Consider the following 72,089-nt stretch of genomic DNA (forward strand, 5'->3'; position numbering starts at 1 on the left):
CCAGTCGGACGGCAGGGTCGCTGTCTTGCGTCTCCGCCCAGTTGTAGTGGGGTAAGGGGTTCAACGTAGCAGCCTGCTCACTCCTTACCCGGTGGGAATACTGGATAGTCCCATGATGGTGGAACGCAGGGAGTTCAACTTCTTCCAGTCCCTCCGGATCTTCTCCTCCGTCCGGCAGGTTGGGCATCCTGGACAGGGCGTCCGCGTTGGTATTGGAGCGTCCTGCCCGGTATTTGATTGTGAACTCGTAGTTGGACAGACGGGCCATCCACCTCTGCTCCAGGGCACCGAGTCTTGCCGTGTCCAGGTGTGTCAACGGGTTGTTATCCGTGTACACGGTGAACCGGGAAGAAGCGAGGTAATGCTTAAAGCGCTCGGTGACTGCCCATACTACGGCCAGGAACTCCAGCTTAAATGAGCTGTAATTCTCGGGGTTCCTTTCGGTGGGTCGCAGTTTTCGGCTGGCGTAGGCGATTACTCGTTCCTTCCCCTGCTGGATCTGGGACAGTACGGCTCCTAGCCCGATGTTACTGGCGTCGGTGTAGAGGATAAAGGGCTGGCTATAATCCGGGTACGCCAGGATTTCGTCCCCCGTGAGGGCCATCTTCAGCTGGCGGAAGGACTCTTCTTCCAGCTCCTCCCATTTGAAGGGCGGCTTCTGGTTCTTGGCCTTCTGGGACTGGCCTATCAGGAGGTCCTGCATAGGTGCTGCCTTTTTGGTGAAACCGGGAATAAACCTTCGGTAGTAGCCTACCAACCCGAGGAACTGCCGCACTTCTTTTACGCTGGAGGGGCTTGGCCATTCCTTAATTGCGGTGATCTTATCAGGGTCGGGAGCCACTCCGTCAGCGCTCACCACATGTCCCAGGTACTGCACCTTTGGTTTCAGGAGGTGACACTTGGAGGGTTTCACCTTTAGGCCGTAACTCGCCAGAGCTTCGAACACTTCCGCCAGGTGTTTCAGGTGGTCCTCATACGTCTTGGAATATACGATGACATCGTCCAGGTACAACAGGACCGTCTCGAAGTTTCTGTGGCCCAGACAACACTCCATTAGTCGTTGGAAGGTTCCTGGTGCGTTGCAGAGTCCGAACGGCATGCAGGTGAACTCGCTAAGTCCCATCGGGGTGGTGAATGCGGTCTTCTCCCGGTCCGCCTCTGCTACAGGAACCTGCCAGTACCCGCTAGTGAGATCCAAGGTAGAGAAGAAGTTAGCAGATCTTAAAGCAGCCAATGACTCCTCTATCCTTGGTAAGGGGTACGCATCCTTGTGTGTGATACGGTTGATTTTCCGGTAATCTACACACATCCTCATGGTGTTGTCTTTTTTTCTGACTAAGACTAGTGGAGCTGCCCAGGGGCTACAGCTATCCCTAATCACCCCAGCCTCCTTCATGTCTCTAAGCATCCCCTTGGCGTGTTGGTAGTGGGCAGGGGGTACGGGTCGATACCTCTCTTTTATAGGAGGATGGTCTCCCGTGGGGATGTGGTGTTCTACCCCCTTGACTCGCCCGAAGTCTAACGGGTGTTTACTGAACACTCTCTCGTACTCTTGAACCACCCGATAGACTCCTTGTTTCTGGTGTGCGGGAGTGGAGTCAGTACCCAGATGTAGTTGCTGACACCAGTCCTCCATGTTTTTCTTAGAGCCGTTACCTTCCTCCGGGTGAGATGGAGGCAAGGGTTCCACAGATTGTATAGAATTTTGGTTAATGGTATATAATTTGGCTAGCGTGGCATACCGGGGCAGGTACACTTCCCTCTCCCCGATATTTATTATGCGAACGGGCACCCTCCCATGGCGTACATCAACCACCCCCCGTGCTGTCAAAATGGTGGGCCTACTGTCCGAGTAAACTGGTTCTACCATTGCCTGGTAATCCCTACCTCTCAGACCAATAGCTGCCCGGCACCAAATCATCATTTCACTTTTTGGGGGCATGGCAATAGGAAAAGGGTCACACATTCTTACGCTACCAATCTCACCGCCGGAGAGTTCCACCTGTTGCCGTCGCATCAGTGCCCGGATCTCTTTCTGGAGCACCCGCTGCTCGCCGGAGCTGGCGTTCTTGGCAACCTGCTGTAAAAGGAAAATCACCTCTGCAAGACAATTTTCAATTACATTAGTTCCTAGAGTTATTTTTGGGTGACTCTCATGTTTGTCAATATCTACAATGATCAGTCCCTGTGCTGCCAGTTCGACTCTACCGATTTTGATGGTCACCTCTTTAAATCCGATCTGTGGCACGGGCTGGCCATTGCTGGCGATGATACTCAAGTCGTCGTCAGGGTAGCGGGTAATATTCGAGTCATTCCAGTACTGCTTAAAGAGCACGTACGGGATGGTGGTGACCTGTGACCCGGTGTCCAGTAGGGCACTCATGGGAATGCCATCCAGTACCACAGGCAAGACTGGACGTCCTCCCACATATCTTTCGCGCCAGATCGATGGGCCTGGTGATCTTTTTCCTGGGGGTTCGCCCTCTACCCCAGGTTGTGCCCGTTTAAAGAACAGTACCTTGCCATATGTCCGGGTTGATTGCAGCGGCGGCAGATGGGTCGTCCGTCCTCGCTGTATCGGTCACTGGGTCTTCCTCTGGCCGGTGGGGTCCTCCTTGGTCGACGCCACGGGATGTCCTCCGGTCCGGATGCCAGCTGGATCTTCCCTGGGGTGGAAGCCTGTAAAGACTGCACAGTTCGGGTTAGCGCAGGAACGCTCTTAGCTAGCTCTTGGACCTGATGGTGTAGGTCTGGAGCCGGATCATTGTCCAAAGCCTGCGCATCAGCTCCCACAGGCCCTGCCGACAAAGGCGCCGCCTCCTGGTGGTAAGTGATAGCAGGGCGCCTGTGGGTCACAACGCCAACCGGTGCCGGTTCTCGGAGCACCCGGATGGCTCTGTCCTTGAACTGTGCAAAGCCCAGATGGGGATCCTGTAAGGCCATTGCCCGCAACTGGGTTCGGTGGGTATTACAATATAGTCCCTCTATAAACTGTTCGGTCAACAGCCTGTCCTCGTTTCCCACTCCATCAGGGTCGGTCTGCTTAATGGCCCTCAGGGCCTCTTGTAGGTTTAGTGCATAGTCCCTTATACTCTCATGCGCTCGCTGCTTGCACCCGTAGAATCTAAGCTTAATCTCGGCTGAGGTGCGGGTATCAAAGGTGTCCTTCAGCCGGGTTAGTATCCCTGCGACAGTCTTCCTCCCAGGTGGCCAGGATTTTACTTCCCTTTTGGCTGCCCCGGTTAGTTGGGCCACCAGGATGCTCACTTTTTGCTCTTCTGTGAGGGGGTACACCTGGAAGAGGCTATCCAGCTTTTCTCTAAAGTCATGCAGGGTATGTGACTCCCCTGAGTACTGGGGTAGCCAAGCTGCTCCCGGGATATAGGGCATGGTGAAGGGCATAACTGCAGCAGCGGTAGCGCTGGCGGGGGTTGAGGCAGTGAAGCTCTCCTCCGTATCCGACATCTTCCTCCCCCCTAGTGGACCGTGGCCTACCTTGCGACGATCCTCTTCCGTAGGCTCCGCAGTGGATGGTTGAGGACCTTCCGTCGCGCTCCTGTGACGTCGGCGTCTGCTGGGCTCCTTCCAGGACCTTACGCAACGTCCGGACGTGAGGCGGGGCTTCAGTTCTCGCGCGCTTTCGGAGTCCACGCCCCTCTTCTTCCCGCGCGGCGTCCTCAAGATGGCGTCCAATGGCGGGAAAACTCCACGGATGGCGGGAAGAAGGCAGAAGATGGCGCCGGATGGCGGGAAACTTCACCGATGGCGGGAAGAAGGCTGAAGATGGCGCCGGATGGCGGGAATCTTCACCACAGGTAAGTTTGAAAAGTCTCTTTTTCAGGCACGCAGTACCCGGTGGTTGCGGGCACGAAATCCTGCCGACTACGCCAAAGTTGACGCGCCCCTGGGCCTGCTGTGTCGCGCAGCGTCTCGCGCACGGGGGCTTACCCGGAACCGGATCAGATGAGGGTTGTAGTCTCCGAGTGGCGGGGACCCGGTCCGTGCCCAGGGAGTCAACTCAGTGTGTGGCAGTCTTGATAGATGTTATTTGAGTGTCGACTACGCCACTCGTTGATTTGCAGCTATGGAGCTGCCGCTGCAGGGCAGACCGCTGAGGCCGGTGTAGAATTGTGCAGCGTGATAGTATAACCCCAAATGGGAGGGGTATGGCCTCAGGGCAGCCGATGTGGAAGATGAGGGTAGCAGGAACCACTCAGAGACGGTGCGGTGTAATTCAGGGTCTTTACTGGTAACAACGATAGACCCTCCCGGAGTACTTGCTAGCGAACGGGGCCTGGTCAGTCCTTGAGCAGATGGGATCTCCCCTGGCCAGGCGGAGTTGTAGGCCTCCCAAACTGACTGTACTCTTCTGGCTACCTTGCTAGAAGCGGATATAAGTAGCCCACGTCCCTGAGTGTACCGTGTGGTGCTCACCCGTATGGCCGGTGACTCGGGGCCTTCTAATGGCTTCCGCTCCACGATGGCGGTGCTGGTCCCACGCGTGTGACCGTGCCTTCGGGTTTCTGGGCCTGAGGACCTGAAATCCCCTGCCGGTCGGCTTCTGCTGCTGGGTAAGAGTTGGTCCCCACAGCCTCGGACGCCGGGTCCGGTAAGAAAGCTTCTCAGTCAGGGCGAGCTCTGCAGCTGCCAGCCCCTGACTTGTAGTAGTATTGCTCCCACTGAGCTTCTGCTGTTTCTTCCTGTGACTGTTTCTTGTCTCTACTCTCCTTGACTGACTAACCCTGCTTCAGCCCCGGGTTTATATAGGGGAAGGTCTTCCCCTCCCAAGACTGGGCAGGAGGTGTGGCATGCACAGGATCCCTGGCCAAGAGACCTCCCACCTGCTCTCAGACATAACATTGCTTGTTACTGTGGAAACCAGACCCCTGGGGTGCCACAAATTCAGTTAGGGATAGGACGCTGTTGTTCTGAGGGACAGTTTTAGCTACCTATTTGGTCTATTCTGCTTTACCCAAGCTACTTTATAAATCGCTGTGCCTTGCAGTGCTAGTGCACAGTTCTCTGTGCTGTTCACCGCTTTCTGCAAGGTCTCTGTGTGTGAGTGCAGCTCACCCTGTAGTGTGTGCTTCAACCACGTCTGGTTGTAGTGCACTCAATGTGTGTCACTGCCTCATACATTGTCCTTTTTTGCCAATTCATAATTTTTCCTGATATCTCCTATTAGTGTGGTGGTTCCATCCGTATTCAGCTAAATTGGTTCCAAACACACTATATAGGAGTAGATAGAGAAATTTTTTGGGTCTTGCAGCGCTAGTGCACAGTGCTCTGCATCTGTACTGTTCACCGCTGTCTGCAAGGTCTGTGTGTGTGAGTGCAGCTCACCCTGTAGTGTGTGCTTCAACCACGTCTGGTTGTAGTGCACTCAGTGTGTGTCACTGCCTCATACATTGTCCATTTTTGCCAATTCATAATTTTTCCTGATTTCTCCTATTAGTGTGGTGGTTCCATCCGTATTCAGCTAAATTGGTTCCAAACACACTATATAGGAGTAGTTAGAGGAGCCTTTCTGCAGCATTGGGCCCTGCAGCCCCAGCCAGATTAGTATTAGCCTATTTTTTGCAGCCTCATCTATTGCATTGTAGGTTACCTTCCTACATTGTAATAGCTACAAAAAGTTTGTGATACTATCGTTAATACATCTTTAGGCACATCCAGTGTCTTTTTGTGACAAAAAAAACCTAAATAAAGTTCACCAAACACTCCACTTTACAGTTGTGTAGGCCACATTAGCTCATATTAAAGTCTAGTCCACACTTTATAAAATTAGTGTTTCTTATACCTGTTAGCAGCTGTTCAGGAATAAGCACACTAAGCCCTTAGTACTTTTCTGCCTATCTTTATCAGTCTACCGAGATGAAGAAGGCAGGGAGTAAGGCATGTGGTCGTGGGCGTGGGCGTGGAGTTTCTGCAGGGAGAGGACGTGAGGATTCTGTGCCTGCAGGGAGAGGACGTGGGGATTCTGTGCCTGCTGCGGGCACCAGTGACTCAGCATCCCCCAGTTTTACCAGGGAACAGTCCTTTATGCGCAGCTTTGTAGGAGCTAGCCGTACCCCACTGCTGCGCGAGGACCAAATTGAAGCCGTTGTCGGATGGATGTCAGCTAACGCATCGACTTCAATTAGTTCCAGATTCTCTCAGGTCCTGAGCACTGAAGAGCACCCATCTGTCTCTTCACCACCTGCCAAATTGCCCAGGCAGTCAGAGAGCCCTGGACAGGAGCCATCTCTACTTCTGTTCTCTGAATCTCTTGGCTTGGAAAGAGGGGGCCAGCCAAGCAGAATTCTAGAATTTGAAGAAGAGGTAGTATGCAGTGATGCGCAACCGTTTTGTCTCTCTGAATCTGAAGAGGTGGGTGGGCCAGTGCCTATGGTCAGCAGCACACCTCAGTACGCATCTGATGATGAGACTCAGGTGCCACTTTCTGGTGCGTACTGTGCTGTCGAGACTACCCAGGAGAAGCAGTTGTTTGAAGAGGATGGTGTAGTTGATGAGGTCCTTGACCCATCATGGCGTGAGGGACAGGAAGGTGGTGGGAGCAGCTCTGAGGAAGAGATTCCCCGAACGGCCCAAAAAGGAGGGAGAGGGAGAGGGCAGACTTGGTTGCCTGTAGCCTCCACTTCGGCACCCATTAGGAGCATGGCTCTTCCAAAATCCAAAGCGGGCGCTCCCAAGACTTGCAGTGCCTGGTCCTTTTTTGACACAGTTGCAGATGACATTTGCTTTGTCAAATGCAAGCTGTGTAATCAGAAGGTGAAAAGAGGGAAAAGTGTCAGCAACCTCAATACCACAAATATGTGGAAACATGTGCGGACCAAGCACGTGGTGGAGTTACAAAAACACACTGAAGACCTAGGCCAACCTACAGCGCCACCTACCACCTCTTCAGCTCGTGTTGTAGCCTCTTCCTCCAGCTCACACACAGCTGGTTCGGCTTCCTCACAGGATCGCCATGGAAGAATCTCTGGCACTGTTGTTCAGAGACACAGTGTAATTCCACCCACAGCACCACTTTCCCAGTCATCCTCACACTCCCAGGCCAGTCTACAGCCATCGTTAGCACAGGCATGGGAGAAAAGGCGCCCATACTCGGCAAACCACCCCCGAGCACAGGCTCTGAATGCTGGCATTGCTAAACTACTGGCCCTTGAAATGCTATCATTCAGGCTGGTGGAGACTGACACATTCCGTAACTTTATGGCATTGGCAGTCCCACAATACAACGTGCCCAGCCGCTTTTATTTCAGCAGGCAAGCCGTCCCTGCCCTGCAACATCATGTGGAGGGAAAAATTAAACATGCGCTACAAAACGCCATCAGTAGCAAGGTCCACCTGACCACCGATGCGTGGACCAGTAAGCATGGACAGGGACGATACCTTTCCCTCACTGCCCATTAAGTAAATGTTGTGGAGGCGGGTACAAATCTTGAGAGTGGCGCTGTACGTGTTCTGCCAACTCCAAGGATTGCAGGAATCCAGTCTGTACACATTGACTCCTCCTCATACTCCAGTTCCTCTGAATCAGCGCTGCAGGAGCCGTCACGGTCTACCTCCACATCGACCCGTGAACGGTTACCTGTTATGATGACCGATATGAGTACAGCCATGGCCAAATGTCAACAGGCCGTATTAAAATTAATTTCTTTGGGGAATCGAAGCCACACAGCGCAGGAGCTCTGGAATGCCATCAAGCAGCAGAGCGACGTGTGGTTTGTGCCAGCGAATCTCCAGCCAGGCATGGTAGTGTGTGACAATGGCCGAAATCTGGTGGCAGCTCTGGGCCTAGGCAACCTCACTCACATCCCATGTCTGGCACATGTGCTCAACTTGGTCTTGCAGAGTTTTTTGAGGGACTATCCGGATCTTGATGCACTGCTTCACAAGGTCCGCATAGAGTGCGCTCACTTGCGGCGTTCCAGCAATGCAAGATCACGCATTGCAGCTCTGCAGCGCCGATTACGTCTTCCGGAACATCGCATCATATTTGACCTACCCACCAGGTGGAATTCAACGTTACATATGTTGGAGAGGTTGTGTGAGCAGCAGGCAGCAGTAATGGAGTACCAGCTGCAGCAGGCGCAAACAAGTCGCAGTGCGCGCCTTTCACACTTCACCACCACTGAGTGGGCCTCTATGAAGGACATTTGCCACGTTTTGCGTGCCTTCGATTATTCCACGCGGATGGCGAGTGCAGATGATGCACTAGTCAGCATGACTATCCCCCTTATCTGCCTGCTTGAAAAAACACTGCAAGCACTAAGGGACGAGGTTTTGGAAGAGGTGGAGGATGAGGAGTCACAAATGCCATCTGCTTCTCTACAGTCTGCGCAACGTGGTTCCTCACAAAGGCCTAGGCAGGGGACACTTTGTGAGGAGGATGAGGAGGAGTCAATGGATGAGGAAGACATCTGTCCAGAGGAGGGAGGTACACAATGCTCTAGTAGTCAGTATCTAGAGCGAGGGTGGGGTGATGCAGAGCAGGCAGAGATCACGCCTCAAGCAGGGGACAGCGTTTCTTGGCCAGTTGGCAGTCTGCAGCACATGGTTGATTTCATGCTGCAGTGCCTGAGAAATGACCGCCGCATCGCCCACATTCTCAACACGGCTGATTATTGGGTGTCCACCCTCCTAGATCCTCGCTACCGGGACAACTTACAAAGCCTCATAACACCGTTGAACCGGGAGCGTAAAATGCGGGAGTACCAAGACGCACTGGTGCATTCCATCATGTTCTCCATTCCAACCGAGAGCAGTGCTGCTAGTGCTTTACAAAGCAGCTCAGTGCGTCAAGGCAGTGGAGGAAGCTCTGCACAAAGAGGGAGCAGAAGCAGCGCCTCAGCACAAGGCAAGACCAGTATGGCCGAAATGTGGCAAAGTTTTGTGTCCCCGCCGCCACAAATGTCTACACCATCACAGACGGCTCCAGTCAGCAGGAGGCAACGTTTCCGTCAGATGGTGACAGACTACATGTCTTGCCCTCTTAGTGTACTCCCAGACGGATCTTCTCCCTTCAAGTTTTGGGTCTGTAAGCTGGATACATGGCCAGAGCTTAGTCAGTATGCATTGGAGGTGCTAGCTTGCCCTGCTGCTAGTGTATTATCGGAACACGTCTTTAGTGCCGCAGGTGGTGTACTAACAGACCGTCGCATGCGACTATTCTCCGATAACGTTGACCGGCTTACTTTTCTCAAAATGAACAAGGCCTGGATCTCTCATGAATTTGCCAGTCCTCTTCCAGAATAAATAATTGGTTGGCAACAGTATCCAGGTCTCCTGTTCTGTTCATGTTTCTACCACCTGAACTGTAATCCCTGAGCTCCAACACCGCCAGTTGGCGCTCGGAAGTGCCTTCTGCACAGTCAACACTTGCTGCCGTGTTATTGGGGTTCAGTAACGTCAGCTGTTCCCCTGCTGTGCGGACGGCAATTTCTCCTGCTCTGTCCACATTCTCACTACTACAGATTTTAAAGTTGCTCCAATTACACCTCTGGCTCCTCTGGTTTCTGTATTATCCCTGAGCTCCAACACCGCCAGTTGGCGCTCGGAAGTGCCGTCTGCACAGTCAACACTTGCTCCAGTGTTATTGGGGTTCAGTAACGTCAGCTGTTCCCCTGCTGTGCGGACGGCAATTTCTCCTGCTCTGTCCACATTCTCACTACTACAGATTTTAAAGTTTCTCCAATTACACCTCTGGCTCCTCTGTTTTCAGTATTATCCCTGAGCTCCAACACCGCCAGTTGGCGCTCGGAAGTGCCGTCTGCACAGTCAACACTTGCTGCCGTGTTATTGGGGTTCAGTAACGTCAGCTGTTCCCCTGCTGTGCGGACGGCAATTTCTCCTGCTCTGTCCACATTCTCACTACTACAGATTTTAAAGTTGCTCCAATTACACCTCTGGCTCCTCTGTTTTCAGTATTATCCCTGAGCTCCAACACCGCCAGTTGGCGCTCGGAAGTGCCGTCTGCACAGTCAACACTTGCTGCCGTGTTATTGGGGTTCAGTAACGTCAGCTGTTCCCCTGCTGTGCGGACGGCAATTTCTCCTGCTCTGTCCACATTCTCACTACTACAGATTTTAAAGTTGCTCCAATTACACCTCTGGCTCCTCTGTTTTCAGTATTATCCCTGAGCTCCAACACCGCCAGTTGGTGCTCGGAAGTGCCGTCTGCACAGTCAACACTTGCTGCCGTGTTATTGGGGTTCAGTAACGTCAGCTGTTCCCCTGCTGTGCGGACGGCAATTTCTCCTGCTCTGTCCACATTCTCACTACTACAGATTTTAAAGTTGCTCCAATTACACCTCTGGCTCCTCTGTTTTCAGTATTATCCCTGAGCTCCAACACCGCCAGTTGGCGCTCGGAAGTGCCTTCTGCACAGTCAACACTTGCTGCCGTGTTATTGGGGTTCAGTAACGTCAGCTGTTCCCCTGCTGTGCGGACGGCAATTTCTCCTGCTCTGTCCACATTCTCACTACTACAGATTTTAAAGTTTCTCCAATTACACCTCTGGCTCCTCTGTTTTCAGTATTATCCCTGAGCTCCAACACCGCCAGTTAGCGCTCGGAAGTGCCGTCTGCACAGTCAACACTTGCTGCCGTGTTATTGGGGTTCAGTAACGTCAGCTGTTCCCCTGCTGTGCGGACGGCAATTTCTCCTGCTCTGTCCACATTCTCACTACTACAGATTTTAAAGTTTCTCCAGTTACACCTCTGGCTCCTCTGTTTTCAGTATTATCCCTGAGCTCCAACACCGCCAGTTGGCGCTCGGAAGTGCCGTCTGCACAGTCAACACTTGCTGCCGTGTTATTGGGGTTCAGTAACGTCAGCTGATCCCCAGCTGTGTGTCCGGCAAATTCTCCTGCTTTGTCCACATCCACTGTACTACTGATTTTAAACCTCCTCCAAATACACCTCTGGCTCCTCCGTTTTTAGTATTTACCCTGGGCTCCAATACCGCTAGTTGCTGCTCAGAAGTGCCGTCTGCACAGTCAACGCTTGCTCCAGTGTTATTGGGGTTCAGTAACGTCAGCTGATCCCCAGCTGTGTGTCCGGCAAATTCTCCTGCTTTGTCCACATCCACTGTACTACTGATTTTAAACCTCCTCCAAATACACCTCTGGCTCCTCCGTTTTTAGTATTTACCCTGGGCTCCAATACTGCTAGTTGCTGCTCAGAAGTGCTGTCTGCACAGTCAACGCTTGCTCCAGTGTTATTGGGGTTCAGTAACGTCAGCTGATCCCAAGCTGTGTGTCCGGCAAATTCTCCTGCTTTGTCCACATCCACTGTACTACGGATTTAAAACCTCCTCCAAATACACCTCTGGCTCCTCCGTTTTTAGTATTTACCCTGGGCTCCAATACCGCTAGTTGCTGCTCAGAAGTGCTGTCTGCACAGTCAACGCTTGCTCCAGTGTTATTGGGGTTCAGTAACGTCAGCTGATCCCCAGCTGTGTGTCCGGCAAATTCTCCTGCTTTGTCCACATCCACTGTACTACTGATTTTAAACTTCCTCCAAATACACCTCTGGCTCCTCCGTTTTTAGTATTTACCCTGGGCTCCAATACCGCTAGTTGCTGCTCAGAAGTGCTGTCTGCACAGTCAATGCTTGCTCCAGTGTTATTGGGGTTCAGTAACGTCAGCTGATCCCAAGCTGTGTGTCCGGCAAATTCTCCTGCTTTGTCCACATCCAATGTACTACTGATTTTAAACCTCCTCCAAATACACCTCTGGCTCCTCCGTTTTTAGTATTTACCCTGGGCTCCAATACCGCTAGTTGCTGCTCAGAAGTGCTGTCTGCACAGTCAACGCTTGCTCCAGTGTTATTGGGGTTCAGTAACGTCAGCTGATCCCCAGCTGTGTGTCCGGCAAATTCTCCTTCTTTGTCCACATCCACTGTACTACGGATTTAAAACCTCCTCCAAATACACCTCTGGCTCCTCCGTTTTTAGTATTTACCCTGGGCTCCAATACCGCTAGTTGCTGCTCAGAAGTGCTGCCTGCACAGTCAACGCTTGCTCCAGTGTTATTGGGGTTCAGTAATGTCAGCTGATCCCCAGCTGTGTGTCCGGCAAATTCTCCTGCTTTGTCCACATCCACTGTACTACTGATTTTAAACCTCCTCCAAATACACCTCTGGCTCCTCCGTTTTTAGTATTTACCCTGGGCTCCAATACCGCTAGTTGCTGCTCAGAAGTGCTGTCTGCACAGTCAACGCTTGCTCCAGTGTTATTGGGGTTCAGTAACGTCAGCTGATCCCCAGCTGTGTGTCCGGCAAATTCTCCTGCTTTGTCCACATCCACTGTACTACGGATTTAAAACTTGCTCCAATTACACCTCTGGCTCCACTCTGTTTTTAGTATTTACCCTGGGTTCCAGCACCGCCAGCTGGTTCTCGGTAGTTCCATTTGCTCTTGTACCTTCTACTACCCATCCGGGTTCCAGTACCGTCAGCTGGTCCTCGGTAGTTCCATTTCCTCTTGTACCTTCTACTACCCATCCGGGTTCCAGTACCGTCAGCTGGTTCTCGGCAGTGACTTTGGCACGGGTACTCCCTCCTGCCCAGCCTGGTTCCAGCACGCCAGCTGTTTCCGGGTATTGTCAACGTCACTTTGCCTCCAATGCGTTGTCCTGTCGTGTTGCGGTTGGGTTAGCCGACTCTATGGTGCTTGCAGTTTAGGTGACTCCTATGTGGGCTGCGGGATCTGGCAATGAAGGCTGGTTTCATAGTGCCAATAGGACAAGCACCCCCTGTAGGACTGTGGGTTTTGGTAACTGCGGCCGGCTCGCGGCCTTGAACTTTTTTTTACATGGGTACCTTCTGCTACCCATCCGGGTTCCAGTACCGTCAGCTGGTTCTCGGCAGTGCCTTTGGATTAGGTGCCTCCTTCTCGGTATCCAAGTTCCACCAACGTCTGCTGGTCCTTGGTAATGCTTTCTGGCACAGGTACCTCCTGCTTAGTAACCGAGTTCCAGTACCGTCAGCTGGTCTTCGGCAGTTCCCTTGGCTCTTGTACCTTCTGCTACCCATCCGGGTTCCAGTACCGTCAGCTGGTCCTCGGTAGTTCCATTTGCTCTTGTACCTTCTACTACCCATCCGGGTTCCAGTACCGTCAGCTGGTTCTCGGCAGTGACTTTGGCACGGGTACTCCCTCCTGCCCAGCCTGGTTCCAGCACGCCAGCTGTTTCCGGGTAGTGTCAACGTCACTTTGCCTCCAATGCGTTGTCCTTTCGTGTTGCGGTCGGGTTAGCCGACTCTATGGTGCCTGCAGTTTAGGTGACTCCTATGTGGGCTGCGGGATCTGGCAATGAAGGCTGGTTCCATAGTGCCAATAGGACAAGCACCCCCTGTAGCACTGTGGGTTTTGGTAACTGCGGCCGGCTCGCGGCCTTGAACTTTTTTTTACATGGGTACCTTCTGCTACCCATCCGGGTTCCAGTACCGTCAGCTGGTTCTCGGCAGTGCCTTTGGATTAGGTGCCTCCTTCTCGGTATCCAAGTTCCACCAACGTCTGCTGGTCCTTGGTAGTGCTTTCTGGCACAGGTACCTCCTGCTTAGTAACCGAGTTTCAGTACCGTCAGCTGGTCTTCGGCAGTTCCATTGGCTCTTGTACCTTCTGCTACCCATCCGGGTTCCAGTACCGTCAGCTGGTCCTCGGTAGTTCCATTTGCTCTTGTACCTTCTACTACCCATCCGGATTCCAGTACCGTCAGCTGGTTCTCGGCAGTGACTTTGGCACGGGTACTCCCTCCTGCCCAGCCTGGTTCCAGCATGCCAGCTGTTTCCGGGTAGTGTCAACGTCACTTTGCCTCCAATGCGTTGTCCTGTCGTGTTGCGGTCGGGTTAGCCGACTCTATGGTGCCTGCAGTTTAGGTGACTCCTATGTGGGCTGCGGGATCTGGCAATGAAGGCTGGTTCCATAGTGCCAATAGGACAAGCACCCCCTGTAGGACTGTGGGTTTTGGTAACTGCGGCCGGCTCGCGGCCTTGAACTTTTTTTTACATGGGTACCTTCTGCTACCCATCCGGGTTCCAGTACCGTCAGCTGGTTCTCGGCAGTGCCTTTGGATTAGGTGCCTCCTTCTCGGTATCCAAGTTCCACCAACGTCTGATGGTCCTTGGTAGTGCTTTCTGGCACAGGTACCTCCTGCTTAGTAACCGAGTTCCAGTACCATCAGCTGGTCTTCGGCAGTTCCATTGGCTCTTGTACCTTCTGCTACCCATCCGGGTTCCAGTACCGTCAGCTGGTCCTCGGTAGTTCCATTTGCTCTTGTACCTTCTACTACCCATCCGGGTTCCAGTACCGTCAGCTGGTTCTCGGCAGTGCCTTTGGATTAGGTGCCTCCTTCTCGGTATCCAAGTTCCACCAACGTCTGCTGGTCCTTGGTAGTGCTTTCTGGCACAGGTACCTCCTGCTTAGTAACCGAGTTCCAGTACCGTCAGCTGGTCTTCGGCAGTTCCATTGGCTCTTGTACCTTCTGCTACCCATCCGGGTTCCAGTACCGTCAGCTGGTCCTCGGTAGTTCCATTTGCTCTTGTACCTTCTACTACCCATCCGGGTTCCAGTACCGTCAGCTGGTTCTTGGCAGTGACTTTGGCACGGGTACTCCCTCCTGCCCAGCCTGGTTCCAGCATGCCAGCTGTTTCCGGGTAGTGTCAACGTCACTTTGCCTCCAATGCGTTGTCCTGTCGTGTTGTGGTCGGGTTAGCCGACTCTATGGTGCCTGCAGTTTAGGTGACTCCTATGTGGGCTGCGGGATCTGGCAATGAAGGCTGGTTCCATAGTGCCAATAGGACAAGCACCCCCTGTAGGACTGTGGGTTTTGGTAACTGCGGCCGGCTCGCGGCCTTGAACTTTTTTTTACATGGGTACCTTCTGCTACCCATCCGGGTTCCAGTACCGTCAGCTGGTTCTCGGCAGTGCCTTTGGATTAGGTGCCTCCTTCTCGGTATCCAAGTTCCACCAACGTCTGCTGGTCCTTGGTAGTGCTTTCTGGCACAGGTACCTCCTGCTTAGTAACCGAGTTTCAGTACCGTCAGCTGGTCTTCGGCAGTTCCATTGGCTCTTGTACCTTCTGCTACCCATCCGGGTTCCAGTACCGTCAGCTGGTCCTCGGTAGTTCCATTTGCTCTTGTACCTTCTACTACCCATCCAGGTTCCAGTACCGTCAGCTGGTTCTCGGCAGTGACTTTGGCACGGGTACTCCCTCCTGCCCAGCCTGGTTCCAGCATGCCAGCTGTTTCCGGGTAGTGTCAACGTCACTTTGCCTCCAATGCGTTGTCCTGTCGTGTTGCGGTCGGGTTAGCCGACTCTATGGTGCCTGCAGTTTAGGTGACTCCTATGTGGGCTGCGGGATCTGGCAATGAAGGCTGGTTCCATAGTGCCAATAGGACAAGCACCCCCTGTAGGACTGTGGGTTTTGGTAACTGCGGCCGGCTCGCGGCCTTGAACTTTTCTACATGGGTACCTTCTGCTACCCATCCGGGTTCCAGTACCGTCAGCTGGTTCTCGGCAGTGCCTTTGGATTAGGTGCCTCCTTCTCGGTATCCATGTTCCACCAACGTCTGATGGTCCTTGGTAGTGCTTTCTGGCACAGGTACCTCCTGCTTAGTAACCGAGTTCCAGTACCGTCAGCTGGTCTTCGGCAGTTCCATTGGCTCTTGTACCTTCTGCTACCCATCCGGGTTCCAGTACCGTCAGCTGCTCCTCGGTAGTTCCATTTGCTCTTGTACCTTCTACTACCCATCCGGGTTCCAGTACCGTCAGCTGGTTCTCGGCAGTGCCTTTGGATTAGGTGCCTCCTTCTCGGTATCCAAGTTCCACCAACGTCTGCTGGTCCTTGGTAGTGCTTTCTGGCATAGGTACCTCCTGCTTAGTAACCGAGTTCCAGTACCGTCAGCTGGTCTTCGGCAGTTCCATTGGCTCTTGTACCTTCTACTACCCATCCGGGTTCCAGTACCGTCAGCTGGTCCTCGGTAGTTCCATTTGCTCTTGTACCTTCTACTACCCATCCGGGTTCCAGTACCATCAGCTGGTTCTCGGCAGTGACTTTGGCACGGGTACTCCCTCCTGCCCAGCCTGGTTCCAGCACGCCAGCTGTTTCCGGGTAGTGTCAACGTCACTTTGCCTCCAATGCGTTGTCCTGTCGTGTTGCGGTCAGGTTAGCCGACTCTATGGTGCTTGCAGTTTAGGTGACTCCTATGTGGGCTGCGGGATCTGGCAATGAAGGCTGGTTCCATAGTGCCAATAGGACAAGCACCCCCTGTAGGACTGTGGGTTTTGGTAACTGCGGCCGGCTCGCGGCCTTGAACTTTTTTTTACATGGGTAGCTTCTGCTACCCATCCGGGTTCCAGTACCGTCAGCTGGTTCTCGGCAGTGCCCTTAAATTAGGTGCCTCCTTCTCGGTATCCAAGTTCCACCAATGTCTGATGGTCCTTGGTAGTGCTTTCTGGCACAGGTACCCCCTGCTTAGTAACCGAGTTCCAGTACCGTCAGCTGGTCTTCGGCAGTTCCATTGGCTCTTGTACCTTCTGCTACCCATCCGGGTTCCAGTACCGTCAGCTGGTCCTCGGTAGTTCCATTTGCTCTTGTACCTTCTACTACCCATCCGGGTTCCAGTACCGTCAGCTGGTTCTCGGCAGTGACTTTGGCACGGGTACTCCCTCCTGCCCAGCCTGGTTCCAGCACGCCAGCTGTTTCCGGGTAGTGTCAACGTCACTTTGCCTCCAATGCGTTGTCCTGTCGTGTTGCGGTCGGGTTAGCCGACTCTATGGTGCCTGCAGTTTAGGTGACTCCTATGTGGGCTGCGGGATCTGGCAATGAAGGCTGGTTCCATAGTGCCAATAGGACAAGCACCCCCTGTAGGACCGTGGGTTTTGGTAACTGCGGCCGGCTCGCGGCCTTGAACTTTTTTTTACATGGGTACCTTCTGCTACCCATCCGGGTTCCAGTACCGTCAGCTGGTTCTCGGCAGTGCCTTTGGATTAGGTGCCTCCTTCTCGGTATCCAAGTTCCACCAACGTCTGCTGGTCCTTGGTAGTGCTTTCTGGCACAGGTACCTCCTGCTTAGTAACCGAGTTCCAGTACCGTCAGCTGGTCTTCGGCAGTTCCATTGGCTCTTGTACCTTCTACTACCCATCCGGGTTCCAGTACAGTCAGCTGGTCCTCGGTAGTTCCTCAGCTTTCTTGTACCTTCTGCTACATTTCCAAGTTCAAGCTTTTTGAAATGGTTCTTGGTAATCACTCTAGATCTTCCTGACGAGGACCCTGAAGACGAGGACCCCGAAGACCAACCCTAAGAAGACGAGGACCCCGAAGACGACGACCCTGAATACGAGGACCCTGAAGACCACCCCGAAGAAGACGAGGACCCCGAAGACGAGGACCCAGAAGACCAACTCGAAGAAGACGAGGACCCCGAAGACGAGGACCCCCGAAGACGACGACACTGAAGACCACCCCGAAGAAGACCAAGAAGATGACCCTGAAGAAGTTGACCAAGAGGACAAAGAAGAGAAGACAAGCACCAAGATACAGAAGAACAAGAGACAGAAAGCCAAGAAGCAGAAATACAAGAAGCTGCAGAACAAAAAGCGGAAGAACATTAAGCATAAGACTAAAAATCAGAGCAAAAGATAATATCTAAATTATAAGCAGAAGATGACTAAGCAGTGTATGGGGGTGAGTCCGTTCCTCCTCGTGGTGCCCCTGGAATAGACCTGCTGCTGCAGGCCAAACTGAACGCGGACAAATCCTGTTGTAAATCTTTTGTGACGGGCAGAACGAAAGGTGTAATGTCCAACCTTTTATAGATAACAACTACAGGAATGCCTGCCACAAATAAGAATATGATGAAGAAGAAGAAGATGAAGAAGATGAAGAAGTAGAATATGAAGAATGTAAAAAAAAAGAATAATACGAAGAAGATGAAGAAGAAGAAGATGAAGAAGGTGAAGAAGAAGTGGATAAAAAAGATGCTGAAGATGATGAAGGAGAAAGTGTGGGAGAAGTAAAAAAGAAGGTGAAGAGCATGGAAGTAGTGAAACATAAATATCTGACAAAATATAAAAATACTTAACATAGTCAATATTTCCGTAACTCAGAACGTCTTAGAAAAAAATATTAAGTCCTGCTATTCCATTTGATTGGGCTAAACCTCTATGCCTTTATTGTCTCCCCCACCTCCCCCAATACATTCTACATTATTCTTAGTTGTTTTCCTTCATGTAGAATTAACCTACAAGGAAAGAAAGGGTTTATTTTCATTCCGATATTTCTGTCCCATTGACTTGCATTGGTTTCCGGTATCGGAATCGGTGATATCCGATACTTTTTCGGTATCGGTCCGATCCAATCCGATCCGATATTTCCCGATATCGGAAGGTATCGCTCAACACTAGTTATTGCTTATACCCTGTTATGTATGTTTTCATAAAATGTGTTTAGTCCAGGAGTACTAAAATTTACCAGGGGGGAATGTGGCACCCCAGGGGGTCTGGTTGCCACAGTGGTGGAAATACCATGTCTGAGAGCGAGCATGGGTTTTCCTGGTCAGGAGCACATTTGCATGCAACGCCTCCTGCCCCAGTCCAGGGGGGGGGGAACCTGTCCTTTATAAACTGGATCTGGGGTGGGGTTAGTGAGTAGTTCCAGAGACAGTGACAGAGCAGCAAGGAGCTCTGTAGGAGCCAAGAGCTGAAGACCAGGGACTGGAGCAAGCAGAGCTCATCCTGGCTGAAGATGCAGAGAACCGGACACCGGAGTCCGAGTCTGTGAGGATATTCACATTCAGCAGCAGAAACCACATGGCAGGGGATTCCAGGTCCTCTGGCCATAGAAAGCCCGGAGGCTCAGTCACAAGCAAGGGACCGGCACCGCCATCGAGGAGCGGAAGGTACCAAAGGCCCCAAGTCACCAGCCATACGGGTGAGCACCACACGGTACACTCAGGGACCTGGGCTACCACACGACTACAGCAGGGTAGCCAGGAAGAGTGCAGTCAGACGGGAAGGCCTACACCTCCACCTGGCCAGGGGGACTCTTGTTCGCTCACAGACTGACCAGGCCTCTCATGTTAGCTAGTACTCCCCGCAGGGCCTTCTTCATTACCAACAGTAAAGACCCTGAACTGCACTGCACGGACTCTGAGTCATTTCTGATGCGCCCATGCACCGAGACCTTCATCATCTACACACGTTGCCCTGAGGCTATACTCCTCCCGTGGGGAGTTATACTACCATCTGCTGCGCACACAACATCAGCCTCAGCGGTCTTCCCCGCAGCGGCGGTTCTCAGTGACCGCAATCCACGGGTGGCGTAGTCGGACATTTCAACATTAAAAACCAAGTAAACAGATCCGCCACTGGTTTGACCACCCTGAGCCACGGGACCGAGTCGCTGCCACGGAGACTACAACCCCTAGCATTACACAGAGACCCGGCACCGGGTATTCCCCCACACAGAGGCGCAGGTGGCGCGTCACATAGCAGGCCTATCCAATCAATCAGAAAAAATCTGTAAAGTGTCACATGCAATAGAAAAAATAATAATACAGCAATTAGTGATAGTGAGGACCCAAGATATAGAGTCACACAAATAAACTCAACGGTATGAAAACCTGTCAAGTGAATAAACTATCAGTAGAGGCTATTAAGTGTTGCATGCAATATATATGAGGAAAAAAAGTCCATAGATAGTGCTGTATATAACCTTGAAGCAAAAAAGATTAAAACTCAACATGGTAACACTACCACAAAAACCCTAGGAAGACCAGGAGTTATGGCGAGAAGACATATAGCTGAGTGCTGGTAAAAATGCAATATAGACTAGTGTCAAGAGAGATCCATTCAACATAAAGCAGACATAAGACATCATAACATGGCAGGTATATAGGGAGTGGAGGGAAGAGGCAATACAACCTGGTGACTGTGAGAAAAAGGACAACCCCAACGCGCGTTTCGTGTTCCTCTTCTTTGGGGGGAAGGATACATAGGGGGTAGGGAAGCTCCCTTATATTGGGCCGTGCTCAGTGTACTCACGTGTGGCTGCATCGGTGCTTCTGGAAGCCGCAACAGAATGGAAGTAGCGGCAGCAGCGTTCCACATCACCAAGCCCCGTCCACCGGCCGACGCGTCAGCCCGGGAGGAGTGGAGAAGTGACATTGGAGGACGCGTCACCACGGCAACCTAATTCGGCCCGCAACTGAAAGCGCAAACAACGGGAAAGCTAGCCGCAGTATGGAAAGAGATGCACCAAATCCAAGTAAGGATAAGCACATCATAAGATCTCCCCAGCATAGTGCCATTAATCAATACTTCAGTCATAAAGGAAGCAAGGAAGTGTCATGATTGTCATCCCTTGATATTGTGGCACCCTGCTACTACAGGTACCACAGGACCCAAAAGGATGCATGGACGGACTTCTCCACAAGAGGCCCTTACTACACACAGACAGCTCCACCCTTCCACCTCATACCACCAGAGGGAGCCCTGTTAGGGATATATATACTGGAGGGTGGAGTTAGATAGAGAGAGTGTGCTGACTCTTTAGAGCAGTGAAGAAGCAGCACGTCTGCTGCTGTGTTGAGGGCCCCGAGTGTGGCCAAGGCAAAGAGAGAGGAGAGAAGAGTTAAGGGGGCAGGGGAGCATCTGAAGCTCACCCAAGGACACAAGCCGGACACCGGGTCCACGCTTACAAGGTCCTCTATACCCAGTAGGGACAACCGGCATACCAGGAGGATTCCAGACCCTTGGTTCACCTGAAGCTACCATCATTTTACAGAACTAGGAACCACGAAGGCCCCAGCATACAGGGATAGCGGTAGCCAAAGAAAAGTTCTACTACAAGCAGACAGGTGAGAGAGTGAAACAGCATAAAAGCTAGGCCTACTTCCAGGCTGGCCAGTAGCTTTAGAGGAAGGAAGAAACAGATAAGGAGGCCTTATACCCACTCACTGGGGAGAATCCAGAAGTGCACCCTTCCTATCAAGTACCCTGGACTGTACCTGCCGTCAACACCAGTAAAGGTACTGAAGCGAACCCCCTGTGTGCATATCCGTCATTCCCCCTGACCCGACCGGGCCACTTCTCACCTGCATCCCTTCCATCAAGCCTGCCCCGGGGGCAAGCTACTTCTGTGGGGTGCAGAAACATCTCAGCTGCCATCCCATCACCCCCGGAGGTCTGCAGCAGCGCCGGTACCCATTACCGGGAACCACAGGTGGCATCACGAGACAAAACTGTTAACAAAACCCCTTTTAAAGAGGGACCCCAGGGTACGGGCCCGGGAGCCGACTGCCGTGACATCCCACAGAAGGTCTAGGCCCGGGTACCGAGTCTCCCCTACATGTCCCCTGGGCGAGTCACATTCTTCCTGGCGTCACGAACATGATTTTGTGCCCATTGCCACCGGGTACTGTATGCCGTATTTGAACTGTGTTTTAACTGTGGTGAACATCGCAGCCATTACCGCGTCGCCGCGTGGTAAGAAGAGTGGCGTAATCGCGAGGAACCAGAGAGGCGTGACCGTTGGTAGCGCACGAAGCTCAAGCCCCGCTTCGCTCTCTGATGCAGCAACAGGAAGCGTCAGGTCCTGGAAGGAGACCGTGATCTGCGGAGCTGCGGCCTATCTGATAAAAGTAAAGAAGGTAGGCTACGGTTTACTAGGGGGGCAGAACCATGGCCGGCGACCAGCAAGACGCCGGAGCACCAGTTAACGCTCTTGATGCTCAAGTCGCACCCGGCGCTGCTCTGGCTGGTGCGGCCGCCCCACCAGCAGGGGTCGTGACTCCAGTGATACCCATGGCCCTGCCGTACGTCCCCGGAGCGAAATGGCTTCCCCAGTATGATGGCAAACCAGACACCCTGTTTGGGTTCAAAAGGAAAATATGTGGTGCATTGGACATGTACTCAATGACTGGTAAACAGAGAGCCGCTGTTGTGCTGGGACAATTGGCTGGTGCCTCAGAGCGGGAAGTTGAAAAATGGCCGTCCGCAGACCAGGAATCAGTATCTATTATATTTAAGAGGCGGCAAACTGTCTTTGAAAACCGCACTGAGACAGATTTTCGGATGAGGTTCTACCACTGTACCCAGAAACCTGAGGACAGCAACCGGGACTATGCCTGGCGTTTACAAGAGGCCCTGCGGGCCCTGAAACAGATTAGCCCAGTCAGCATACATGATGAAGACAAAATGCTGATAGAACAATTCATCCGGGGGTTAAGGTCCCAGGAGGAGAGCAGAACTGTACGGTGGTGGGTCTTAGATCATCCAAATGCCACCTTTGATGCCCTGAAGGACATGGCTATTAAAGGCCTTCAGCCCCTGGAAACATCAGATACTGCTATCCAGCGTTACCAGGGTGGGGCCATCCCAATGCCCACAGCACTCCCTGCCCCTTCATTAGCGGCTGAGGCAAAAGTGCAAGCAGCGTCCTCTAGCGAACTGGACAGCCTGCGCTCTGAAGTGCCCTACAGCTACAGACGGAGCCCGAGCCAGAAGGAAGGATCCTAGTCGCCGACAGCCCTGAGGATGTCCCCTGGATGAGGAGAAGAAGGAGGACAATGTCACCCCGTGGAAGGCCAAACGACCGACGTAGCCCTCCAGGAGAACTCATCTGCTACCGTTGCCACAAGGCAGGCCACACCACACGGATCTGTCCTTTAAATGGGCAAACCCTGGGGCCAAGGGCCGACACCCAGGAGTAGATCAACCAGGCCCATCGAGCTGGTATGACCGGTTTGTAGGAGGAAGGCCTTTCCTGTCCATTGTGCTGGCATCGCAACACCTGCACTACTAGACACCGGGTCACAGGTAACCATGATACCTGACGTTCTTTACAAAAGGTCTGTGTATGCCTCCAATGGCCTTCCTCTGAACCTAGTCGGGGTTAAGGACGTGACAGTGAAGGTGGGAAGGGTGGAACTAAAGGACCAAGGACTGATTATAATAGAGTCTAACCCTGGTGATACAAACTCATATATGATACTTGGCACAAATGTTGTTGGTAACTGTTTGGGAAAAGTGTTGTTTTTACTCCAACAGATTGCTGACACTGCCAAACCAGGACAGAGGAAGGTGCTCCAGAGAGAGATTCGAGCCCTCCTGTACCAGCAACAGGTAAAGCTATCAGGTGGTGAGATTGGCAATGTCACCCGTACATTACCAGACCCGATACCCATTGTGATTCCCCCAATGAGTGAAATGCTGATTTGGTGTAAGGCTGCAATAGGTCTCAAGGGACAAAACTACCAGGCGGTAGTAGAGCCTGTAAACTCAGAGCACAGACCTAGACTCCTAACTGCTAGAGGGGTAGTTGATGTGCGCAATGGGAGGATATTCATACGCCTCCTAAATTGTGGGGAGGAGGAAGTCAAATTGCCAAGATACGCCACTGTTGCCAGACTGTATACTGTGAATAATAATGCCATACACACCGTGGAATCCTTGACCCCACCAGGTACGGTGGAAGACAATGACTCCGAAACTCAGCTGGAGGAATGGTGTCAACAGCTCCATGTTGGAACTGACGCCACTCCTGTCCATCAAAAACACGGTGTTTACAGAGTGGTTCAGGAATACAAACAGGTGTTTACTAAACACCCACTTGATTTTGGAAGGGTCAAAGGGGTACAACACCACATACCCATAGGTAACCATCCACCCATTAAGAAGCGTTACAGACCCATACCACCAGCACACTACCAAAAAGTAAAAGAAATGTTGCACGACATGAAAAAGGCAGGGGCAGTAAGGGATAGTTGTTGCCCCTGGGCAGCTCCCCTGGTCCTGGTCAGAAAAAAGGACGGTAGCATGAGGATGTGTGTAGATTATAGACAAATTAATCAAATAACACATAAAGATGCATACCCTTTGCCCCGTATAGAGGAATCCCTGGCTGCACTGAAATCTGCCAATTATTTCTCTACATTGGATCTCACTAGCGGGTACTGGCAAGTTTCTGTCGCTGAGGAAGACCGGGAGAAGACAGCCTTCACCATCCCGATGGGATTATGCAAATTCAAGAGCATGCCTTTTGGACTCTGCAACGCACCTGGAACGTTCCAGAGGTTCATGGAGTGTTCCTTGGGACACCGGAACTTCGAGACAGTGCTGCTATACCTGGATGACGTTATCGTGTACTCGAGGACGTATGAAGACCATCTAAAGCACCTGGCGGAGGTATTTGAGGCATTGTCCCGGTATGGGATGATACTAAAACCTTCCAAGTGCCACCTGCTCAAACGGAAGGTTCAGTACCTGGGACTCGTAGTCAGCTCAGAGGGGGTAGCACCAGACCCAGAGAAGGTCACTGCCATCCAGAAATGGCCTGAACCAAGGAACATCAAAGAAGTACGTCAATTTCTGGGACTGGTCGGGTACTACTGGAGGTTCATTAAGGACTACACCAAAAAGGCAGCACCTTTACAAGATCTCCTAGTAGGACAGTCCAAAAGAGGTAAAAGTCCCCCATTCCAGTGGGGCAAAGAACAGAATGAGTCCTTTGCATTGATGAAGGATACTCTAACCGGGGAGGAGATCCAGGCTTACCCTGACTACAGCCAACCCTTCCTGTTATACACAGATGCCAGCAACAAGGGACTGGGAGCTGTGTTGTCCCAGAAGCAAAACGGCAGAGAAAAGGTAATTGCCTATGCCAGTAGGAAGCTTCGCCCTACTGAGAGGAACCCAGAGAATTACAGTTCCTTTAAGCTGGAGTTCCTGGCCTTGGTCTGGGCTATCACTAAAAGATTCAAACATCACCTAGTCTCAACTAAATTTACAGCCTTTACCGATAATTAGTGTTGAGCCACCCCTGTAGTGTTCGAGTTCGGTTCGGTTCGTCGAACACCCGTATGTTTGCCGAACTGTTCGTTGCACACCTTCGAACACCGTTCAAACCAATGGCAGGCAAACAAAAACACATAGAAACACAAAGAAAACACCTTCAAAGGTGTCCATAAGCTGACAAACTGCTCAGAAGACACAACTAACACATGGAAAAGTGACAAGTACATATAGTCATGCGAAAAGAAAAGAGGTGGAGGAGTAAAAGGAGGGGGAGACACAGATATAGGCATGTCATGCCCTTCTAAAACCAAAAAAGTGCGAAGCCGACACGGCCAGTGCGCTCCTGCCCGTGCGACCTCCGTGTCGCCGGGTTTGTGCCAGAGCCGAGGTGGACCCTGACGGCCAGCCCCCCTCTCCCAATACTGGTGCCTGTCCGCTGGTGGGTCGAGCGAGCCCCCCTGTGGTGGAGGCAGGTCTAATCTTTTTAATTTAAATTGTCTCTCTAATTTGAATGAGTACACTTTAAATCCTTTTACAAGGATCTATTGGAGGGCAAGTCTCATGCCAGCAGCCGCGGTAATTAAAGCTCCTGTATTGTCCACTAAAGCTGCTGCAGTTAAAAAGCTTTTATAAGGATCGAGCTCGGCTGTCCACCGCAAGGCATCCTAGTGCCAGTCCCAGCCCCTATGCCTTGGGGTGCCTCCCCGATGCTCTTCACTGAGTGTCCCGGGGGCCCGAACCATTTCCTTTAAAAAAATTAAGTGTCCAAACCACAGGTGGTGTAGCTTGCTTAACAGCTGGGATAATCCGCTGACTAGCAGACACTGCTACTAGGCACAAAGTATTTCCTGGGCTACATGCAGTTAAAAATTTGTAATTAGATACTCTCATTGGATGCTGAAAAAGCATTCCATAGAGTCTCCTTGCACGCCATATATTATTCTCTTAAAAAGCTTGGGGTAGGGGTCTAGGGGACCCTTTTATAGCCAAAATCACGGCCATGTATCGCAATACGTCACCTAGGCTGAAGATAAATGGAACATTTTCATCACCTTTCATAATCACCAATGGGACAAGGCAGAGATATCCTCTGTCCCATCTCTTATACATCCTAGTGATGGAGCACCTGCTCTCATCAATTCGCCATAACCCCAATATTAGGTGGATTGAGGTGCGAGGCACCGAGTACAAGTGCTCTGCATTTGCTGATGATGTCCTAGTATATATCACTCAATCACATATATCCATCCCTGCTGTTATGGCTGAAATAGATCACTTTGTTACATGGTCAAATTTTAAAATCAATGCAGCGAAGTCTGAGGCCCTCGATGTCTCCCTCCCCAAAACCATACAGGATTCCATCCAGTCCAACTTTCCCTTTGCCTGGCCCTCACAGGGTATCAAATACTTAGGAATTTGTATTCATAGAGACCTCTCCAGTCTATGTTATCTTAATTTTGGGCCCTTTATTGAACAACTCCATACAGACCACGGTTGGCAAGTTAGAACTGTAAGATTCACTACGTGAACCACTGGTGTTTTGTGGAAAAGCACATGTACATGGTGTTCTAAATTATTATGCAATAAGTGTTTAGGAGTGATAAGGTAAGAATTTTTTTGTTTGTCAGTTAAACTCATTGATGGTGATGTGTGTCTGGGCTCTTTATATCACTGTAAGCAATTGCAGACACCTGTGCTAATTAGTTTGACAGGTGTGTCCAATGAAAGGCAAGACTACTTAAGAAGGCTGACCCACATTATTAAGCAGCCTACATTTTCTGCCAAAATGGGAGAGAAAAAGGATGTGTCGGCTGCTGAGAAGCAACAAATTGTGATCATCGCACAATCAAGAAGTATGTAGCTGATTCACAGTACACACGTGTGCGTGCTGATAAGGGAAAATTGAGGACTCTTTCCTACATGCAATTACGTCAGGTTAAAAGAGCAGCGGCAAAAAAGCCTTGTCATAGCAGCAGACAAGTTTTTGAAGCTGCTGGTGCCTCCAACGTCCCCTGAACAACAAGATGCAGGGTCCTTCTGAGGTTTGCAGCTGTGCATAAGCCATCCTGTCGACCTCCTCTATCCACTGTACACAAGCAGAAACGGCTCCAGTGGGCCAAACAATACATGAAGACTGACTTCAAAACTGTTTTGTTCACCGATGAGTGCCGTGCAACGCTCGATGGTCCAGATGGATGGAGTGGAGGATGGCTGGTTGATGGACACCCCATGCAAACACGGCTACGGCGCCAACAAGGAGGAGGTGGAGTAATGTTTTGGGCTGGAATCATGGGGAGAGAGATTGTCGGCCCCTTTAGGGGTAAAGATGAACTCCATAATGTATGTGGAGTTTCTCAAACAGCACTTCCTGCCATGGTTCAAGAAGAAGAACCGTGTATTGTGCAGCAAGATCATTTTCATGCATGATAATGAACCGTCTCATGCTGCACATAACACATCTGCATCTCTGGCTGATATGGGCATAAAAGGGGACAAACTTATGGTGTGACCCCCATGCTCCCCTGACGTCAACCCCATTGAGAAACTCTGGAGCATCATCAAAAGGAGTGTCTATGATGGCGGGAGACAGTTCACATCTAAGCAACAGCTCTGGGAGGGTATTCTGTCCTCATGCAAAACAATTGAAGCAGAAACCATCCAAAACCTGACAAATTCAATGGACAAGAGAGTTCAGAAGCTCCTTTCGAACAAGGGGTCCTATGTGCAAATGTAACATCACCTAGAATAAAATTTTGAGTTGAAAACTGTTTGATTTCAGTTTCTAATAACCTGCTAATGCTTATAATTTCAAAAATGACCATTTTTTTTGTTCTTTATTAAAATGAAAAGGTTGATCGAAGAGTGTGGGGTATCTAAGAGTGTGGCAACCCAGTAGTCAGGATTATTTCGAATTCTGACAATCTGAGGGTCATGTTGCAGGTAGTGCAGCAAGAAGGCACTCATGTGTCTTGCGCATTGTAGTGCCGGCGTCCCTGCCCTCTGCTAGGCAGGGACGCTGCTCCTCTCACCGCTCTGCTCCGTGCCCGGCGTCCTCCTCCTGCTCTGCTCTCAGCGCGCGCTCCTTCCCGGCCCCTGTGCTTAGGGCGCGCGCGCGCGCGCTCCCCTCCTCTTAAAGGGGCCGCGCGCGCCGCCCTAAAGAGTCCCCGGCCAATGGCCGGAGGACTTCATCATATATAAGGCACCTCCTCCAAAATGGAGGTGCCCGAGCAATGTTGTTTGCACCTGTGTCTCACCTGTGCTTCAGCCCTCAGGTCCCGTTGCCAGTTTCCTGCCAGTTTCCTGCCAGTACCTGCCAGTTACCTGCCTGATTCCTGCCTGAATACTTGTTACCTGTCTGCCAGTCTGAGGTCCGACGGTCTGCCTTACTACTCCTGTCAGTCTGTCTAAAGGACCAGCCTGCCCGCTCACCTGGGAGCGCATATCAGCTACCTGCCTGCTTGCCTGAGGTCCGACGGTCTGCCTTACTACTCCGGTCAGTCTGTCTATGGACCAGCTTGCCCGCTCACCTGGGAGCGCTTCTCCGTTATCTGCCTGCTTGCCAGCCCGGAGGCTCCGTTGTCACGTGCTGTTACCATCAGCTATTCCAGAGACTCTTGCCCGCTCACCTGGGAGCGCTTCTCCGTTACCTACCTGCCTGCCAGCCCGGAGGTTCCGCCGTCACGTGCCGTGACCACCTGCTATTCCAGAGACTCTCGCTTGCTCACCTGGGAGCACACATCTACCACCTGCCTGCTAGCCTACCCGGAGGCTCTGCCATCACAGGTCGTACCTACCCCTTACCCAGAGACTGCCCTGATCACTTGCCGTAACTCCCTGTCCGTTCACCCAGAGACTGCCACCCGCTCCCTTACAAGGGCCGCCCCCTTGTATAGTAGCTCAGAGGTTCTGCCTCCCGGACCCGTTACAGTCCGCCTCCCGGACCCGTTACACGCATCTAGGAGCCCCAAAATTATTTTCCAGGCTAGATGCAGCTAAAAATTATTATTAATTTGAAAGCTGGTGGAGCTTAGTATAGATGGCCTAATAGAATCAGTACTGCAAACTGCTATAAGGCCCAAATTATTTTCCAGCCAAGATACAGATAAACATGATTAGTAATTTTAAATCTGGTGGAATTTAGTATAGATGGCCTAATAGAATCAGTACTGCAAACTGCTACAAGGCCCAAATTATTTTCCAGCCAAGATACAGATTAACATGATTAGTAATTTTAAATCTGGTGGAGTTTAGTATAGATGGCCTAATAGAATCAGTACTGCACACTGCTGAAAGGCCCAAATTATTTTCCAGCCAAGATACAGATAAACATGATTAGTAATTTTTAATCTGGTGGAGTTTAGTATAGATGGCCTAATAGAAACAGTACTGCACACTGCTACAAGGCCCAAATTATTTTCCAGCCAAGATACAGATAAACATGATTAGTAATTTTAAATCTGGTGGAGTTTAGTATAGATGGTCTAATAGAATCAGTACTGCACACTGCTACAAGGCCCAAATTATTTTCCAGCCAAGATACAGATAAACATGATTAGTAATTTGAAAGCTTAAAACGGTTGGTGAGGTGATTTTAACAAATCATCAAGCTTTTACTCTCTCCAGGATGACACGGGTAGAAAAAGTCGTTTCGGATCCATGATTTGTTCATCTTTATGAACGTGAGTCTGTCTACATTATCAGTGGAGAGCCGCGTGCGCTTATCTGTCAGCACACCACCAGCAGCGCTGAACACATGTTCAGACAGAACGCTGGCTGCGGGGCATGATAAGATCTCCAAGGCGTAAGTGGCGAGCTCCGGCCATTTATCCAGATTGGAAGCCTAAAAAGAGCAAGGGTCCAGTGACACAGTCATGGCTTCAATGTTTACTTGGAGATACTCCTGTACCATCGTCTCTAGGCGTTGACTATGTGTCAGACTTCTTGTCTCCTGTGGCCTTGCAAAGGATGGGCTAAAAAAGTGGTGAAATGATTCCGCAAAATTGATGTTACCAGCAGATACTGTGTTTCTGTTACGTTTTGAGTGCTGAACACTCGACGGTCCCATGGTTGGCAAGTTAGAACTGTGAGATTCACTTTGTGCACCACTGGTGTTTTGTGGAAAAGCACATGTAAGATTCTGCAACAGTCTCTGAAGATACTCCTGCATGCGTGCATCTCTTTCTATGGCAGGAATAATTTCTACAAATTTACTTTTGTACAGTGTGGCCAGCCAGTAGTCAGGATTATTTCTAATTCTCACAATTCGAGGGTCATGTTGCAGGTAGTGCAGCAAGAAGGCACTCATGTGTCTTGCGCATCCAGGAGCACCAAGTCCCTGTTGTGTTGGTGGCGAGGTAACAATCATGATTCCTTCCTCTGCCCTCTCCCCCCAACCTCGCACAACAGAAATGTGATCAAGGTCTCCCTCATCTGATGAGTCTTCCATCAGGTCGTCCTCCACTTCTTCCTGGGCTCCTGCACCTTCCTCACTAGTTTGGCTGCTACCATGCGCCCTGGTAAAACCATCTCCCCCACCCTCACATGCCTGCCGCCTTGGTGCTGCCGACCGTCTGGACCTTGCAGATGTTAGCCCTTCCGCATACAACTCCTCCTCCTCTACTTCCTCCACCACCTCTTGCGCCACCACCTGACTCCGAATTCTGTTTAACATGTGCTCCAGCATGTAAATCACCGGAATAGTCATGCTGATAATGGCATCGTCAGCACTAAACATCTTCGTCGCCATTTCAAAACTGTGCAGAAGGGTGCATAGGTCCCTGATCTGAGACCACTCCTCCAGCGTAATTTGCCCCACCTCTGGATCTCGTTGGCCCAGGCTATACGTCAGAACGTATTGCACCAGGGCTTGTCGGTGCTGCCACAGTCGCTGCAACATGTGCAGAGTTGAATTCCACCAGGTAGGCACATCGCATTTTAGCCGGTGAAGTGGCAGGCCCAACGACTTCTGTAGAGATGTAAGTCGCTGAGCTGCGGGATGCGAACGGCAGAAGTGAGCACACAGCGACCGTGCCCTCTGCAGAAGGCCATCTAGTCCGGGATAGTGGGCTAAAAATTGCTGGACAACCAGGTTCAACACGTGAGCCATACAAGGCACGTGTGTGACATTGTCCCAGCGAAGGGCCGCACCCAGGTTTGCAGCATTGTCGCACACAGCCTTCCCTGGTTGCAGATCCAGTGGAGACAACCATTCATGAAACTGGTTCTCCAGAGCTGACCACAACTCCTCAGCTGTGTGACTCACATTTCCCAGACATTTCAAAGTAAAAACCGCCTGATGACGTTGAGCCCTGCTGCCAGCATAGTAAGGAGGTGTGCAGGATCCCTTCTGCGCAGTTAGAAAGCTTGTGGCATGACCAGACAGGCTTTGGGTGCAGGTGGAGGACCGAGAGGAGGTTGAGGAGGCAGAAGCAGTGGAGGAACTTCGAGATAAAGAGGATTGACGCATAACTCGTGGGGATGGCAAGACTTGGACAGCAACCCCTTGTACTGCTGTCACCATAGTTACCCAATGCCCAGTCAGCGACATGTAACGCCTCTGTCCATGCCTACTCGTCCAAGTGTCTGTGGTGAAATGCACCCTGTCAAACACAGAGTTTCTCAAAGAAGCGATGATATTGTGTGCGACATGCTGGTGGAGCGCAGGCACACCTTTCTTTGAGAAGTAGTGCCGACTGGGCATCTGGTACTGGGGCACTGCGACGGACATAAGGTCTCGAAAATCCTCTGTGTCCACCAGGCGGAAAGGCAGCATTTCTGTAGCCAACAGCTTGCAGATGGTGAAATTCAACCTCTTAGCTTTGTCATGGCTAGGAGGAAATGGTCTTTTACTTGTCCACATCTGAGGGACCGAGGGCTGGCTGTTGTGCTTAGACGGGGTTGAGAAGGGTGTCCTCGGCAAACTGCCGGTCTGTGATGAAGATGCAGGCGGACATGTTAGGTTGCCTTGATCCAAAGGTGGTGCTATCGATGACGGACAGCGCTCAACACCAGCTGGTGTTTCCACCTCCAAAGAAAATGATGACCTGCCAATCACGCTGGCTGTCGCGGGTAAAGAGGTGGCAGGTCTGCGTCCCAAAACAGGTGTGACTGCTGTCTCCCCAGTCACAGAGGATGTAGAGGCCGCGGATGCACAAGATGTAGCAGACGGTGGTTGGCCCGGCTGGCTAGGCCGCATTGTAGCACAGTGAGCTTACCACTGCAACTTATGCTTCATATCCATGTGCCGGTTGATGCATGAAGTACTCAAACTATGTATTTTTTGGCCTCTACTTAGCTTTTGCTGACAAATGTTACAGATAACACGAGTTGGGTCATCCTTATCGATCTGAAAAAATGCCCAGGCTATGCAAGGCTTAGCACCCATGCGACCTGAAGAGCCACCACGACTTGTGGTGAGAGGCAGAGTTGTGATTGAGGATGCAGTTGTTGACGTGCTTCCAGCACTACGTCTCTGTCCAGGAAGACGCAACCTGACCTCGTCGTCACTAGCATCCTCCTCCACCTCCTCTCCTGACCTCATCGACTGGCTGACTGTGGGTTGACAGTAAGTGGGAACTCCAACCTCGTCATCATCACCCTGTGTGTTATCACACCCGTCGTCCTCAGAGCCAACCTCTTCCTGCCCTGACAAAAAACTCAAGTTGTCGCTCCAATCAGGTATTTGAGTCTCATCATCGTCTTCCTCATTGTCTCCACCAACAGGAGTTACAGTTTGGGAACGAGGGTCTACATTATGGTCAGAACCTTCTGCCTCTGGTCCTGGATCCGACTCATAAAGATTCTGGGCATCAGGGCAGATCATTTCCTCGTCTGGATTCACAGAAGCTCTGGAGCCGACCTCTGATTCCCAGGCTATAGTATGAGTAAACAGCTCTGCAGACTCAACCATCTGTTCTACCCCATACTCAGACGGGCAGCTGGAGACTTGGGAGCTGTGAGGAACCAAGTGTGATTGGGGTGACACCTCTGAGGACTGGAGTATTTGTGATGTTGAAGTTGAGGTGGAGGAGAGACCACTTAAAGGAGCACTTGATATCCCTTGAAGCACCTGCTGTTTTTGTGCCTCATCTGGAATTTGTAGCGATTGGCGTGGCCATAAGAAAGGGATCTTATCACATTGTCCGCTAAAAGAAGTAGACATTTTAGTTTGGCTGGAAGATGGTCTTTCTTCTGCAGATGTTACTGTTGCTTTAACACCTACCCCACGGACACAACCTTTTTTCCCCTTCCCAACACGCCTATTCCCCTTTCCACCAGCAGCAGGCCTTTTTCCACTCATTTTGGTGGTTAACTAATTCACAACTCTGGAGTTGTTTGCACAAAAAAACAATGGGTGGGAACCGAGCAGAGCTGAGTGGCCAAACTGTGGTATTAGGCCAAAACTATTGGCTGGGTTAGATGCAGAAAAAAATTATATTCAGTTTGCAACCTTATGGAGGTCAGTATAGATGGATTAATAGAACAAGTCCCACACACAGCTACAAGCCCAATATTTTTTCAGAGGTAGATGCAGAAAAAAAATATATTCAGTTTGCAACCTGATGGAGGTCAGTATAGATGGACTAATAGAGAAAGTACCACACACTGCTAGAAGGCCAAATATTTTTTCAGAGCTAGATGCAGACAAAAAATTATTTTGAATTTGCAACCTGATGGAGGTCAGTATAGGTGGACTAATAGAACAAGTCCCACACACAGCTAGAAGCCCAAATATTTTTTCAGAGCTAGATGCAGAAAAAAATTATATTCAGTTTGCAACCTGATGGAGGTCTGTATAGATGGATTAATAGAACAAGTCCCACACCCTGCTAGAAGGCCAATATTTTTTCAGAGGTAGATGCAGAAAAAAATATATTCAGTTTGCAACCTGATGGAGGTCAGTATAGATGGACTAATACAACAAGTCCCACACACTGCTAGAAGGACAAATATTTTTTCAGAGCTAGATGCAGAAAAAAATTATATTCAATTTGCAACCTGATGGAGGTCAGTATAGATGGACTAATAGAACAAGTCCCACACACTGCTACAAGCCCAAGCCCAAATATTTTTTCAGAGCTAGATGCAGATAAAAATTATTTTGAATTTGCAACCTGGTTGAGGCTAGTATAGATGGACTAATAGAACGAGTCCCACACACTGCTATAAGCCCAAGCCCAAATATTTTTTCTGAGCTAGATGCAGATAAAAATTATTTTGAATTTGCAACCTGGTGGAGGTTAGTATAGATGGACTAATAGAATAAGTCCCACACACTGCTACAAGCCCAAGCCCAAATATTTTTTCAGAGCTAGATGCAGATAAAAATGATTTTGAATTTGCAACCTGGTGGAGGTTAGTATAGATGGACTAATAGAATGATGCTATGCCCAAAAGGTTTTACTTCACTAGGTGCAGTAAAATTATTTGTATTCTATACAGAGGTGGTGTAGCTTGCAACACTGATAGGCTACTCCACTGACTAACACACACTGAAAGAGGCCAAAAAGGATTTGCTTTGCTAGATTTAGCCAAATGCTGTGAAAAAAACTTGCACAGCACTGGCACAGACCTGCCTGGCAAAAAGTGATAGGAACTGATGTAACCTAGCCCTCAAAAGGACTGCAATTACAATTAGTCTTTACTCCCAACCTATCTATTTAAGAGCACAGACCTGCCTGATAAAAGTCGTAGGAAATGATGTAACCTAGTCCTCAAAAGGACTGCAATCATAACTATTCCCTACTCCCAAGCTATCTGTAGATTTGTGTGAAAATTGACTTGAAATTAACACTGAAAGTATAGCGCACACAGCAACAGCGTTGCCATCTAACACGCAGCTGCAGCAGTGAGAAAATGGTGGCTACGTGGAAAATGGCTGGGTCTTATAGGGCAAGGACATGTGACATACACTGCCAATGACACATGCCCTTGCTTGTGTGAAAAAAAGCACTTCGCTCCGTGTGTGCGCTGCTGATCGGCTGACAGACTGCACCTCCCCACTGTAAATGCGGGAAAGAGAAAAAAAAATGGAGATCTTCATTATTTATGCAGAGATCCATCCCCTGTCCCTCCCCCAGCCCCGCTGTACACTCAAACTGCGTATTAACATTAATTTTCAGCATTACTGAGAAAAAATCCAGTTATGATTTTGGTGCACGAACAGTTATCGAACATAACTTCGAACAGCCGAATTTTTTTCAAATTGTTCGTGTTTGCCAAACGGCTCGAACAACGCCAAAAACAGCTCGAATTTGAGATTGGCGAACAGTTCGAGTCGAACACCGCTCATCTCTACCGATAATAACCCCTTGACACACCTGGAGACAGCCAGGTTGGGAGCCCTGGAACAGCGTTGGGTGGCCAAATTGTCGAATTACCAGTTCACAATCAAGTATCGGGCAGGTCACAAGAACACTAATACTGATGCCCTGTCAAGAATGCCCCAGCAGTCGGACACTGAGGATGAAGTGGATGACCTAGAAGAAATTGAATTACCTGCTTTCCACAGAAATGGAATGGTCCACGAGCAACACACCTCCAGAAGACGTCATGGTAAGACGCTAAACCCTTTACCTCATCACAGCTGTAAGGAGACGCAGGAGAGTGACCCGGTTGTCAGCCTCATCAAAGGACTGATAACCCAAGAAGGTTCTCACCTGGAGAAGGATGCTCCTTCACAAGCCAAACACCTGTGGAATGAGAGAATCCGGCTGTTCATCTACAGAGAAAAGCTGTGCAGAAGGTATGTCAACCCCAGAACCCATGAAATGGTGTGGCAGATTGTAGTACCCAGGACGGATATCCAGATGGTGCTAGAAGCCTACCATGACCAAGCAGGTCACTTTGGCTGGAAGAAGCTGGAAACCTTGCTGAAGGACCGGCTCTATTGGGTTGGAATGCGGAGTTCCATGGAAAGGTGGTGCCAGAATTGTGGGCCCTGTAGCCTCAGAAGGAAAGACTACGGCAGCCAGAAAGCACCCTGGCAGTCCATCAAAAGAACCCAATCCCTGGAGATTGTCGCTCTGGATCACGTCAAACTGTCACCCAGCAGATCAGACTATTCCTATGCCCTGACCATGGTGGATCACTATTCCCGGTACCTGGTTGTGGCCCCTGTCAAGGATCTGACAGCAGAAACTGCAGAAGAACATTCCAAGCCTACTTCTGCAGGCCCCATGGATACCCGGACAAGGTGCTAACAGATCAAGGCCCTGCCTTTGAAGCTGTTTAAAGAATTCTGTCCCTGTATGGATTCAAGAAGATCTGGACTACACCATATCATCATCAAACCAATGGTATGTGCGAGAAAATGAATAACATCGTCATTGACCTGTTAAAAGCCCTACCTTTGGAGGAGAGGAACCAGTGGCCAGAAAAGCTACCTGACCTAGTGGACCTGTATAACCACATACCTGTGAGTTCTACTAATTGTACCCCAGTGTACCTCATGAGAACAAGACCTGGAAAATTGCCCATGGACCTGGATCTCGGTGTAGTAGAACCTGCTGCGGATATGTCCACTGAAGACTGGGACACAAATCGGCAAGAGCTGTACAGGAGAGTACAGGCCTGTGTTGAAGACAGCCTAAACAAAGTCAGGGAAAGGCAAGAAGGTCAGTATAACAAGCATGCACCAGCAGAACCCTTCGCACCAGGAGAAATAGTGCTAAAGCGGAAAAGAAGAGGTCACAAGCTCGATGACCAGTGGGAAAGAGAGCCCTACACCGTGTTAAATTCCAGATTTGACAACACCAAAACCTGCCTGATCAGCAAGGATGGAGGTAGGACAACCACAACAGTCTCAAGAGACCACTTGAAATTGTGCCCAGGTCTACTGAAGACACAGGAGGAAGAAGTACCTCTTATAATACCGGAAAAACCCAAGGAAGATGTAGTTTATACAGTTCTAGGAGACTTCCCTGCAGACTGGCCTCAACTCGATGGAGCAGTTATCATACCAGTGATACACTTCTGTCAGCCACCAGAAGAACCTCCACCACAAGAAGAGCCTGTGAGCACCCTAGAAGAACCTGCTCAGGAACAGGAAGAGTCCACAGTAAGAGGAGGATCACCAGTTGAAGCAGAACCTGAGGGTTCAGTAAACAGTGCACTTGCCAGTCCTATAGAGATGTTGAGGCAGTTCTATAACTTACCCGCACGTACACCTGATAGGTTAGCGGATAGTGCATGCACAGACACCAGTATCACCCCAGTGCTACGTAGATCCACACACAGCACACAAGGCCAAATCCCTACCAGGTATAGGGAAAAAGGTACAAAATGCCTACTGTGTAAATAGTTACCCGTAAGGGTACAGAAGGAAAATTTAAAATTTGTTTTTGTGTGTGAACTGAAAAATACATGTGTGCATTTAGTTACCCGTGAGGGTATAAAGACTGTAGGTTATGGACAGTGAATAACCAAAGAACTGTCCCTTGTAAATAGTTGCACTTATTAAAGTGCCCCCTATTGGTTTTATGTCAAAGACCACTGAACAAAAACCCGTTTGGCGTGGCTGAAGACGTGTTCCAAAAGGATGCATGGACGGACTTCTCCACAAAAGGCCCTTACTACACACAGACACCTCCACCCTTCCACCTCATACCACCAGAGGGAGCCCTGTTAGGGATATATATACTGGAGGGTGAAGTTAGGTAGAGAGAGTGTGCTGACACTTTAGAGCAGTGAAGAAGCAGCACGTCTGCTGCTATGTTGAGGGCCCCGAGTGTGGCCGAGGCAAGAAGAGAGGAGTTAAGGTGGCAGAGGAGCATCTGAAGCTCACCCCAGGACACAAGCCGGACACCGGGTCCGCGCCTATAGGGTCCTCTATACTCAGTAGCGACAACAGGCATACCAGGAGGATTTCAGACCCCTGGTTCACCTAAAGCTACCATCATTTTACAGAACTAGGAACCACGAAGGCCCCAGCGTCCAGGGATAGTGGTAGCCAAAGAAAAGTTCTACTATAAGCAGACAGGTGAGAGAGTGAAACAGCATAAAAGCTAGGCCTAGTTCCAGGTTGGCCAGAAGATTTAAAGGAAGGAAGAAATGGATCAGGAGGCCTTATACCTGCTCACTGGGGAGAGTCCAGAAGTGCACCCTTCCTATCAAGTACCCTGGACTGTACCTGCCGTCAACACCGGTAAAGGTACTGAAGCGAACCCCCTGTGTGCGTGTCCGTCATTCCCCCTGACAGGTGGCATCACGAGACAAAACTGTTAACAAAACCCCTTTTAAAGAGTGACCCCAGGGTACGGGCCCGGGAGTCGACTGCTGTGACATCCCACAGAAGGTTAAGGCCCGGGTACCGAGTCTCCCCTATATCCCCCCTGGGCGAGTCAATATAATCATAGAAAGGTGTATGAGAATGAAAACAGTGCAAATCATTAGATAATTAATAACCAAATGGGGATAAAAGATAGAAGTGATATTATATAAACAGAACCCCAGTGATAAAGTGGACATATGCCATCAATGAGGGGAAAAAGGAGGATGTACACTCAGAAGAATACACAAATAAAAATATTATATCACCATATTGATATATAAGTGCTAGAAGTCCCATATTAAAAGTGAAAAAATAATAAATAAAAAATAAATAATAATAAAAAATAAGTGCACAGGAGTGAGACTGAATTATAGGAAAACTTATTTATTAATGATAGAAAAGTAAAGAAAGTGCAGGAATAATAAAATTAGTGATGATACATCAAATGGATAAACAGTATACATAGTAGATCCATATAATGTCAAATACTGTAATACACAATAAGTATATGGAACGTGCGTACATGTAAATAGACTAAAGTGCAAGAGCATGGGGAAAAGATATATGTAATTATATCTATGACATGTTACAAGCTATAGGAAACTCTAAGACAGATTGAAAATAGTTATTAGTAATAATAAATTAAAATCTTTGAAATGAACAAATGAAAGTCAGACATTACTTTTCTGGTTCCACAGAATTTAAAAAAAAATTAACCTCATGAAATCGGCCTGGACAGAAATGATGGATCTTCTTAACTTAATATTTTGTTGAACAACCTTTTGAGGCAATCACTGCAATCAAACGATTCCTGTAACTGTCAATGAGACTTCTGCACCTCTCGACAGGTATTTTGGCCGACTCCTCATGAGCAAATTGCTCCAGTTGTCTCGTGGTTGAAGGTTGCCTTTTCCAGACGGCATGTTTCAGCTCTTTCCAAAGATGCTCAATAGGATTTAAGTCAGGGCTCATAGAAGCCACTTCAGAATAGTCCAATGTTTTTCTCTTAGCCATTCTTGGGTGTTTTTAGCTGTGTGTTTTGGGTCATTATCCTGTTGCAAGACCCATGACCTGCGACTGAGACCAAGACACTGGGCAGCACATTTCTCTCTAGAATCCCTTGATAGTCTTGAGATTTCATTGTACCCTGCACAGATTCAAGACACCCTGTGAAAAAATGCAGCAAACCATCCCCAGAACATAACAGAGCCTCCTCCATGTTTCACAGTAGGGACAGTGTTCTTTTCTTGATATGCTTCATTTTTCCGTCTCTGAACATAGAGCTGATGTGCCTTGCCAAAAATTTCCATTTTTGTCTCATCTGTCCATAGGACATTCTCCCAGTAGCTTTGTGGCTTGTCAACATGTAGTTTGGCAAATTCCAGTCTGGCGTTTTTATGATTATTTTTTCAACAATGGTGTTCTCCTTGGTCATCTTCCATGAAGTCCACTTTGGATCAAACAACGACGGATGGTGCGATTTGACACTGATGTTCCTTGAGCTTGAAGTTCACCTTTAATCTCTTTAGAACTTATCCTGGGCTCTTTTGTTACCATTCGTATTATCTGTCTCTTTGATTTGTCATCAATTTTCCTCCTGCGGCCACGTCCAGGGAGGTTGGCTACAGTCCCATGGATCTTACATTTCTGAATAATATGTACAACTGTAGTCACAGGAACATCAAGCTGCTTGGAGATTGTCTTATAACCTTTACCCTTAACATGCTTGTCTCTAATTTTGTTTCTAATCTCCTGAGACAACTCTTTCCTTTGCTTCCTCTGGTCCATGTTGAGTGTGGTACACACCATGTCACCAAACAGCACAGTGAGTATCTGTAGCCCTATATACAGGCCACTGACTGATTACAAGATTGTAGACACCTGTGATGCTAATTAGTGGACACAATTTGATTTAGCATGTCCCTTTTGTCACATTATTTTCAGGGGTACCATCATTTCTGTCCAGGTCTATTTCATGAGTTTCATTTTTTTTTAAATTCTGTGGAAGCAGAAAAGCAATGTCTGACTTTCATTTTGTTCATTTTCATAGATTTATAATTTATTATTATTTTTGTCAGATTCAAGTTATTTCTGTGACCATTGTGGGTTTTTCTTTCATTAAACAATTTTGACCACGTGTGTATGTACTGAATTCTAATGTACGTTATCTGCAAAGTAAAATATTAACATTGTGCAAACATCATCAGGTAGACTACAACTTTGGGGCATTAAATCCATATTTAGGAACAGCCGTACACAACTCAGTGCACATCCAATTCATTTTAACCAACAAAAGTTTCCTTCACAGTTCAAGGACATCAGATTGGCACACGCAGTATCAGGCACAGCACCCGCCGTTTCTAGCTTCAGTAATACAGTACATTTCCCGCTTTATTTTCCTTTCCGCCTGGACTATCCCTACACTTACTGGCAAAGAACAGAGACCACTGGGCCTGACGTGGATTGAGTCTCTGGGCGTTTTGTAAATAGGCCAGGTTTTTGTGATCTGTGTAGATGATCACCGGGTGCAAAGCCCCTTCCAGCAGGTAGCGCCACTCCTCCAGCACAAATTTGATGGCAAGCAGTTCATGATCTCCTATGGAGTCAGGATCGGTCTGGCCTGGCGGGAAATCGGGAAATTTCCTGGTGGGCCCAGATATGAGAGTGAGAAAATTGGTAGCGGGGGCCCTTTAAAAGTGTGGGTCCTTTAAAAGTGCGGCTGAATCAAATGTAGCGTCGTGCGTGTGGCTCCCCTTAGGGTTCGGTCACCACAGAGGTGTTGCAGCTCAGCCAGAGATGTGGCATCTCACTCTCAGGTAAGGAAGGAGTACAGTTCAGGACCCTAACAGCTGCATCCAACACACACAACTCCAGGCAAGCAGGAGGGGCAAGATGACACTGCTTCTTGCTGAGCCCCTTTCCTGGCTGGAGCGGGGGGAACCCAGAGAGGGGGAACCACATAGTGGGTGTGGGTGGAGGAAGTAGTTAAGGGGAGCACATAGAAGGAAGATATAAGTAGAGAAGCCATCTTAGAAAGAGAGGCTAATCAGAGGAGGAAAGTGACAGGAACAGAGTCTCTGTTGGAGCTCTGCTCCAGAGGCGGGCCTAGACAGTGAGGCCCAAGTTGGAGAGGAAGGAGAGAAGAGAGGAGAGGGAACAGGAAGGCTCCAGGAACCAGAGAAAAGGACCCTAGGGGTACAGGCCATGCAGAATGCCACCCGTGTGTCCGCATCTACCGGGAGGTGGAAGGGTCAGGCTGCATAAAGGGGACCGGTCCCTCAGCTAGCGGAAGACTGTACGTCTTAACTAGAAACCAGAGGCTGCAGTATTTCATGTCCTGTAGCCAACAATCCATACCAGTCTCACCAGGAAGGTAGCTATAGAGGACCCAGGGGATGGAACAGACGTTGCCCGCCAAGGCCCGCAGGTACTGGACTGGGACACTTGGTATGAGGTTCAGGGAGACAGCCAGAGAGAAGACACAGAAGGGGGTCCTATGTACTCCGGAGTTAACTGGGGGTGGACTGAGCCCCTCACTGAGTAAACGCAGCACGGCACGGGAAGTTAATTTGACGTCTGTAACTTGGACTGCAATAACCGAGAGTAAAGACCCTGAGGACTGCACTTCCTTGCCTCTGTGCTTCTTGCTGCGCCATCAAACCCTGCACTACAACACCCAGCACAACCAACATCAACTACACTGCCCTGGAGCTAGCTCTCCTGTGGAGAGCCACACCATCCCTGCTGCAGTATCATCAGCTTCAGAGGACTGCTCCTCAGCGGCGGCTCCCTTAGCCGCTTTCCACAAGTGGCATCACGAACTCTATAACTCCCCTATACATAACCCCTTTCTATTGACCGCCCTGGGTCACGGACCGGGTCACTGCCACTGTGACAATTCCCCCAGCGTCCACCGGCCCGGCACCGGGTACCCCACGGCCCAGGGGGCGCCTCACGCACACGGCACATTCATTGGTGACAGCGGGCCTGCAGTAACGTGCATGCAGCATACTTACCACGTGAGTCCCTGACACTAAGAGGATGGATTCTTTCTGGGCGGTGACACGCACTGCGCTCTGCTTTCCCGCTGGCTGGCAGACTGTGGTGTGGTGTCAGGTGACATTGACGCCGCTCTCTTCTGGCCTCTGATACGCCGTGGCCGCACTCTGCAGTGCTTTCTCTCTGCTCCGGGGCCGTCCTATGATACGCCGGCGCCACCGAATCCGTCGTCTCGCTCTGCTCTCCCTGCTCCCGGGCTTCTGATACGGTCCCATGCCGGCTCCATATCTGCCCGGGCCTGCTCCTCTGTAGTAATACCGGCTCCCGACCGGGTGGTGGCACCGGCACCGGCGCAGCCCCGCTTCTCTCCTGCTCTGACTCTGGGCTTTTTTATACCGGCTCCGGGGCTGGATATGTGGACGGTGACCGTCCTCTACAGTTCAACTCTCCAACCTGGCCTGGAATTGGAAACAAGGCTGCAGTCATATGCCTGCATATGTGTGTGTATATGCCTGTGTGTGTGTGTATATGCCTGCGTGTCTGTATATCTCTGCGTGTGTGTATGTATATGCCTGCGTGTGGGTGTATATGCCTGCGTGTGTGTGTATATGCCTGCGTGTGTGTGTATATGCCTGTGTGTATATGCCTGCGTGTGTGTGTGTACATGCCTGCGTGTGTGTGTATATGCCTGCGTGTGTGTGTGACGCGCCCCCTGGGCCATGTTTGTGTAGCGTTGCGAACGCGGGGAATACCCAGAGCCGGATCAGATAGGGGTAGTAGTCCTCGTGGCGGTGACCCGGTCCGTGCCCAGGGTGTCAAACTAAATGGCAGTCTTTAGCAGTAGATGTTAGAGTGTTCGACTACGCCACCCGTTGAATGCGGCTATGAAGCCGCCGCTGCAAGGCAGTCCGCTGAGGCCGGTGGTTCGGATGTGCAGCGTGGATGGTATAACCCCCAATGGGAGGGATATAGCCTCAGGGCAGCTATGTTAGAGATGACAATGGGAGTGATGGTGCGGGTGTCCCAGTACTGATGGTGCAGGTGCGACGACGAAACACGGAGGCTTGAAGTGCAGTTTCAAAAGCTTTACTCACAGTTCTTTATCAGGTCCCTTGTGCACAGTTGGACCACCCGAGCCGTGCTGCGTCCACCATGTCAGGGACTCGGCCAACTCCCAGGCAGTTCCAGAGCGTGGTCCTGAGCTCCCCTCTCTTCCTTCCTACTGGCCGTCCCCACCAGGGATCCACCTTTGTCCAGCTCCCTCGGGCCTTCTGGTGGTGAAACCTTTCCCGGCTTCCCTGACCCTATACGTGGTATGCCTTCCTGGTGGATATGGCGAGGGGTCGCGCCAAAATTTGTCCACGACCTCCGGTTCCTGGCTAAGGATAATTGACCTCCACCAGTTTGGGATCCGGTACCCTGCTCTGCCAACCCTTCACCCGTTTCCGTTCTCTCGTGGGATCTCAGGGTTCCCTCTATGCTTTCGTCTCTGGGCCTTTCCTTGCGTCTCTCTTCTTCCTCCTTTTTCCTTCTCTCTCTCTCTCTCTGCTTCAGGCCTGGCTCTGGAGCTGGGCCCAGACGGAGCCACAGCTCCCTGTCAGCCCTCTCTGGCTGAGCTCCTCTCTGAACAGACCCTGATCTAAGATGGTGCCCACCTTTTATATTCCCTCTGACACCCGAGCCCAGGTGACAAGCACCCAATGGGCTCCTTCCTATGCCCAGAGTCCCTCCCCTGTCTGCTCCTACACCACTGGGATGTTCCTCCCCCCCCCCCACTCCAGCCAGGGACAGAAGCTGTCGTACCTGCACATCTATCTGGTGGGAGTACCGTTGATCTGTCCCCCGGAAATGGGGTGAGTGTAATGCATGCAGCTAACTGAGCCCAGTTCCACACTCCATCCTTACCCGGGAGTGGAATACCACACCTCTGGTCTGAGGTGCAATACCCCTGTAGCAGCCGAGTCCTCGGGGTGCTACATTATCCCCTGGTAAATCACAGCACGTCCTCGGGCTGAAACAGAGCAAAACAATTAAACATACAAAAATTTTAAAGTGTACACTCACATATAAGATATATCAACTGACAACTCATCCCTTTATGGGAGGTACTCTTTTCTTAGAATGTTACAGGTATAAAACATTACGAAAACATTATCAGACTTTCTACACACACTTATAAAATACCATTAATTCTTTTAGCATAACATAAAACTTTTTCATATAAAACATTCTCATACAAAACACATTTTCGATCTTCTGGCCACGGTGCAACTTGTGACCAGGTAAAGTGCAACAGTCACTAGTAGAAAAACAGTTCTCTATAAAACCAGTAGGGGGCGCCTTAGGAAGCGCAACTATTTACAGGGTATGGCCGCTCTCAGTCCTCGGCCAGTGGGAATAGGGAAATGGCTGCTCACAGTCCTCAGCCTGGTAAGGGATAGGGGCACACAGGAAACAGTTCCTTTAAACAGTTCCACACTAGTCCCAACGGGGACCACACTTCAATTAGCAGCATGTCAAGTACCCTTACGGGTAACTATATACAGTTCTCTGTTTATGCTACTTCCTTCAGTAGCGGTATCCTCTCCTTGTTTCCTCCCGAGGGTAGTCTTCAGACCCGTCCGGGTCCTCTTGGCTTTCCTCATATTGTATCTCCTCTTCCGTCAACCGGTGCACGTGAAGGGCGTATGGTCCTTTGGCACACTGATGCCGGGTGAAGGTGACCTCATCACCCGGGTAGAGGTCACGTCCGCGATGTCCCTCCGGCAGGTGGCTTTCGACATCCCTGCGGGTGACAAAGACGTCGCCGGGGGTTCGGTGATCCCGGATAAAGCCCCAGCCATGCTCCAACTGGAACTTTATTACGGTCCCGGTGGCGCGGGGACCGTGGGCCGCACGGGGGTTTCGTCGGGCTCGGCGTTTCTGCTCCGCACTCTGGACCTGCAGCTGTTCTTCGCGGATCCGCCTCTCTCGTCGTTCTCTCCCGAAGACCTCTAGTTGCTGACGGCAGCACTCCTCCCGCTGGGCTGCGGCCGCCCGGGTCTCTTGGGTGAACCCCATGAGGTCCTCACCGGTCGGATCCCATGCGAATTGGGCCTCTTCCAACGGGAGCGGAACAATTTTGGCGGGCGCCGGAGCCGGGATTAGAGGCTCACACAGGGGCCGTTCCCTCCGGAGTCGGGGGTTGATGTACTCCGGTGGCCACACGAAGGGCAGCCCGTCCGAGCTAGTATGCTGCGCGAAGAGATCTTCGCCCAGGGGCAGCACTGTGGAGGTTGATGGTTCTGTGGGGGCAGCGGCGCCCGGAGGTACTTGGCCTTGTGTCCAGGCCGGAGGCATCCTTTTTGGGTCCAGGTATGGCACCTTTGGGGAAGAGGGCGCTGGAGGGGTAACGGCGCCCGGATGCACCAGGCCTTGCGACCAGGCCGGTGGCACAGTGGAGGTAAAGGGCGCTGTGGAGACCGCGGCGCCCAGAGGCACTCGGCCTTGCGACCAGGCCGGTGGCACTTCCTCTTTTGCCGCGCTCAGGGTCAAGGGGCGTGGCGCGGAAGGGGGCGTGACCGCGGCTCCGGCCGCTTGAGGCCTAGTTGGGAGCAGTGGCGGTGCGGCAACGGGCGCAATAAGGGTGACTTCGGGCTCTGCGACGGGGAGCTGGGGCAGGCTTACGGCTACTGGGATCGGGGTGATGACGTCCCCATTACCTGCTTCCATCCCTGCGGCTCCCTCCGCGGCGTCGTCTCCGGCCTTCGTCCCTCCTGCACCATCCTCAGGGGCAGACTTGCTCCACGTTGCGGGTGGCGTCCTCTGCTGGCGGGTTCCAGCCTGCTGGGCCATCTCCCTCCTCCATTCGGCCAGTGCTTCCTGCTGTACTCGGGCCATCTTCCGGGCCAAGGCTTCCAGCGCGGTCTGTGCACGCTCCCGATCTCTGGGGAGCTGTGCCAGGATCTCCACCAGGCCTTCTGGGGTGGCAGCCTGCAACAGGTTCCGGACCACAGGGTCAGTGCTGCTTGACTCTTCCTCCATCTCCGGGTGCGATGTGTCCAGACTCCTCCAGGCCGCACCCATCCTCTCTGTTTTGTTCTCTATCCGCCCCCCTTGGGAGTGGTCCCGGGGCAACTTAGTGACAGTCAGTTTCAGGGGCAGACCCCCCACTTTGATGGACATTTCCATGGTGGTAATCTCGGCTGGTGGGGGCGGTCTCCGCTTTTGGCGCTCTTCTGGGACCGCGCCCACGATGGGAGGTGGTCTCTTGCCACCCTCTGGCACGCCCACAATGGCGTCCGCTCTGCCAGGGCGGGAAACTGTCCAAGATGGCGGGAATCGTCTCCTGATGGCGGGAAACTTCGCTGATGGCGGGCAAAGACTGCAGATGGCGGGCAAACGGCGGGAAACGACCCCAGATGGCGTCCAATGGCGGGAACCCTCTGGAATTGGCGGGAGACTCCTTTTTGCGGTAAATGTGAACTTTTCTTCAGGCACGCAGTACCCGGTGGTTGCGGGCACGTAATCCTGCCGACTACGCCAAAAGTTGACGCGCCCCCTGGGCCATGTTTGTGTAGCGTTGCGCACGCGGGGAATACCCAGAGCCGGATCAGATAGGGGTAGTAGTCCTCGTGGCGGTGACCCGGTCCGTGCCCAGGGTGTCAAACTAAATGGCAGTCTTTAGCAGTAGATGTTAGAGTGTTCGACTACGCCACGCGTTGAATGCGGCTATGAAGCCGCCGCTGCAGGGCAGTCCGCTGAGGCCGGTGGTTCGGATGTGCAGCGTGGATGGTATAACCCCCAACGGGAGGGGTATGGCCTCAGGGCAGCTATGTTAGAGATGACAATGGGAGTGATGGTGCGGGTGTCCCAGTACTGATGGTGCAGGTGCGACGACGAAACACGGAGGCTTGAAGTGCAGTTTCAAAAGCTTTACTCACAGTTCTTTATCAGGTCCCTTGTGCACAGTTGGACCACCCGAGCCGTGCTGCGTCCACCAGGTCAGGGACTCGGCCAACTCCCAGGCAGTTCCAGAGCGTGGTCCTGAGCTCCCCTCTCTTCCTTCCTACTGGCCGTCCCCACCAGGGATCCACCTTTGTCCAGCTCCCTCGGGCCTTCTGGTGGTGAAACCTTTCCCGGCTTCCCTGACCCTATACGTGGTATGCCTTCCTGGTGGATATGGCGAGGGGTCGCGCCAAAACTTGTCCACGACCTCCGGTTCCTGGCTAAGGATAATTGGCCTCCACCAGTTTGGGATCCGGTACCCTGCTCTGCCAACCCTTCACCCGTTTCCGTTCTCTCGTGGGATCTCAGGGTTCCCTCTATGCTTTCGTCTCTGGGCCTTTCCTTGCGTCTCTCTTCTTCCTCCTTTTTCCTTCTCTCTCTCTCTCTCTGCTTCAGGCCTGGCTCTGGAGCTGGGCCCAGACGGAGCCACAGCTCCCTGTCAGCCCTCTCTGGCTGAGCTCCTCTCTGAACAGACCCTGATCTAAGATGGTGCCCACCTTTTATATTCCCTCTGACACCCGAGCCCAGGTGACAAGCACCCAATGGGCTCCTTCCTATGCCCAGAGTCCCTCCCCTGTCTGCTCCTACACCACTGGGATGTTCCCCCCCCCACTCCAGCCAGGGACAGAAGCTGTCGTACCTGCACATCTATCTGGTGGGAGTACCGTTGATCTGTCCCCCGGAAATGGGGTGAGTGTAGTGCATGCAGCTAACTGAGCCCAGTTCCACACTCCATCCTTACCCGGGAGTGGAATACCACACCTCTGGTCTGAGGTGCAATACCCCTGTAGCAGCCGAGTCCTCGGGGTGCTACATGTGTATATGCCTGCGTGTGTGTGTGTATATGCCTGCGTGAGTGTGTATATGCCTGCGGGTGAGTGTATATGCCTGCGGGTGAGTGTATATGCCTGCGTGTGTGTGTATATGCCTGTGTGTGTATATGCCTGCGTGTGTGTGTATATGCCTGCGTGTGTTGTAATGCAGCGGCTAGCGGCATTACTGTAATGGTCCAGGGTGTGTTTTGGCTGACCATGTACCTCCCCCTCAGGTTACTGATCACATGACTGTGACATCACCACAGGTTCTGTGCACACAGAAGGTCTGATCACATGACTGTGACATCAGCACAGGTCCTGTGTATGCACTGGAGGATATATAAATCTTGGTGCTTTTGAAACAGGGTGTGAAAGGCGTGAGGCCTGTTCCCCATGTGTGGGACACCGTGAGAGTGTGAAGCCTGGTGAAGCCTGAAAGGCAGAGGCTGGATCCTTGTGTGTAAGAGATGCCAGTAGCCTTGGAGGGCAAGAGGCTTGGAAGGCAAGAGTGCTGGAAGGCAGTGGCTGGATGTTATGTGTGAAAACATACCAGTAGCCTTTGAAGGTATGAGGGCTGGAGACCCCCATCTGGGAAGCCGTAAAGCCACAGCTCTGGCAGAACAAATCTGAAGCAGCTAAAACCCGGCAAAGGTAAAAAAACTGCTTGATGTGGACATTTATATTGTTACCTTGCTGAAGGCTGTATCTGGTGCCAAGTGGACATATCTGTCACTGGAAAGGCTCTTGGACATTATATGTGTAATATGTCAGCGAGCCACTAAGATGGACTCGGTTATGAGCGGTTTATAATAAATAATAAACTGCTGGATTGTGAAATACCAGAAAGGCGTTGCATGTGTGCTTTAGTTGACCTTGTGAAGCGAGTGTCCCCCAGCATGATGACTAGCGCTGCTTTACCGTGTATATGCCTGCGTGTGTGTGTATATGCCTGTGTGTGAGTGTGTATATGCCTGCGTGTGTGTGTATATCACTGCGGGTGCGTGTATATGCCTGCGTGTGTGTATATGCCTGCGTGTGTGTGTATATGCCTGCGCGTGTGTGTATATGCCTGCGTGTGTGTGTATATGCCTGCGCGTGTGTGTATATGCCTGCGTGTGCGTGTATATGCCTGCGCGTGTGTGTATATGCCTGCGTGTGTGTATATGCCTGTGTGTGTGGGTGTGTATATGCCTGCGTGTGTGTATATGCCTGCATGTGTGGGTGTGTATATGCCTGCGGGTGAGTCTATATGTGGTGCCCCTGAGGGTTCAGTCGCCACAGAGGTACTGCATCTCACCCAGAGGTGTGGTGTCTCCTTCTCTCAGGTAAGGAGGGAGTGCTGCCCGGAACCCCAACACGCGCATTCAACACTATACTACTCCAGGCCGGCTGGAAGGGCAAGATGCACTGTGTTTCTGCTGAGCCCTGTCCCTGGCTGGAGTGGGTGGAACCAAATAGAGGGGGAACCAGTAGTGGGTAAGGGTGGAGGATGTAGAGGAGGGGAGCACCATGATAGGAGGTATATAAAGTGAAGCGATCTTAGGGTGGCAGGAGAGAGAGTGAGTGTGATTCAGTGAAAGGAGAGGAGGGGAGCAGAGTCTCTTCAGGAGCTCTGCTTCAGAAAGGGGCCTAGTAATAGAGGCCCAGGAGGGGAGCAGAGGAGAAAAACTCCGTTAACATAAGTGATCCCAGGGGGTACGGTGAGTGCAGGATGGCACCCGTATGCCCGAGTCTGCCAAGTGTCAGAGGGATCAGACCGCAAGAAGGGAACCGTGCCCTGGACCAGCCGTGTTATTCCAGGTCTCGGCTGGAAAACCGGAGGCTTCTGCACTTCCTTGGTGCAGTTGCCACAGCCTCACCCTAGTCACCGTGAAGGGCATCAAGTAGGTCCGGGAACTCCAGGTTGCCCAGAGGGACTTCAGAGCACCCGATCGGGACTGTGTGTGGGGAATCGCAGGGCAGGAGGGAGAAGACCCAGTGAGGGAAGTCGGTCTATTAAGGAACATAAGGAAAGCGGGGTTCCGTCAAGCGCTCCTGATATACTTGAGAAAGTGCTGGACCCCTCATCTGGTAGACGCCGCACGACGCAGGAGGCTGACACCCGTACAGTGTACCTGAGGAACTTGAACAGAACTGTGAGTAAACTCGGACGTCTGCACTCCACTGCCTCTCTCAGTTATTTCTGCTGCGCCATCTCTCCTGCACCACAAGCCCCCACATCACCATCATCTATTCTACACTGCCCTGGGGCCTGATCCACCTGTGGGGAGCCGTTCCAACCTAGCTGCCCTACCAACCGCCCCAGAGGTCTGAAGCAGCTCTGGTACCTATTACCAGAAACCACAGGTGGCGTCACGAACACTTCCTAAAAACTACAAATCCCATATAAATATTTTCCTTCCCCTTTTTGTTGACCGCCCTGGGCCACGGACCGGGCCGCCGCCCCCTGTGACATATCTGTGACACCCCAGGGGTCTAGTTGCCACAGTAACGTAATGTTATGTCTGAGAGCAGGTGGGAGGTCCTTTGGTCAGGGATCCTGTGCATGCCACACCTCCTGCCCAGTCTTGGGAGGGGAAGAACTTCCCCTATAAAAACCTGGGGCTGAGGCAGAGTGAGTGAGTAGAAGAAGAGAAGAAGTAGAGACAGCATAGGAAGAAACAGCAGTTACAAGGAGTCAGGGGCTGGCAGCTGCAGAGTTCGCCCTGACTAAGAAGACTTTTTACCGGACCCGGAGTCCGAGGCTGTGGGGACTAATTCCTACCTAGCAGCAGAATCCGTCAGGCAGGGGATTTCAGGTCCTCTGGCCCAGAAGCCCGAAGGCACGGTCACACGCGTGGGACCAGCACCGCCATCGTGGAGCGGAAGCCATTAGAAGGCCCCGAGTCACCGGCCATACGGGTGAGCACCACACGGTACACTCAGGGACGTGGGCTACTTACATCAGCTCCTAGCAAGGTAGCCAGAAGAGTACAGTCAGTTTGGGAGGCCTACAACTACGCCTGGCCAGGGGAGATCCCATCTGCTCAAGGACTGACCAGGCCCCATCCGCTAGCAAGTACTCCGGGAGGGTCTTTTGTTGTTACCAGTAAAGACCCTGAACTACACCGTACCGTCTCTGAGTGGTTCCTGCTACCCCCATCATCCACGTCGGCTGCCCTGAGGCCATACCCCTCCCGTTGGGGGTTATACTATCACGCTGCACAATCCCACCATCGGCCTCAGCGGTCTGCCCTGCAGCAGCAGCCCCCTGGCTGCACTCAACGGGTGGCGTAGTCATCAACCATTTACCGCTAACAGACTGCCGTCCAGTTTGACTCCCTGGGCACGGACCGGGTCACCGCCACGAGACTACAACCCTCAACAGATCCGGCTCCGGGTAAGCTCACGCAGCGCGACACAGGCCCAGGGGCGCGTCAACTTTGGCGTAGTCGGCAGGATTTCGTGCCCGCAACCACCGGGTACTGCGTGCCTGAAAAAGAGACTTTTCAAACTTACCAGTGGTGAAGATTCCCGCCATCCGGCGCCATCTTCAGCCTTCTTCCCGCCATCGGTGAAGTTTCCCGCCATCCGGCGCCATCTTCGGCCTTCTTCCCGCCATCCGTGGAGTTTTCCCGCCGTTGGACGCCATCTTGAGGACGCCGCGCGGGAAGAAGAGGGGCGTGGACTCCGAAAGCGCGCGAGAACAGAAGCTCCGACTCACGTCCGGACGTTGCGTAAGGTCCTGGAAGGAGCCCAGCAGACGCCGACGTCACAGGAGCGCGACGGAAGGTCCTCAACCCTGACGATCCACTGCGGAGCCGCGGCCTACGGAAGAGGATCATCGCAAGGTAGGCCACGGTCCACTAGGGGGGAGGAAGATGTCGGATACGGAGGAGAGCTTCACTACCTCGACCCCCGCCAGCGCCACCGCTGCTGCAGTTATGCCCTTCACCATGCCATATATCCCGGGAGCAGCTTGGCTACCCCAGTACTCAGGGGAGTCACATACCCTGCATGACTTTAGAGAAAAGCTGGATAGCCTCTTCCAGGTGTATCCCCTCACAGAAGAGCAAAAAGCGAGCATCCTGGTGGCCCAACTAACCGGGGCAGCCAAAAGAGAAGTAAAATCTTGGCCACCTGGGAGGAGGACTGTCGCAGAGATACTAACCCGGCTGAGGGACACCTTCGATACCCGCACCTCAGCCGAGATCAAGCTTAGATTCTACGGGTGCAAGCAGCGAGCGCATGAGAGTATAAGGGACTATGCACTAAACCTACAAGAGGCCCTGAGGGCCATAAAGCAGACCGACCCTGATGGGGTGGGAAACGAGGACAGGCTGTTGACTGAACAATTTATAGAGGGTTTATATTGCAATGCCCACTGAACCCAGTTGCGGGCAATGGCCTTACAGGATCCCCATCTGGACTTTGCACAGTTCAAGGATAGAGCTATCCGGGTGCTCCGAGAACCAGCACCGGGTGGCGTTGTGACCCACAGGCGCCCAGCTATCACTTACCACCAGGAGGCGGCGCCCTTGTCGGCAGGGCCTGTGGGAGCTGATGCGCAGGCTTTGGACAATGACCCGGCTCCAGACCTACACCATCAGGTCCAAGAGCTAGTTAAGAGCGTTGCTGCGCTAACCCGAACTGTGCAGTCTTTACAGGTTTCCACCCCAGGGAAGATCCAGCTGGCATCCGGACCGGAGGACATCCCGTGGCGTCGACCAAGGAGGACCCCACCGGCCAGAGGAAGACCCAGTGACCGATACAGCGAGGACGGACGACCCATCTGCCGCCGCTGCAATCAACCCGGACATATGGGAAGGTACTGTTCTTTAAACGGGCACAACCTGGGGTAGAGGGCCAACCCCCAGGAAAAAGATCACCAGGCCCATCGAACTGGCGCGACAGATATGTGGGAGGACGTCCAGTCTTGCCTGTGGTACTGGATGGCATTCCCATGAGTGCCCTACTGGATACCGGGTCACAGGTCACCACCATCCCGTACGTGCTCTTCAAGCAGTACTGGAATGACTCGGATATTACCCGCTACCCTGACGACGACTTGAGTATCATCGCCAGCAATGGCCAGCCCGTGCCACAGATCGGATTTAAAGAGGTGACCCTCAAAATCGGTAGCGTCGAACTGGCCGCACAGGGACTGATCATTGTAGATATTGATAAACATGAGAGTCACCCAAAAATAACTCTAGGAACTAACGTAATTGAAAATTGTCTTGCAGAGGTGATTTTCCTTTTACAGCAGGTTGCCAAGAACGCCAGCTCCGGCGAGCAGCGGGTGCTCCAGAAAGAGATCCGGGCACTGATGCAACGGCAACAAGTGGAACTCTCCGGCGGTGAGATTGGTAGCGTAAGAATGTGTGACCCTTTTCCTATTGCCATGCCCCCAAAAAGTGAAATGATGATTTGGTGCCGGGCAGCTATTGGTCTGAGAGGTAGAGATTACCAGGCAATGGTAGAACCAGTTTACTCAGACAGTAGGCCCACCATTTTGACAGCACGGGGGGTGGTCAATGTACGCCATGGGAGGGTGCCCGTTCGCATAATAAATATCGGGGAGAGGGAAGTGTACCTGCCCCGGTATGCCACGCTAGCCAAATTATATACCACTAATCAAAATTCTATACAATCTGTGGAACCCTTGCCTCCATCTCACCCGGAGGAAGGTAATGGCTCTAAGAAAGACATGGAGGACTGGTGTCAGCAACTACATCTGGGTACTGACTCCACTCCCTCACATCAGAAACAAGGAGTCTATCGGGTGGTTCAAGAGTATGAGAGAGTGTTTAGTAAACACCCGTTAGACTTCGGGCGAGTCAAGGGGGTAGAACACCGCATCCCCACGGGAGATCATCCTCCCATAAAAGAGAGGTATCGACCCGTACCCCCTGCACATTACCAACACGCCAAGGGGATGCTTAGAGACATGAAGGAGGCTGGGGTAATCCGGGATAGCTGTAGCCCCTGGGCAGCCCCACTAGTTTTAGTCAAAAAGAAAGACAACACCATGAGGATGTGTGTAGATTACCGGAAAATCAACCGTATCACACACAAGGATGCGTACCCCTTACCAAGGATAGAGGAGTCATTGGCTGCTTTAAGATCTGCTAACTTCTTCTCTACCTTGGATCTCACTAGCGGGTACTGGCAGGTTCCTGTAGCAGAGGCGGACCGGGAGAAGACCGCATTCACCACCCCGATGGGACTTAGCGAGTTCACCTGCATGCCGTTCGGACTCTGCAACGCCCCAGGAACCTTCCAACGATTAATGGAGTGCTGTCTGGGCCACAGAAACTTCGAGACGGTCCTGTTGTACCTGGACGATGTCATCGTATACTCCAAAACTTATGAGGACCACCTGAAACACCTGGCGGAGGTGTTCGAAGCTCTGGCGAGTTACGGCCTAAAGGTGAAACCCTCCAAGTGTCACCTCCTGAAACCAAAGGTGCAATACCTGGGACACGTGGTGAGCGCTGACGGAGTGGCTCCCGACCCCGATAAGATCACCGCAATTAAGGGATGGCCAAGCCCCTCCAGCGTAAAAGAAGTACGGCAGTTCCTAGGGTTGGTAGGCTACTACCGAAGGTTTATTCCCGGTTTCACCAAAAAGGCAGCGCCTATGCAGGACCTCCTGATAGGCCAGTCCCGGAAGGCCAAGAACCAGAAGCCGCCCTTCAAATGGGAAGAGCTAGAAGAAGAGTCCTTCCGCCAGCTGAAGATGGCCCTCACGGGGGATGAAATCTTGGCGTACCCGGACTATAGCCAGCCCTTCATCCTCTACACCGACGCCAGTAACATCGGGCTAGGAGCCGTACTGTCCCAGATTCAGCAGGGGAGAGAACGAGTAATCTCCTATGCCAGCCGAAAACTGCGACCCACCGAAAGGAACCCCGAGAATTACAGCTCATTTAAGCTAGAGTTCCTGGCCGTGGTATGGGCAGTCACCGAGCGCTTTAGGCATTACCTCGCTTCTTCCCGGTTCACCGTATACACGGATAACAACCCGTTGACACACCTGGACACGGCAAGACTCGGTGCCCTGGAGCAGAGGTGGATGGCCCGTCTGTCCAACTACGAGTTCACAATCAAATACCGGGCAGGACGCTCCAATACTAACGCGGACGCCCTGTCCAGGATGCCCAACCTGCCGGACGAAGGAGAAGATCCGGAGGGACTGGAAGAAGTTGAACTCCCTGCGTTCCACCGTCATGGGACTATCCAGTATTCCCACCGGGTAAGGGGTAAGCAGGCTGCTACGTTGAACCCCTTACCCCACTACAACTGGGCGGAAACGCAAGACAGCGACCCTGCCGTCCGACTGGTGAAGGAGATGCTGACTCGGCCGGAGGCTCGCCTTGAACCAGACGCTCCGGAGGAAGCCAAACAACTATGGGCGGAGAAGAGTCGACTATTCCTTTACAAGGGGAAGTTGTGCCGCAGAATGGTCAACTCCCGGACGCATGAACTACTCTGGCAAGTAGTGGTGCCCCGAAGAGACGCAGCCATGGTGATGGAGGCATACCACGACGGAGCTGGACACTTCGGGTGGAAAAAGCTGGAGTTCCTGCTGCGCGAGCGGTTCCACTGGGTAGGCATGAGGGGAACCATCGAGAAGTGGTGCAGAGACTGTGGCCCGTGCAATCTGAGAAGGAAGGACCGGGCCAGCCAGAAGACTCCCCTGCAGTCCATCGTCACCCGGCAACCGTTGGAACTGGTAGCCTTGGATCATGTAAAACTGACCCCAAGCAGAAGTGGCTACGTCTACGCGTTAACCATCGTGGATCATTACTCCCGGTTCTTGGTTGTCGTCCCCGTCAAGGACTTAACGGCTCAAACAGCAGCTAGAGCCTTCCAGCAGCACTTCTGCCGTCCACACGGGTACCCGGACCAAGTGCTGACGGACCAGGGACCTGCCTTTGAAGCGGAGGTCTTCCAGGAATTCTGCAATCTGTATGGCTGCCGGAAGATAAGGACGACACCCTACCATCCGCAAACTAATGGACTTTGTGAAAAAATGAACCAGGTGGTAATGGATCTTCTAAAAACATTGCCCCTGGAAGAACGCAGTCTGTGGCCTGAGAAGTTGCCCGATCTGGTGGACCTATACAACCACATCCCGGTAGGTTCCACCAACTGTACCCCGGCTTACCTAATGAGGGCAAGACCTGGTAAGTTACCTGTTGACCTGGAAATGGGAGTCCTGACACCCGAGGACACTTCACCAGAAACAGACTGGGACACAGAGAGGCAGCAGCAGTACCGGAGAGTACAGGAGAGCGTGGAGCGAAGTCTCTGTCAGGCTAGGGAAAGACAAGAGAAGACATACAACCAGTATGCTACCGCTGTTCCCCTGGTACCCGGAGAGCAGGTCTTGAAGAGGAAGAGGTGCAGCAGGTAAAAACATTCATTTGAGTGGGTCTATGTGTACCAATGTCTCTGGTATGTGTGGAAACTGTCATCGCATGTGCTCAAGTGTGAAAGACCCCTTAGTATGTGTCTGTGTGCAATTGTTTTTGTGTGTGTAAGCACCCTTCTGCATGTCTCTGTGCTCTTCCGAAGATTTATTATATTTGTGGAGAGATGGGAGAGAAATTTTAGGAGACAGAATGGGGAGATGTGTGAAGAAACAGTATGGTGAACCAGAGGAGGGGTGGGAATGAGTGCAGGAACAGAATGGGGAAGGGGAATGTGTGAGGAAACAGTATGGAGAGTGGGGGAATAGTGTGAGGAGACAGTATGGAGGGAGAAAAGTGTGAGGTGACACAGCACAGAGACTAGGTAGTGTGGGGGAAGGAATGGAGATGCGGCAGTATGGGGGAAACAGTGTGAGGGCACAGAAAGGGGGGAACAGTATGCTGAGGAGGGGAAGTGTGATGAAGGGGCACAGTATAGAGACTGGGCAGTATAGGGGGGACACAGTGTGAGAGGACAATGTGAACAGGGGGCCCAGTATGGTAAGGAGAGGACAGTGTGGAGAGCAGGTACCATAAGAGGGGTAGAGTGTATGTCATATTTTGTGCAGGGAGCATTGTAAGAGTTAGGTTTATTCAGGGGCTCAGTGTAGATATTTTTATTCAGGAGCATTATAATGACTCTGCTATCTTTAAGGGCATCGTGTGGGGATGTGCTGCAGAAGACCGGAGAAGATGGAAGTCTGCAGAGACGAGCTGTGGATGAGAAAAGTCATCATGGAGACTGGACAAGAGGAAGAAAAGAAAGAGAACAACTCTAATCAGAGAAACCGTCTCAGGTAAGATACCTGGATGTAAATGTTCATTTGTGATCCTGCCTGTGTCTCATCAGTACTGTGGTTCCTGTATGGTCCGCAGTCTGATGATGACTGATAACAACTCCCAGTATCTCTATTGTTAATTACATACTGGGAGTTGTAGGTTTATGCGATACAAAGATATATGGGGCTGACCTGACATTACAAATGATGGTGGTTCAGATGATGCATTCATGTACTGATGTGTTTGTGCGCGTCTGCGTATCTGGAATAATATGTATTTTTGTAAGATGCGTGTATGTAACTGTGCATTGTGGTGTGTAATAACATTCATATGCTTGAGGCACCTTTACTAAATCTATTAGGTCTCTTTCACATGTGTTAGGGAATTCCATTTGTCTTTCCACATTTAGGAACAGACAAGTGAAATTTGCTAACCTTGTCATAACTGTCACCATTGGGATGTGTTTGTATGGAGCGGGTTCAGGAGCTGAGCCTGCTCCATACCGGGCAGATGTCGGCTGTGTTACATAGCCGGCGTCTGCCTGTAACAGCAGTGATCAGAGCTCGCCTTGATTGCTGCTGTTTTGAGTATTTAAGTGCCCTTGTCAATCACTGACAGCGGCATTTAGATAGCACAATGGCCGGTGCATGCAGTCACCTGCTCCCTTCAGCCCCTGTGACGCAGTTGCAGGTTGCTGTTCGGTTTCCAGTAGTGCTGAGTGAGCGTGGTCGGATAAGAGACATTACAGTCACCGCGAACTACAAAGTGAGCGTGCTGCAATAGCGTCCGGCACCTTGATTGTGACACTTCCATGGAGCCGAACCTCAGGCTGAGCTTCATTGAATGACTAACATGGCAATTCCTGCATGTGTTGTGTCTGTCTACCACCGCAAAACATGCTACCCCGGGGACTCGAGCATAGTAGCAGAGCACTACAAGATACTCAGATAACACCCGAGCATGCTGGGATCACACCTTATCTGACCACGCTCGCTCAGCACTAGTTGCCAGGTGCTGCTGCCATGTTAGTTATTCAATGAAGCTCAGCCTGAGGTTGGACCCGTTGAAGCACCGGAAGGCAGCGAAACGGCTGTTGTCCCTTTTTTCCTCTCCCCCGCATACCCTTCGTGGTCTCAGTCCAATGCTGCACGCTGAAATGCTTCGCACACAAAAATAAAGGAAGGTTTAAAAGAAGACTGGATGAGTGCTGCCTTTCCTTCTATTCTTGCTTGTGATTGAAATATTTCTTGGATGTGCACCACCGTTTAAGTCTTGAAGCACACAGTCTGAATTATGCCCTGGTGATTGATCCTTTGAAAAAAACAGCGTGGTGCCAAAATGTTTCTCTTGCATTTGATCAGCCTGAGGTTGGCCTCCATGGAAGATGTCACAATCAAGGTGCCAGACGTTATTGCAGCACCCTCACTTTGTAGTTCGCGGTGACTGTAATGTCTCCCTCCTTGCACCGACCCTATGACAGGAAGCGAGTGGCGCCAGGGAGAATAAAATGTAATTTTCACCGTGTAGCCAATGCTTTTCCAATAAGCCGTCTAACCAGGCTTTAAACCCTATTTACCTGCAGATTACCCCTATATCTGCAGATAAATAGTGTTTTTCAAGGTGACAAGTAACCATTAAAGTGACTCTGGCAGTACGGAATGACTGTTCGAATAAAGTCCTGCCGCTTGGTGCTCCACAGCGCGGCCAATCAATTAATTATAGTGCATTATAGAAAAGCATAACAAGTAATAAAACCGTTTACGGTGGGCTGTAATGTGGGCCCCCAGAGTCAGTTCCCCTGGTGGGCCCTAGGCACCCCAGTCCGACCCTGTATGGAGTAGTTGCGCTCGGATGAGGAGAAGAGCTTGGAGAAGATGCCACAGGTTACCATTCTCCCAGATTGGGATTTCTGGGTGAGCACCGCTCCGGCTCCGGAGGAGGAAGCATCAACCTCCAGGAAGAACTGCTTGTTGCAATCCGGACGGTGCAGCACAGTGGCGGAGGAGAAAGCTTGTTTTAGGGAGACGAAGACCTCCTCCGCTTCGGAAGTCCATTCCTTGGGATTTGTTCCCTTACGGGTGAGTGCGGAGATGGGAGCGGTCCGAAAGGAGAAATGAGGGATGAAGAGGCGGTAATAATTTGCGAAGCCCAGGAATCGCTGAATCGCCTTCAACCCCTCTGGTCGGGGCCATTTTAAGACGACAGAAACCTTCTCGGGGTTCATCCGAAGACCAGTCTCGGAAATAATATATCCCAGGAATGGAAGGGAAGTCTGCTCGAATAGACATTTCTCAAGTTTTGAGTAGAGATGATTCTGCTGGAGCCTTAGCAGAACCTGATGTACATTCCTCCGGTGTGTGGGCAGATCCGGAGAGAAGACGAAGATATCGTCCAGGTACACCACTACGCAAGAATACAAGAGATCACGGAAGATGTTGTTAACCAGCTCCTGGAAGACGGCTGGGGCATTACAGAGACCAAAGGGCATCACGCGATATTCATAGTGACCGTCCCAGGTGTTGAATGCCGTCTTCCACTCGTCTCCCTGGTGGATCCAGACCAAATTGTACACCCCACGAAGATTGAGCTTGGTGAAGACCCTTGCGCCTTTAAGGCTGTCAAACAGCTCCGAGATTTGAGGCAGGGGGTACTTATTCTTGATGGTAATCTGGTTAAGACCCCTGTAGTCAATACACGGCCGAAGCGAGCCGTCTTTCTTTTTAACGAAGAAGAATCCTGCTCCAGCCAGGGAAGTAGATTTCTGGATGAATCCCCTAGCAAGATTCTCCTCAATGTACTCAGACATGGCTAGGGTCTCAGCCAGCGACAAGGGGTAGATATGCCCGAGGGAAGGAGAAGCACCGAGTACCAGGTCGATAGGGCAATCATACGGCCTATGAGGTAGTAGTGCCTCAGCTTCCTTCTTGTCGAAGACGTCTGCATAGGACCAGTAGGGTGCCAGCAGACCAGGTAGATTAGCTGGAGTAGACAGAGGTTGAGCCGGACGAACCGGAACCAGGTAAGTCTCATGGCAATCCTGCCCCCAACGGAGCACCTCACCAGATTGCCAATTCAGGACGGGTTCATGTCTCTGTAGCCAGGGTAGACCTAGCAAAAGGGAGTGAGAGAGTCCAGATAGCACATGAAAGGAGATCCTCTCCGAGTGCAGCATTCCCACCTGAAGGGTTACAGGCTCTGTGGCGAGCAAGATGGTCTGCAGAAGGAGTCTCCCATCCACGGAAGCGACTGCCAATGGTTCGGCCAGACGTTTAGTGGGAATTTGATACTGCTCCACAAGAGCCTGAGAAATGAGATTCCCAGCGGCTCCGGAATCCAGGTGGGCGGTCTCAAAGAAGCGGATCTCACCACTGGAAATAGAAATGGATAGAGTCAAGGACGGAGAGGATTTACTCTTGCCTAGGATGACCTCTCAGAGCGGTCCTAGACACTGGAGTTTCCCGGCTTCACCGGACAGGAACGGATCAGATGCTCCTTACTGCCACTGTAGAAGCAGCTCCCCTTGGCTCGGCGCATCTCTTTGCGACACTTGACCATCTTGATCTGGTGAATCTGCATGGGTTTGGGCGATCGTGCCTGGGGAATTGCTGGTTGGGAGGCAGGTTTCTGGAATACAGGAGCAAGACAAGGAAATCTTCTCTCCCGGGTTGTCTCCTTAACTCGTTCCAAGAAACGGATGTCAATCCAGGTAGCTAGTGACACCAGGGTGGAAGGAATGTCCCGACAGGCTAGCTCGTCCTTGATTCGTCCAGAAAGACCCTCCCAGAAGGTGAACAAAAGGGCCTCGTTGTTCCAGGCAAGCTCAGATGCGAGAGTGCGGAAATGCATGGCATACTGGCCCGAGGAAGCAAAGACGCGAAACGCGCGTACGGGTGCTGGGCAGTGTGGAATCTTCTATTATGGCCAATGGTCTGTATCTGTATATTTGATTACAGTAATCCCTTTCTATAGACAGGATTAATAGTGGATATTTGATTCTGGTATACATCAGTATAATGTTTTACTAATATTTGATCTAAAGAGATGTATACCTATATATATTTATTTTCTCTGTACTCCTGTGAGAATTTGTTGTCATTTACCCTGGAATATTCAGAATATCTCAATACTGATTAAGTGTAACTTATACTAATCTTCTATACAAACCTCTTTTTTGAAAGATAATTAATTATATATATAATGTGAAATACTCTTAACTGAGAGATCTGTATCTTCCTCTCATATATTTGAAACAATATGCTGTTATCCATCTTGCACACAATGTTATAATTGGGGTACAAAACATGCAAAATATCTTTTGATAACGGATTGGAGAAAACTGCATTTATTCTCTATACTTTTAAAAGGGATATACTAGTATATTTTTTACTTTTGCATTGGCATTTACTACTACCCATATGCCTTAAGAATATATCTAAACCACACTGCCCGGGAATTTTCTATTGGTGTTTTTATGGGCGGAGATGATATTTTATAAAAGCTTTCTGTGTGCTGTGTTTAATAAAGTATCTAAATTAACTTATATGACTAGTTCATGTGATTTCTATAGATATAACGAAGGGAGATTTAATAGACGCTCTTGAAGGGGAATAAAGCCTGTAATAACACAGCAGGGCAGGAGGTGGGTAGTGTTTATTAGGAGCTTAGACCCGGCTTCTGCATTCAGTGACACTTTCCCTAAACCGTGTGGGGTCATCTAATATTTTTATCATTAATATTATTATTACTATTATAAAGCGGCTCGAGGGAGCATTATTATTTTTAATAAAAAAGAACAGGTAGTCACTATTATTATCATTATTATAAGGAGGCCCATAAGGGGCACTATTAATATAAGGAGGTTCGAGCCACACTATTAAAGTGAAACTGTCAGTAAGATCAACCCTCATAAGCCGTCTACATAAAGATGCAGGTCATAGAAAGTTGAATAGAGTGATGCCTTGATAGCCACGATTTGATGAATGTCTTAATCAGAGAAATCCACTTTTTTCTTAGTATGTAAATGAGCTGTTAGGCAGGGTCATATTTGTAATAAAGACCCCCATTTCTGGAAGTGGTTGTGGCAGAGCAACATGGGCCAGCGTGCTTCATATGCCAGGGTTGGATGCAGCCCCAGCCCCACATGCCCTGTTCCCACAGAAAGATATTTCTGTTAGCACTGGAATCTGAATTTCTTATTGATACAAAACGCTATAATTTTTATTGTGTATAACAGATAAAAATAATTTATCTTACATAAAAAGACTCTAACTGATCAGAAGAGTAAAGCACCCATAGCGCTTTCCTCCTTGCCTGCATCTGGTACTGATGCTGAGCCTATATTGTTGCCTACTTAAGGGTTGCAAGGCAACTTCCTTATAAGGTAAGATGCCCCTTTAAGATTAGAACACAAGATTCCATTATGACATCACAATTAACCATCACTACTTCTACAAGTGTTTACACTCCTGTTGTCACTTTGACATTCCGGTGTCATTGTTGTCGGTGTGATAAGCCATATAGCTAGTCATATACTGACCGCACTTGGATTACTGGAAATGTCTGGAATTCCTCCAGACAGACTTCAGGTGTTAGCACTACTCCAGGGGATTCTTACCACCTATGACCCTGACTTTGTGCTACCACTACCCGATGGCGTCCTCAGCTTCACTTACCGGCTGGTTATGGAGCTTGTGAGAGATTGCCTGACCAAATACCACCAAGGTTGTATAAGCTCAGAATATCTTGAGCATTTACAGCAGAACATCTGGACATTAGTACAGCAGGTAAGTAGCAGACAATCTGCACAAATTATATATAATAATAATGGAAAATAATAATGGAATACAAGTTTAAGTTTAACCTGTGCCAAATACCCAGATAAGAATAGCCTGGAGTCAAAACAGGGCAATCAGGCTACATGACAAAGGAGAGGGTGGGATCTAAAGGGTTAGTTGAATTAGGGATGGGAAGGTCCTGGATGCGGGGGGAGGAGGGAATAGGATTGGTTAACCCTTTATGGACCACAAAATTTTTTCCGCTCTCATTTTTTCCTCACTTTCTTTCAAGAGCCATAACTTTGTTATTTCTCCATTGGCATAGACATGTGAGGGCTTGTTTTTTTGGGATGAGTTGCAGCTTTCAATGGCTCCATCCTATTTACCATACATTGTATTGAAACAAGGGGAAAAAAATTCCAATTGAGATGAAATGGTTCTTTTTGTCACTATATTCAGAGACCCATAACAGTGTAATTTTTCTGTTGATAGGACTAAGTAAAGCCTTTTTTTGCGAAGTGAACTCAGATTTTTATTGATACCAAACACCTATCAGATCAGACTTTAACAAATGTGGCAATACCATATATGTTCATGAAGTTTATTGATTATTTTCATTTCTTGTTAATTTTCATCTTTATAGGCTGAAGAAAAATCCCAAAGTGGAGAATTGGCCTTTTTTAAACAACTGGCCCAAAATGTCCTGTATGTACTGGAGTATCCGGCCTACTCACTGGAGCGCCTGGTAAGGATCCATCATCTTCTACATCTCATGTCCTTGTTGTCTCATCTTCTCCAGATTACCAGTCATATAGCAGAAGGTCAGATTTATGATGGTAGAGGCCTTCCCCTCTCCGCTCCAGGCAGACACAGGATATTCTATGGCGGCCTGTCTCTGCGGCTCCATCCTCTGTGGTGACAGTCTGTACTCAGCGATGCGGAGCTTGTATTTCTACTTCTGTCTCACTCCATCATCACAATCTTCCTCCTTGTAAATGCTGCAGTTCTGATAGAAGTTATTAGAGAACAGTTGTAGATACAAGTCCCTTAAATATTAATGTAAATTTGCTTGATAGAGCGGCCGTGAATTGTCCGTCCAATACTGAACTTGTCAAGTAAATCCAGGTTTAATCCTTCCCGCTTTATATATATGGTAATCTAGTGTTTGAGAAACGTTATATTAATTGTATATCTTATATCCATCAGGAAACATCAAAAGGCGACTCCGCAGAGGGGCAAAACCTAAATGCTGCTGACCCTGATAACAGTCAGCCAGGGCCAAAATCCGATCTGATAGAAGGTAAAACGATCATCTAATATTTTACATTCAAATATTACGTTATTGAGAACGGCAAAGAATATGTGGATTTATTCTTCATCCTCTGGATAAATAAATAGGCAAATAAATAGGAGAAACCTGCATGGTCTGGGAGGGTGGGGAGTGAGCCCCTGATGCGCGTTTCATCTAGCCTTCTTCCACACCCCCTGGAAGAAGCCTACGCAAAACTTCTTCAATACCCCTTGGAAGAAGCCTATGCGAAACACATGTCGGGGTCTTGCTCCCCACCCTCCCAGACTGTGCAGGTTTCTCTTTTTTATTTGTCTTATTTATTTTGAGGACTACAGCTTGTTCCTATATCTTCTACATTCTAAACAGACACAAACTTGTATGAATACGATTCTGAATAGGTTTTGAAGTGATTTTGATCAGTTGTTCTTGGTTTGAAAGAGAGAGCGTTCTCTGTGTCTGACATTCTCTTATTATTTTTTTATCATGAATTGTTCTGATTAATCAATAAAATTTGTTATGTTTTTTGATATTTGACTTTTTTGCTTCCTTTTCTTCTGGTTATTAAGTGCTGATATAGACATTTAATAAATGACGTTTATTCATTATTTTAGGAATAACTGTGCCGGCAAATACTGATGGTGGACTATGTGAGACACCAGAGATCATCCAGGAATCTGCCAGTGTAAGTATCAGAGGGACGTCTGTATATCGTCAGATGACGGGTGTGAATTATACATCCCATATTATATCCCATATGACAATGGGATATCACTGGTCGTCATGTAGATCAGACATATTATGTGTGATAATGGCGTTACTCTTCCTGCCCCCTCGGTGTGATGTCCCTTATCCTTCCCTGTAGTATTGATTTGTGTGTATGGGGGATTTCCCTTTATAATATAATGGGGTCTGTGGAGGGTCCGGCTTGTATCACGTTCTCTACAGTGTAATCAGCGGGGACATAATATAGAAGAGAGACGTTCCTGCATCTTGAGCTTTTATTCTCCTGCATTTTCTGTCTTAATGTCATTTCTTATTCCTTTTTAGGCCTTGATCGGATCATTGAACCCAGTGAGAAATCCTTGTAAGAGCGACTATAAACCGATCAAACTGATCAGCAGTGGAGCCTTTGGGTGAGCTTTACTTTGGTATAATATTTATTTCCCAGGGCTCCTTATGATGATGCCTTGGTGTCCTGCCCATGTAATATTCCCATAGAGAAATCAGGAGTCCACATCACTGTCCACATCTATCTGTCAGGTCAGTTAGGATGTGACGTGGATGTGGACCCTCCATTGATGATCATTTATGGAGTATTATTTTATGCATTTCTAGACATGAATTTATAGTGATGGCCTCACATCTAGTATTAACCATTAGTACAGGAGATCGTTTGATGAAGTCGATAGATGGACTGTTAATAAGAATTTGTAATAAATCATGGATTTTCTTCCTCTCCAGGGCCGTCCACTTAGTGCGCCATAAAGACACAAACCAGATTTGTGCTATGAAGACAATGGACAAGGAGAACCTGAAAAAGCCAAAGAGGCTTGAATTGGCTTTCCTGGAGAGGGACATCTCAGCATTCGCCGATTGTCCCTTTGTGGCCTCCATGTTCTGCTCTTTTCCTACTAAACTTCATCTGTGTATGGTCATGGAGTATGTACCAGGTAGGTCACATCCATTGTATCTATATCCAGCCCACGTCTGTTTAATCCTAGCACCTATATATGACCATAATGTGCCCACATGGATGGCTACATGTAGTATACAGTATACGCTCTACATTACACAGTATATCTCTATATAGGCCATCTTGTCCCAATATTTCCACTTATTTCATATTCACCCTCATCATGTGTAATTTACATTGAAACAAACCCTCACCTGTCATATTTGCTTTCTCCTATAGGAGGAGACTGTGCCAGTCTTATAAAGCGCAGGGGTCCTTTACCTGTCCCCCTGGCCCGTATGTACATTGCGGAAACGGTTCTTGCTGTGGAATACCTGCACAGTTATGGTGTGGTGCACAGAGACCTGAAGCCTGGCAAGTAAGTGACCCCAGTAGTATAATAAAGGGGAAAAAAATTATAGTTTTTGTACAGTCTATGGGTAATTACTTGGGTCTGACACCATTTCTTTCTTTCACAGCCTCCTGATATCATCAACAGGACATATTAAGGTCACCGATTTTGGGGTTTCAAAACTCGGCCTCATGAGACCAAGCTCAGATATCTACAAGGCTTCAACTGAGGACATCACCAGCGAGTTCCTTGATGAAGAGGTTGGCTTTACTTACAAGATCTTGCACTTTACAGATTTCATCTCTTTACCCTTCTCTGACAATTTCTCTATAAAACATTTGCACTAATGTTATTTGACGCAATTATATTTATTGATCATCATCTCATTCTTCTGTTGGTTTCCAGACTTTTGGCACCCTTAGTTACATGGCCCCAGAAATTATCCAAAGGAAAGGCTATGGAAGGCCCGTTGATTGGTGGTCAGTAGGGATCACCCTACATAAATTTCTTTTGGGATGTACACCATTTAGAGGGACTTTAAAAAGAGATATTTTACGCAGTGTCCTTGAGGGTAAGTAAAATAATCTGAATGCTTGTGATGTCACTGTTATTTGGTTTCATTGGTTTTCTGGTTTAATTTCTAGCCTTATTAAGGACATTTTTTATGAAAATTAATGAAAATGTTTCATTTCCTATAATATTTGCTTTTTATATAACAGATAAATTAATTTGGACATATCATAAATACTCTACTCCACCCGATGCTCAGGACATCATCACTCAGCTGCTCAGAAAAGATCCAGCAGATAGACTTGGGACAGGTAATATTATAATAGTATTATGACTTATTACACCTCTGTGACCAGACAAATGGTTGTGTCCATGAGGTTCAGTAATCTACTTACTTATCCATTCCCCATTTTTCATGCTGTGACTTTCAGTACATTTCCTTCATGTCTGCTGTTACATCTTCAGTTCAGGTTAACATAAACTGTACCGATATGGAGCAGTTTCTCTAAAAATGACTGTATCACTTTCTTTCTTGTCTTCCTTTTCCAGGAGGAGCAAATGAGATCAAAATGCATCCATTTCTGCATCACTTTGACTTTGACAACCTTCTAAGTCAGAAGCCCCTGTTCGTTCCTGAGCTAAAGTCAGATGAGGACACCCGCTACTTTATCAGTAAGTAAAATGAGACGTCATCTGCCGAAAACTGCTTTGTGTCTTGTCTTTCATTTTATGTGAAAATAACTTCTCAACATTATTAGTGATAACAGGGTGACTGTCTGACCGGGTCTTATACTAATTATCTCTGATAACACTTGTACTTTGTAGCTCGTTGTAGCAGACACATGAATTCAGATGAGGCGGACACAAGAGAGGACAATGACTGGCCAGAAATAAAAAACTTTGTATCATCTTATCAAAGGTTTTCTAAAGTAAGTATGTGGCTACTAATATGTCTAAAACCTATAATTACAAAAATGCTTAAAATAAATCAATTTATTTTTCTCCGTGTGTTTTAGCTAAATATCATCAATACCGGGATGATGACCAATGTAGAGCCTATGTCACCTCCACAGTGTTCCCAAGAGAACAGTGAAAAACACTCAGACATGTGAGTAGATTATTATTATTATGAGATTTAGTTCTGATATATGTTCAGAACCAAATACAAGACACGAGTAACACAAATCTAAATCCAGCATCCACCACCCCTCTGTGCATCTGGCTTGTGATAACACTGCAATAACAGTTGATCATTGTGACCAGCCATTCATTTCCTGCTCATTTCAGGCCAATATTACTAGTTGAGGGCCTGGGCAGGGTATCCCCTCTAGGTTGTCCTAATTGGCCTCACAAACAGGTGTTCTTCATTTTTTCTATTGTTTTTACTTTTAATTTACTGGTCTTTCTTCTACCAAACAGGCAGAAAGAGTCTTCCTCTTCTAATACTAAAGGAGACAATCAGTGTTTCACTGTTAAAAACAACGAGTCATCCTCGTCCTCATTGTCAGGTATGTACAGGTTTATAGGCCATCCAATTATAACCTATAATCCAAAATTATAATGTGAATCAGCACATGAAGGCTCCAAAAATCACTTACTTTATTCCCGTTGCTCCCCTGAGTATTCAGTTTTTTGAGTTACGGGTCTTATTTAGTGCTTATTTTTATCGTCTTTTCCAAGAGGGCGGTGCTCACAGGATCCTCTGGGGCGTGTCTTTAGGTTGCTCTGCAATATAAAATTGTGAGCCATGCCCCCTTGGAAAAGACCATAAAAATTAGCACTAAATATAAATGCCCATATCTCTACAACCATAGGGTGGATTTTAGCAAAACAAATATCAGAATACTCGGGGAAGCAGCAGACATAAGATAATGGTGAATCTCAGATACTTTTGATCTAGTGACGGGTCCTCTTTAAAGTTGCATTGAATTATTATCTAACTGATTATATAATAACACAGTGGCTTGCTGCAAGTAATGTCATGATAATAAGGGGACATAGTTCCTTGGAGACACCACATGGCAGCACACAGAAATGCTACAGGTGCATATTAATCAGTTGCATAACTCTATATAGATATAAAGAAAATATTTTAGAAGTTTATAATTAATATTTTTTTCGGACTTTTTGATTAGAATCTCCAGTTCAGAAGAAAAGAAAATATTTTCTAAAACTGAGAAGACAAGAAAAAACTGAGAAAGTAGAAGAGGGGGAAAGTAGGCGAGGTAAGTGTGACAATAATCTCCATGTTGTATGATGTCAGTGAGATAAGTCATGTGGAGCAGATGTTATCTGTCAGTGGTGGGATTGTCACATGTATGATGACTGGCAAAGATCCCTGCCCTCTGTGTGATGAGATTCCTCTAACGTTCTCCCACAGTGACACCACAGTAGTACCCTCTAATATGGAGTCCCATTACTTACATTAGTTTTACATCTTTTCTCATAGGTTCCATCTTCTGCCGGATGATATCATCCTGCCGGCGTGGATTATCCAGAGCTGCTCGCGCTGTCAGAGGAAGATGCATTTTTGCCTGCTGTCACCAGGGCACCTTAGACATCTCGGGGACAGAAAACCCCCACATCTAGCGCCCTGAAGAAACTACAGCATGTCCACCATCAATGCTGTACCTGTATGGAAGGATTTGAACCATCTACCCGTGGCCTCCTGACCAGCAAGAAACACATGCTAAAGTTGAAGGCTTCTCCAAGAACACGTCTTCATCCTTCCATGCAAGATTTAATTAAACTAAATAAATACAAATTTTAAATTGATTAATGTCTTTTAGATTTAATTGATTATTATTGATATTTTTAGTATATCAATACTATACATCATATACCATATATCTGAAGGGTTGGATTCCAAAGTGGAGAACAGCGGTTCTATGTCTCCAATTAATCCTCTCAACCTCAGTCAAAAGTGGAGGAGAGGACCAAAGATTCTGTTATTCCTAAGAGTACATACACACATAGCCTTGTAGATGCCAGTAAACCATCGTGAATTGCTGGCAGCTGAGCTTTAGGAAAGCTACCTGTCCGGAGATGTGCACCGCCGACAGTGGTGAAAAAAAGCATTATAATGAGAACAATATGGCCAAAGGACCCTGGAGCCTTTGGCCCTGGGCAGTAGCCCAGATTGCCTCATTGTAATCTGCTAATGATTTCACAAGGAATGAAGCCCAGAGTGAAGAAGGAAGCCCATGAGAGTGATACCCACTTCAGAACAGAGAAAACTTTCCAATGGCTACAACGGTTTCTGCATTGGCCACAAGTAAATTGAGTGGTGAAAGAAGATTACCGGAAATCCCATCAGGGTGAGATGACTAAACCCCCTAAACACAGAAAATCTATATAGGTGAAGAAGATTTCTTTCCCATTGGAAGTGCTGATGGTGGACTATCTTATGATCAGCCGCTCCGATAATGGTTGTTTGTACTGTCTGGTGATGATGGATCATTTTAAAAAGTTTGCAGTCATGACTCCCACTGGGAATCAAACAGCCGAGTCAGCGGCCTGTGTCATCTGTCATGACTTCATGTGGGTATACGGGTGTCCAAAAAAGAATTCACTCTGAGCTAGGAGCCTGTTTTCATGGAAAAGTCATGGATGAATTGCACCAACTGTACAACATTGAGAATTCCAGAACTACACCCTAGCACCCATAGGGAAATGGGGACTGTGAACGTTTCAACATAACTTTATCTACATTCTGAGAATTGTGGAGGACAACAGAAAGATGACAGGATGTCACACGCTGTCTAGCACTGTGTATCTGCGGTCTATTCTAGATGCCGCTGTAACTTAAACTGTGAAATTCCCTCTTGTACTGCATGGATTAATGCCAATTCTATTGCCATGTCTTGGTGGATGTGAGTTTCTGTGTGAGTCTACTCCCCTTAGCGTTTAAGTAGCCTCTCCTTCCACCAGGTGGTGCAGCTGATAGAGTTTCAATCTATATTGGAAGCCGTGCTGTGCAGCCCTGTTTGTTTGTGCCGCTGAAGTCCTTTCCTTTGAGATTGCTGTACCTTTGTTCTGAGGAGAGAGATTAGGGGAATTAGTGCAGGGCTTGTGAAGGAATTAGGGCTTTGGGTGGAGACCCGAACCTTCTCACCATCAGAGATACCTTCGGGGTCAGGGCTATTCAGGGTTCCCAGTCTAGGGACAGATTAGTTTTCCCTGCTCACCCAGCCCGTATCTGCTATTTCCTCACCAGCATTCCCCTACACCGTGACACAGGAAAATGAAATTGCCTGAATTTGTACCAGAAGTGGTCTAGTTGTACAGTAACCAGGTTCATGCCACGACAGGGTACACGCCTTACACGTTGCTGTTTGGACATAACAGCAATGAGGTTACTGAGCTAGAGCTTGATCCAGTGGAAGATTGTACGAAGATAAACACCACAACTTTGGTGTGGAAACACCAACATCGGTTAGAGACACTGAGATTTAAGATTGTACAGAAGCCCCAGGGGAAAAGGCATCCTGTAGTAACTCCTGTGCAGGAGGCACCATTATAGCTGGGGAATCGAGTTTTGGTTCAAGTGAAGCACCCTTGGGGAAAATTGGACTACACGTGGGAGGCTGTTCCTCATCGAGTGACCACGAGAGTACACCCCGAAAGGAGAAGACGTTGCACCAGAGAGAGTACGGCACCCTTACATGCTACCGCCACATGTGTCTGATGAAGAGAGAATGACCGGGGCTAGCTTAGAGGGTAGGCTAGAGGTCAAAATCACAGGAAGAGTGTCTCAGGGCCTAAGTGTCCCAGAAGAGACAGGTCAGGAGGGACTTCACAGATCTGAATGTACCAACGCTGAATGTACCAGGAGGTATGCGGAAGATGATTTCATATGGCAGTATGTAATACAGCAGACACAGGAGTGTGTTTGGATATTGGCGACTCTGAGACCACCGCCAAGGAGCGTCTAGAGCAAAAGTAACCTTTCTCATCCAAGTAATGGTAAGTTTAAAGAGTGGAGGAATGTAAGGAGAGTGAGTGACTCATATAATAGAAATGAGCTGTAAGGTATTTGTGGGCAGATGCTGCCATGTAGTGATCAGAGACTATAGGTGTAGGAACCTAAAAGGGTATTGGAACCAAGGGACAGAAGGCAGGCTGAATGAGAGGAAAGCAGAGCTAGGTGCACAGGGGACATGTGATCTGCAGCAGAAAAATACAAAAGCCAGGAAGTCAGTCTTCGCCCCGACTTGTAACAAGTCACCTGTGGGAGATAGGCCTGACGTAGGTGATGAGTGTGTCCAGAAACACAAGATCAGTATTGGAAGTGGATTAAGCAAGGGGTGCAGAGTACTTACAGAGGCTAGGAGATCCTGATTGTCGAGGCTAAAGATAGCAGATAGCGCAGACCCTTTTGTAGA

Source organism: Phyllobates terribilis, unplaced genomic scaffold, assembly GCF_046119375.1.
Source record: "Phyllobates terribilis strain yellow unplaced genomic scaffold, ASM4611937v1 Scaffold_3__8_contigs__length_932513732, whole genome shotgun sequence".
NCBI lineage: Eukaryota > Metazoa > Chordata > Amphibia > Anura > Dendrobatidae > Phyllobates > Phyllobates terribilis.